This window comes from Canis lupus, chromosome 29 (assembly GCF_011100685.1).
Source record: "Canis lupus familiaris isolate Mischka breed German Shepherd chromosome 29, alternate assembly UU_Cfam_GSD_1.0, whole genome shotgun sequence".
Taxonomy (NCBI): domain Eukaryota; kingdom Metazoa; phylum Chordata; class Mammalia; order Carnivora; family Canidae; genus Canis; species Canis lupus.
The window spans coordinates 32591609-32663697 of record NC_049250.1 but is presented as its reverse complement, the minus strand read 5'-3'; the positions used below and the strand labels follow the sequence as shown (position 1 = coordinate 32663697).

The 72089-nt window shown below is 37.6% G+C and overlaps 2 long non-coding RNA genes and 1 pseudogene across 3 annotated transcripts; all 3 read right to left on the bottom strand.

The window, feature by feature from the left end:
• Positions 1 to 29257: 29257 nt before the first annotated feature.
• On the bottom strand, positions 29258 to 33604 carry LOC111093181. 2 transcript variants are annotated; one of them, XR_005380899.1, is made up of 3 exons: positions 32734 to 33604; positions 31472 to 31632; positions 29258 to 29396 (listed from the first exon to the last, which is right to left on the bottom strand). It is a non-coding gene; the product is annotated as an uncharacterized LOC111093181 (long non-coding RNA). The 2 variants fall into 2 exon arrangements; XR_005380900.1 differs by lacking the exon at positions 32734 to 33604 and adding an exon at positions 31988 to 32717.
• A 5511-nt stretch (positions 33605 to 39115) lies between these two features.
• On the bottom strand, positions 39116 to 43776 carry LOC111093166. The gene is made up of 3 exons (XR_005380898.1): positions 42124 to 43776; positions 40850 to 40910; positions 39116 to 39420 (listed from the first exon to the last, which is right to left on the bottom strand). It is a non-coding gene; the product is annotated as an uncharacterized LOC111093166 (long non-coding RNA).
• Positions 43777 to 58689: 14913 nt separating this feature from the next.
• Positions 58690 to 59859, bottom strand: LOC102152261 (annotated as a pseudogene).
• Positions 59860 to 72089: the final 12230 nt, after the last annotated feature.

Below are 72089 nucleotides of genomic sequence, written 5' to 3'. Positions count from 1 at the left end.
TCATGAAAACATTCATTAAATTTAATGGGTATCTACAATTCATTTACACAGTTTGAGATCATGGTTCAGATTCTTACATGTAAAACAATTTTAATATTTATTTGTTTAACAATCATTTGTTTAATGTTTAAACAACTTCCACGGACAACATGTCTTCATCTCGAATGTCTGTGTTCTCTAAAGGTTTGTTATAACAAGTTTGGAGTGAAGAAAGAACTGCAAATTTGTATTAATTTTTTACTGTTTCTCCACAGAACACGTCTGAACTATAAAGCATATAAAACCCCAGTGATAGTAAAATTTGTCATAAAGATCATTTGTTTTTGACCTTCAGTACTTTCCTAAAACTTGTCTGACAGAATGGAATCCAGGGTTTTACTAAGTTATTGTTCTGGTACAGTTAATCAAATTTAGTTATTAGTGTCTAGTCCTTCAGTAAAGACTCATAAAATAAGAACATGAATACGGAGTGTTGTGATAGCTAATTGTCCTTTGGACCCCACTTGGGAGCTTACTGACTATTCTGACATTGAAATTGCTAGATCTGTGTGGTAGGGTCCACTTTGATTCTTACAGTATATGCCTGGGGCAAGTCAGATAGTGCAGGGTCTCTCAATCCAGACTGCAAAGGCTTGGATTCTGGCTATGATACTTCCTCACTATGTGATCATGTCTAAAACAGTTAACTTCTATGTCTCCATATCCCCCCTGTAAAATGGGATAAAAATGTCATTTCTCTCATAAATATCGTGAGGACTGAATAGGTCAATATATGCAAAGTACCAAGTACATAATAAGCAAGCAATCGGTGTTCATTATTATCAATATTAACTAGGGCAAGCTTAAAGTACAGTTTTGTTAGTATAAAGTTGAGTTTTAATTATGAACCTGTAGAGGTATTATCGGTATTGATGAGATGGTTTTTATGAGTTCCTATTATAAACTATTATAAAGAGAAACCAAGTTATCATTAATTGAGTACTGACCATGTACCAAGCACTGTTCTAAGACTTCTCATGTGTTACTTCATTCATTCCTCACTCTGACCTTCTGATTCCATTTTAAAGATAAATAAATAGAGGCACTGAGAAGTTAAGGTACTTGCCCAATGTTACAAAACCAGTAAATGGTGGAACTTGACCTTGAACCTAGACATCTAATTCCAGAACATAAGTGTTTAATCTATTTCACTCTGATGCCTCCACAGAGAAATACAGCTGAGGGCATAAGTCATGAGGGTCTTTCAGTAATTTTTACAGTTGTCTAGGTAACCTTCAGATGCCTTCAACCAGGGCAGCAGAGGGACAAGGGCTAGAAGAGCAGAAGCCGGGGGGTGCATTGTGGCACTGCCCCCTTAGTGGTTATGCAACCTGGAGTTAGTTGTGTGGACCTTATCCTGGCTCACTTGTGAAGAAGCCCCCAAATCTCCCTAAATTGAGTAGGATGCACATTCCAAGATTCCTTCGCACAAGGTTGAGCATTTCTCAGGACTGGACATGGAGAGTGCTATGCTGGAAAGTAAGCAATGTGAGTGTGAGTGGCAGGGTGCTCCTTGAAGGAGAGGAGCCCAAGGTGCCAGGGCTGTGGAGGGAAGGAAGGGTGATTCCAGCACTCAATTTTATTCCATTAAATCTACTCAACAAGCCTAGAAGGAAGATGTTACTGTTATAATATCACAAATGGAGGAACAGTCATTTCTAAAATCAAATGCAATGTTCTAGGACTGGAATGGCTTTAAATCCACGCATGAATTTGGGAGATGGTTTTGTTTTGTTTTATTTTATTTTGTTTGTTTGTTTTTGCCATAAGGCACCTTACACATAGACAACATTCTAAAGTTGCTTTGCAAAGCAAATGGACTATGTGTATCTAGCAGGGAAAAGAGCAGAAAACAAATCTATTACTTAATGGCTCGTTGCTACCCCTGATGAATAATATATGTCTCATCACTCTTCCCTCTACATTTTGCTTGCCAGCCTCTCCACACTGGCGTGAGTATTTAGTCCAGTCACCCAAGTTCAGTGCCTCGCACACAGCCTCTGAGGACGACCTCATCTCTGGGTGTGCCTGGGTGTCATGTTTGTCTTTGTTGAACTACTACCCACACCCAAGTGACCAAAACCTGGCAAGATAAGACCACCCTTCTATCACTGTTTCCAGTAGTCCTTCCTCCTCCTGTGGTAGCCCTCTTCCCTCCTCATTTGAATTTAAGAACAAGTGATTATTGTATTTTTCAAACATCTCTCCCCCAGATAGTGTCCACCAGCATTCTTGCATTCTAATTTCATCAAAAACATTTAGTCAGTCTGTTCTCAGACTACAAACCACCTGTAGGCATTTATAGGTAAAACTGGAAATAAAAAAATAGGATATAACACTTTATTTTATTTATTACAGTTCCTATATTAACATTTGTTAGTATTTTGTTTATTTTATTTATATATATATAGTTATTTATTTGAGAGAGAGATAGAGAGTGAGACACCCCTGTTTATTTTATTTTTAAACAGTTATTCACTCACGTGGTTAAAAATCAAGAGGCACAAATGATATATATAGGAGGAGGAATATATCCTCTGATCCCACGCCCTGGGATAAATTCTCTCTCCTTTGAGAGGTAAAGTTTTCAGTGTCTCAAATATCAGGCTAAATGTATTTTATGTTTATATAACCAAGTAGCTACTGTAGTCCCACATTCAAAGAGAGGAGAATCAAGTTCCACCTTTTTAAGGGAAGACTGTCAAGGAATTTGTCTACATGCTTTAGAACCACTCTACATATACAATCTATTTTTATTAACACAAATTTAGTACCTATTCTCCTTAATTTGTTTTACTCAATACATTTTGGAGATAATTCCAAATCCACATATGAAGAGGTCCCTTTGTTTTATTTTGTTTTAGTTGCATTGAATTCACTTATAAGGATTGATATACCATAATTTATTTTACTGATGGGCAATTAAGTTGCTTCTAATCTTTTGCTCTCAGAAATATTATCATTTCACACATGTAATTTTCCCTGTAAATTATTTGAAATAGGATTACTAGATCGAAAGGCCTGTGCATTTGCAATTTTGCAAAATTTTCCTTCATAGACGATTTTCTCAGTTATACCTCCACAAATAGTATGTGGCAGGAAAAGCATTGTTTACATGAAAAAAAAAAACAACAACATTTTCTCCGTATCTCAGTTCTAAGGATCTGAAATTGCAGTCATTATCTTCTTCCATTGTGACAATGGAGTAAAAATACAAGATAATAAATTACCTTCATGTATTCTTCCGTCCTAAGCAGAGCCTAGAGTTAGAACAATGCGAGGAAATCACTATAAAGAAGCATAGAGGAGTAAATCCCCCTGTGCAAGAGGTAAGTCTGCCCCTGATGTTTGTAAACCTGATGCCCCACCAACTTCCATACTCCTTCCTCACCACCAACTGTAGGAAGGATGCCAAAGGTTATCTCAGTGGCAAGGTTGGCATATGCCGTCATGCATTGATCCACACACATATGTAAGAGATGTCTATTTCATCTGTGTCATGTGCCTGGTGATACACACTCCAAGGCAGCTTAGAATGAAGTTACTATATCTCTAGGTCAAGGCCAAGGTCAAGTCAAACCCCAGCATGGATGATGAAAGCAAAACCCTGCTATGGAAAGGAAAGACAATAATAATTCTTGGAAATCTCATGATTCTGGCCGGTAGAAGCTGTTTTCTTTGTCCTTGCAGTCTTACAGCGCAATTCAGAGTACTAGCTTTGAATTCAAATCTTGTTTCTGTATACTTCAATACCTCTGTTTCATCAACTATAAAAGGCAGATTGATGTAATTTAACCCTCTCATGAATTAAGGTGAAGATTAAATAGAGTAACATATGCAAAATTCTTAGAATAATGATTTCCCCATATCAAGCTCACTAGTATTGTTAGCTTTCTAATATTACGATATTATTACAAAACATATTCTTTCCTACCATTGGTAATATAATCTTAAAACTCCAATAATATTAATATTAATGACAATATTATTTAATATTATTATCCAACTTTTTTTCTCCCCAAAGATTCCATCTATTCACACGTGGGAGACACAGAGAGAGAGGCAGAGACACAGGCAGAGGGAGAAGTAAGCTGTGTCTCTGCCTCTCTCTCTGTGTCTCTCCTGAGCCCAATGGGGGACTCTAGCCCAGGACTGGGATCAGGCCCTGGGCTGAAGGCAGACACCGAACCACTGAACCACCCAGGTGTCCCTATTATCCAACTTCTTATTTGTTGTATTAGTTATCCATTGCTGCATATCTAATTACCTCAAAACCTAGTGGTTTAAAATATTTATTATGTTAACTTCTGTAGATGAAGAATCTGGTTTTGGTTTAACTAGATGCTCTGATTCATGTCTCTCTCAAGACTGAAATCAAGGTGTTGGCTGGAGCTACCCTCATCTCAAGGCTCAATTGGGGAAAGATTCACTTGCAGACTCACTCATGTTGTTGTTGGCAGGATTTGGGTCCTTATAAGATTTGGCTGGAGGCTGCCTTTATTTTTTTACCACATGGATCTCTCCAACATAGCAGATTGCTTCGTCAAGGTGAATGAGACATTACAGCCAGAGAAAGAGAATGGCAGACAGACATTTTGCTTTATCTTAGAAGTTTTTATACTTTAATCTCAGAAGTAATATCCTATCACTTTGGACACACGCTGTTCATTAGAAGTAATTAGTAGGTCTAGCCCACATATAAAGAAAGGAGAAGGATTGAATACCAGCGGGGAGATCATCAGGAGCCATGTTAGAAGCAAAGCAGCCCTCTACAATAGTTCCCCCCAGCACTGGAACGAGAGGCCTGGACAAGAACAATCTCACAGAGGTGTTTACAAGTACTATTTAACTGAGGTAAAGGGGCACTGAGGGGGGCATTTGACGGGATGAGCACTGGGTGTTATACTATATGTTGGCAAATAGAACACCAATAAAAAATATACAAAAAAAATAGCTGAGGTAAAGACCATACTAGTTATAGATTATGTTATAGTTCAAGATGAACCTAAATATCCTGTTTGCCTAATTTTCTTTGCAGTAAGAAAATGAAGTCCAAGATAGCACTAAAACAGCACATTTGAAAGGGATACAGTGATGTATGAGGACCATAGTGCAGATGTCAGCTTAGGTATAATAACAACCACTCACAGGCATGCCTCAGATATATTGTAGGCTCAGTTCTAGGCCACCACAATAAAATGAATATTGAAATGAAATCAGTTCAGTGCAGTTTTTGGTTTCCTGGTATAGGTGAAAGTTATGTTTACACTGCCCTGTATTCTGTTAAGTGTGCAATAGCATTATATATTTTTTAAAAATATATCTAAATTTAAAAATACTTTCTTGCTAAAAGATGCTGTCATCTGAGCTTTCAGAAAGTCATAATCACTAATCACAGATCACCATAGCCAATATAATAATAATGAAAAGTTTGAAATATTAGCCGAATTACCAAAATGTGACACAGGGGCACAAAGTGAAGAAATGCTGTTGGAAAAAATGATGCCCATAGACTTGTTCAACTCAGTGTTGCTATAAATCTTTGATTGGTAAAATATGGAATATCTACAAAGCACAATAAAGCAAAGTAGATTAAAACCAAGTATGCTGGGCAACCCTGATGGTTTAGCAGTTTAGCACAGCCTTGGGCCCGGGGCCTGATCCTAGAGATCCAGGATCGAGTCCCACGTTGGGCTCCCTGCATGGAGACTACTTCTCCCTCTGCCTATGTCTCTGCCTCTCTTTCTCTCTCTCTCATGAATAAATAAATAAAATCTTAAAAAAAAAAAAAAAAAGGTATACCTATACTTTTGTAAGTTCTTTCCATTCTCAAGAGCACTGTGATTTGGTTATTTGCCAACAGAATGGGGGTGGACCATTCCTGGGAGAAAAAGAAGACATTTTGTAAAAAGCCAAAAATGCTTTGAATCTGCACAAATAAATGGCAACATGACTAAATCAACTTCATTTGACTAGTTGACACTGTTTTACCTTCTGGAAATCTGCTAAGGAAACTGCATCCATTCAGTGAGGGACAGAATCAATTATTGGTTCTGCTACCATGAAGAACTCTGGAAGCACAATTCCTACTTCTTTATTTCTTACACCAAAACAAAATTTCAAGTGGCTCTAATATTTTAACGCAAATAAATTCACCAAACTATGAGGGAAAATAATTTTCTAGCCCTGGAGTAGACAATACATTTCTGTGTATGAATCAAACTTAGAACTCATAAAAGATTCATTCGTAAGTTTTAATACATAAAAATTAAAGGTTTCTCCATTGCCAAAAAATAGTAAAAGTAAAGACTTAAGTATTAAATTATATAAAACAACATGAAACAAGTATTTGCAACATCTGCTTTGCTCAAATGATAATTTCCTGAATATATAAACTCTTCTACAAATCAAAAAGAAAAAGAATTAAAAAGATCAAAAAGTGGTCAAAGAACATTTAAAAAACAATTTTGTAGAAAATATAAGTGACCTTTAAACATGTGAAAAAATTCTCAGACTCATTCAGAGTAAGATAAATACATGTTAAAATCATAAGAAAGTACTATTTTTACTTATTTGATTGCAAAATTCATGGATTTGTGGCAAGTACAGAAGAATAAGTCCTCCCAAATTGCTGGTAAGACAGTAAACTAATACAACATTTTTAAAGGACAATTTGTCAATATCTATCTCAATTTTAAATATACATTCCCATCAACTCAACAATTTCTCTTCTAAGAATTTACCCCACTCAGACATGCACAGAGGAATATTCCAAGACATTCGCTGAAGTATTATTTAAAACAAAACATCAAAAATACACTTAAATAAACTCTTTAAAAAGGTTTTAATTTTTATCCCAGTTAGTTAACATATAGTGTCATGGTAGTCTCAGATGTACAATACAGTGATTCAACAACTCCATACATCACCCAGTGCTCATCATGACAAGTGCACTCCTTAATTCCTATCACCTACACTTAAATAAACTCTTAAATTAGAGTTTGTTTAATTCACAATGTATCACTACAGTGGAATATTATTTGGCCACTAAAAAGGATAAGGTAAATCTCAGTAAATACAAAAGGAATGCTCTCCAAGACATATTGCTAAATTTAAAAAATTAAAAAAACAGTATGTCTAGCATGCTTTATTTTATGTTTAAAAAGCAATAAAAAGGATAACACACATATATGTATATACTATCTGGCATGATATACAGAAATGGATAACAGTGATTTGGTTTTCACTGTGTAGTTTTATCCTTTCTTTTACTATTTGCATGCATTTCCTATTTACTCTCTCTATATATACAGTGGAAGATACTAAAGCATAGTGCTTGTAATGAAAGGACTATCTCTGGTCAAATAGGAAAAAGGAATTTATATATATGCCTATTGTGGTGTTTATTGTATTGTGCATCTGGTCTCTTTGGTTTATGGTCTGTTCATAATGAACTCTCATTTGTTTGAATAGCAAAATAAATAAAGATAGTAATGAATTATAACTGATAGAATAAAATAAACATCTATAAATCTTGACTAATGAATCTAGACATAAATAATTGACTCAGCAAATAAATGAATAAGAGGTTCTTTCTCATAGTTTCACAGTATTCCAGTTAATAAATGTAGAAACATTAGTGGAATGAGAACATCTCTATTAGACAAACACCACAAGTAGTAAGGTTGTTATAGGCAGAAATCAGATGTATACTAAAGTGAGTGAAGAAATAAGTAGAAGTAGGATATTTGGATAGTCTTTAAGTATGTCTCAAAAAGATACTTATTGATTACAAAGGAACTCATAGTAACTTTACATTGGAGAAGTCAGTAGACACTGCCATAACCAAAGATTAAAATCCACATCACCAGTAAGAATACCTATTGGTATTAGGTACCTACGGATGTAATGCACCCAGAAGCACACACCATCACTACTGTGGCAATATTGCCAAAAATTCATAGCCTCAATCTAATCAAGAAAAGTATCAGATGAATCCAAATCGAAGGTCATTCTGCAAAATAATATTTTTTTAAAAAGTTTCAGTCATGGGCATACAAACTGGTACAGTCATTGGAAAACAGTATGGAGGTTCCTCAGAAAATTAAAAATGGGATTACCATATGATCCAGGAATTTCACTACTGGATATTTTCCCAAAGAATACAAAAATACTAATTCAAAATGATATATGCACCCCTATGTTTACTGCAGCATTATTTACAATAGACAAATTGTGGAAGCAGCCCAAGTCTCCACTGATAGATTAATGAATACAGAAGATGTGATGTATACATATAATGGAATATTACTCAACTATAAAAAAGAATGGAGGTCACCTGGGTGGCTCAGTCAGTTAAGTATCTGACTCTTGATTTGGGCTCAGGTCATGATCTCAGGGTTGTGAGATTGAGCCCAGAATCAGGCTCTAAGCTCAGCACAGAATCTGCTTGAGGTTCTCTCTCTCTTTCTCCCTTTGTTCCTCCCCACACTTGTGCTCTTTCACTCTAAATAAATATATAAAATCTTAAAAAAAAAAAAAAAGAATGGAACCTTGCCATTTGCAGCAATGTGGATGGATCTAGATAGTAAAATGCTGAATGAAATAAGTCAGCCAGAGAAAGACAAATACCATATGATCCCAGTCATAAAATAAAGCAAAGAAAAAAAGAAACAAATGAAAAAACAGACTCTTACATACAGAGAACAAACAGATGGTGACCAGCGGGGAGGTGGGTGGGAGGAGGATGAATGAAATAAGTGATAGGAATTAAGAGTATACTTATCATGATGAGCACTGAGTAATGCATAGAATTGTTGAATCACTATAATGTACACCTAAAACTTTAACACTATATCTTAACTATCCTGGAATTTTTTTTTTTAAATGTCAGTCACGAAAGAAAAAAAGAAAGAAAACTAGAGGAACTGTCAGATTGGAAGATGAAAGTGGCTAAAGAGGCATGATAATAAATGTAAAGTGTAGATCCTGGATTGAATCCTGGTATAGAAATAAAACATTACGGTGAAACTGCAGAGCTTTTCATAAGGTCTTTAGATTAGTTAATGGTGTTGTATTTAGTTAATAGTCTCGATTTCCCGGGTTGCAATCATTGTACTATGGCCATGTACATTTGCTGAAACTGGGTGAAGGGTATACAAGAACTCTCTGTACTATTTTTGGAAATTTGGCATAAGTCTGAAATTATTTCAAACTTAAAAAAAAGGGGGGGGGGAATATAATTCCTTACCTCAGATCTAGTCAATTCAGAGAACTTTAATAACCTAGGTGTTTCTCTTGCAGAGAAAATCCTGCTTGGCTTATTTATGGCAAATAGGCCAAACCCAATTTAAGGAGAGACATTTTTAAACTTTAGGTAACTCTTTCCCTTGTGTAATATCTGATGATGACAGAGTACTCTTATCAAATAATTACCTGAACGTTGAGATATACTGATAAACAAAAGCAAAGACAAAAGACTACTTTGAGAGAAAAAATATTAATGCCCATTTTTTCTGTATCTCTCTCTGTCTCTTAGACCACACATAGGTGCAATTTCACTACAATCGCAGGCTAGTTTACAATGATGTGAAGAAGTTAGCTCTGGTGAAACAGATAAGATCCACAGGCAGTGCAGAAGAATGACCTCTCAGTAGTCATTGTCTATGATAAAACACATTATTAAAAGTTGACTCATTCTTTTAGCACTGGACTATGAACTCTTCTAGGATCTAGGAGCTCTAGGGGAATAGGGGAAAAAATAGAAGACTATTTGTGATTTTGATCATATGTTATCTAATTTGGGAGAGAAAAATATCCATGTGAAATGACTTAAGAATTAAATACAGAACAATATATTACAGTTCTACCTCAAGCAAATGGAATTCAGTTTATCAGAAGCCTTAATTAGCTTTTTTTTTTTTTTTTTTTTTGCTTTCTAGTTTCCACTTATAGGAGAATGACAATAACAAGAAAACAAAATGAGTTGGAGGTGGGGTAGGAGGATGAGTGGTGAGGAGGGGGAGACTGGCATAGTACACAGACTTCAAGGCTCTGCTGAATCTGCACCAGGTTTTTGGTCTCTTCAATTGCTCCCCTCCAGGCTTGCACTGCACCCCACTGGAACTTCTTGCTCTTCTAACATCACCAAGAAGCTCTAAAAGCTCTGAGAAGTTTGCATCTCAGGAATTTCACACTTTTCCTGGATCACTTTTCTCTTTCTTTTTAAACACTCCTTCTTACTTCAGGTCACTGCTCAAATGACCACCTCTGAGGCCTTTCCCTGAACATCTGTGTCAAACAGCTGGCTCACTCTCACTGGGCCCCTATTCCCCTTCGTCAACTCTACTTTTCTACATAGCTTGTGCTGCCATTTAACTCTGAGATATATTGATTTATTGTCTATCCCCATCTCTCTAGAAAAAGGACCCCATGAAAGCAGAAACATTGTTCTGTTTTTTTTTTTTTAATGCCACATTCTTTTTTTTTTTCTTTTTTCTTTTATTATTCATGAGAGACACAGAGAGAGAGAGGCAGAGACACAGGCAGAGGGAGAAGTAGGCTCTATACAGGGAGCCCAACGTGGGTCTCTATCCTGGGTCTCCAGGATCACACTCCAAAGGTAACACTAAACCGCTAAGCTACCCGGGGTGCCCTGTTTTTTGTTTTTGTTTTGTTTTGTTTTGTTTTGTTTTGTTTTGTTTTGTTTTTTCATTGCTATATCTCAGGACCTAGATAGTCCTGGCATGTAGTAAGTGTGCAGTTATTTTTGAATGAGGAGGTGGTCATGCTTATTAGTTTTCCCAATATCCTATAATCTTTATAATTCCTGTGCTTAGAAAAATCATCAGTTTCTCTATGAGTGTATTGCATTCTGCTCCACATGAGCATTACTCTATATATTATAGTCCCTGTTAAACTCTAAGGTTTCTTAAGACAGAACCTATTCATCTTTAAGGGCCTAGTACATAGTAAACATTGAAAGAATGAATAAATTTGACCTTAATGATCCAGTGCCTTAAAGTTTGGCAAGAACCCAAATTCCCCAAATAAGAGGCAATCCATTTATTATATTTTGTTTACTAAGGCAAAAAAAAATCTATTACATCTTAGAAATGTTTCTACAAGGGGACAACTAAAAGGGTGTTTTGTTGAACCCTCATTTCACCATGAAATCCAATTACCCGGTACAGTGCCTTTTTTGAACATTCAGACTTAGCTGAGATAAGGGCTCATTGGAAAAAAAGAAATGAATCTTACTTTCATTAAATCAGGAAATTGAAACAAAACATTCAAGTGAGTGCCAAACACATTAAAAATATTCTATTGAAAATAAAAACCAACTCCTCTGAACACAGACAGAAACATTGCTTCATTCAGCACGCATTATGATTTTTAGCTTCCTGTGCAATATGTGACTCTATTTTCATTGAGCTATATTAGTCTTGGTCTCCAAAAATTCAGCAGGAGTATGACAAGTGCAATGATGAGCTGCTTGAACCAGGCCTTAATTGGCCAAAAATGGACAAAGCTAATGGAGTCAGACCAGAGCTTAGTGAGGCCCAGGAGAGAAAAGTCTAACCAGGCAGATAATGCTTGGTGGAGTCTGACAGGGGGAACAGGGAAGTGATATGGGGTATGTAGCCTCAGAAGTCCAAACAAAGGTAAGTGTTCCAACATTCATTGGTGCGAAGGGCCGAGCACAGAAGCAAGGTCAGATTTTAGCACTCAAGCACAGGATGATTGTCCAGGGGAGGATTGTTTCCAATTTTAAACTTTATGGCAAGGCAGCCTGGGTGGCTCAGCGGTTTAGTGCAGCCTTCAGCCCAGGGCGTGATCCTGGAGTCCTGGGATCGAGTCCCACGTCAGGGTCCCTGCATGGAGCCTGCTTCTCCCTTTGCCTGTGTCTCTACCTCTCTCTCTCTCTCCCTCTCTGTATCTCTCATGAATAAATAAATAAAATCTTAAAAAAAATAAAAATAAAAAAAATGAACTTTATGGCAGGAACAAATCATTAGTCACAGAGAAAATTAATCTGTACCTCAGTAATCCACCCAATGGACCAGGCATGAAGAATGAGGCAGGGAGGAATTTGGTCATGAAACATAGCAAAGCAACAGCCAATTTCCTAGTAATCGTTCTTAAGATCAGATTTGACTCGACATAACTGAGAAGAGTTAAGTGATCTCAGTAGATAGAAGGCATTAACCCAGCCGATGAGGGCTGGATGCCCCCTCTTAGGGAGAGGCAAATGGTGTAGAGCTGGGAATCTGTCCTTCAAGGGAAAAACAGAAAAACAAAAGACTGGAAAGAGAATCTTTCCTTGGCGTACTCATAGACTGCATCTTTATCATCACAGGGGTTAGTTTTGGGTTTAGAGGCATTTTATTTACCATATATATTAAGGACCTTTGTAACTGTCTGTGGGAGAAACAAAATAGGATAGGAGCCTGGACAATGGAATTCTCTTTCCTAGGATTTGGTTTCTTCATTTTTAATGGGTAGGCACTGAAGCCAATATAGAGAACCTGCTAATTCAGGAAATGAAAGATTTGGGGTGGAATTATTTCGATAGACTGTGCATTTAGATAATTATATGAGGCTCTGCTTTAGTTAAACTTTGCCCACACAGACTATGTAATGTCATGTGCTATGGGAAAAGTGCCCCTTCTTTCACAATAGGGTGATTACAGAGTTCTGGAAATAAACTATCAGTGTGAAGGTACAGAAACAAAAAGGAAAGCAAAGCTATTGGGATCAGTGGGAATTGTAAGATCTTAAGTATATAATTTTTATGTTTTTAAATAAAAGGATATTATAAGGCAATATGGTATCTTGAGGAGTGAACATGGTTAGAATTTCACTTTAGATTCAGGAGCAATCAAAGTATGAGTGCTAGAGCATGTTGAGACTACCAATTCAGGAATAGAGCACCAAAGGAGGGGGGAAGCTGAAGGAATAATAGGGGGAAAAAATCAAAACCAAACAAACAGCAAAACAAAAGGAAGCCAGGAAAGAAAAAAAAAAAAGAAGATAAGGCAGGGAGATCCCAGGAGAGTGGATTGAGGGACCAATACCAAGACCAAATGGATTGGTGAGGCCATGACACAAGCCAGGATGATTCTAAGCCAGTAAACGGGTCAACAACGCCCCAAAGCAAGACTGTTTGGTAGCCTGAGCTCAATTCACACAAAACATGATGCGATAACTTGTGAGTGATCCAAACTATAGCTTGGGGATACTCTGAGAGTCCCTCACATTGCAGTCTCCCTACATTGTGTGGGAAACTATCTTTGGGTACTGGATCCTAGTGGACCAAAATTGAGTATAAATAAAATGCACTCTAGTGTTGAAATAAAGACTTAATAGTAGATGTTTTCTACTCAAAATTATAAGCAACAGGTTTTATTGAAACTATTTCTAATTGTTTCCTTTTGTCATTCATAATACCTGATATTTTTTTCTCTTTTTCAAAGTCCATTAGAGGAAATAAGATACAAATAATTATTCATAGAAAATGTGGCCATATTTGCAAGTTCCTTGAGACAGTCTGTATTTTATTCATTTCTTTTATATATCCATGTCTACTTAATGCTACATACACAGGGGAAAAAATTAAGAAATTATTGGCTGTTAGTTAAGGAAGCTGAAATTGTGTTGTGTCCAAGCTGTGGTGTTCTCAGGGTTAGTTATGAGAGCCAGTTTGAGTCTCCCAACTAAAAACAAATCACTGGATCCACAGTCTGCTTGGATACATGGATTCTTAAAATTCTAAATTAAAATATTTCCTTTTACAGTTTGAAATGAATAGTTTAGTTCTAGGAATTTGAGTTCTTTACAATTTCAGGGTGATTGTTTTTTGTTTTGTTTTGTTTTTTGAGGGTTTTTTTTAGCTCCTTACACTCATTAGGAAGGAGAACTAACTCCTAGTGCTAACATAATTTTTAAAAGAATACTTGTAAAACTATAAGAAATTTGTTTTTGTAGTTTTTAAGGCTTTAATCTCATATCCTCCTCCTATGATAAGTAGATTATTCTGATTATTTTGTTAGTCTTGTTTTCTGCAACACCAACTCCCTGACTCTTGGACTCTACTTTCATTCAAATATTTCTTTTTTTCTAATAGTTTCTATGAATTTAACTAAGAATATTAGTTTTCTATATCACCCTTTTTCTTTCCCAAAATTGGTTTTTGGAGAGTCAATTAGTCATTATTTTTAACTGTTATTTTACAAAAGCAAATCCTACTTTCTCTAAAGACCTGACATACTAAAATTATAACGATTAATTTCCTAATTCATGGACCTGTGTTTCATGTCCTGTTTCTTTTAAGGGTGAACATGTTTTGCAATAGTAGCTCCATGAAATCTCTCTTTTAAGGTAATATGAACCACTGTATTCTTCTTTGACTTGTATCTGATTCATTAAGCTTACTGGTTTCTTCTAAAATCCCCCTATTGATCAAGTTAGTATCATTTTGATTCTGAAACCACTTATGTTTCCATTTTAAAAGATAAATTTATTTTAGAAGAGAAAAGGAGGCACAATTCTTAAATTTACCTAGGTAAAGGGAGCATAAATATATGAGAAAAAGAAATGAACTGTGGGCTGCTTGTTCTCACACATCATTTATGTCAACCACAAAATATTGGCTTCTCTGCCTAGGGAATTCCAAGGACCCATTGATATTGTTCTCAATAATAACATTGTTTTTATACAGGTTGAATTTTTTCATACATATTTAGGATTCATTAGCTTTTAAATCCTTAAAATCTAACCTATAATTTTTAACTGAAATTTTGAATTATATAATTATAAATTAAGTATATACATATTAATTGAATAATATAAGATAAATTTTAAGTATTTGGAAGAAATTAATCCTGGATCTTTTATTTAAAAGTAAAACACTATATACTTTACAGAATTATGAATATTCATGGAGTTACTTAAATAGCTATGAATATATTATCTTCATCAAATATATGGTACTACATGATTTATTAAATTTGATAAATTTTGGGACAGTTCTACTACTAATAGGTGGAATTTCAACCCATTTTCTGTGGAATCTGGGTATGAGTTTTAAAAACATAATAAAAGACAGGCCCTTTTTCCAAATTTATGTTACAGTTGTCTCAAAGTGGTGGACTATAGCAGTTTTCAAGCCCTGTCTAGATCCCTTCTATTCTACAAGCTGTGTGACCTTAAATATGTTGCTTAATCTCTCTGTGATTGTTTCCTCATTTTTTTAAAAAAAAGATTTTATTCATTTATTTGAGGGGGAGAGAGAGGGAGAGAGAAAGAAAGCATACACATGTGAGAGAGCACAAGCAGGGGAGGGGCACAGGGAGAGGGGAAGCAGAGTCCCCTCAAAGCAGGGAGCACTAACTCCAGCTTGATCCCAGGACTGAGATCATGACCTGAGCTGAAGGCAGACACTTAACTGTCTGAGCCACCCAGGTGTCCCTGAGTTTCTTCATTTTTAAAACAGGGTAACAACAGTGCACTGTCATCGGGTCCCTGAGGGTATGGGGTGAATCCATGGTTTTCCTGAATGTCTGACATACAGCAAACACACAGTACACGGTTGGTGAAATGACACAATCTCTTCATGACCAGCAGCACTTTATGTTACATGTCCTAACAAACATTCAGTCTCCAAAATCATCCTTTATGTTTTATTCCTTTGAAAAACGATTGGGAGCTCATTACAGAACTTTAGTGTCATATTCCTCTTTGTTCTTTCAAATAAACATTGTGACCATATTTTCAAATGTATATTACCAGCTTATAATTTATTTGCTTCTGAGCACAAGGCCCGCCCTCTCCTTGAGATCACGTAGCAATTCTTACAAAGCCATTCCTGTAATGAACTATGTGTGTTGATTATAGAGGGAGGGGTTTGGACCTACAAATTCTCAAGTCTCAGGAGCAGGGTGGAGGAGTGACCCCTCACTCCTGACTGTAAGCCCTTACCTCCTTCCTTCCTGAAATATTGTTCTCAGAGATGGAAAAATTTTGATTTTTAAAATTCAAGTCTGTAATCTTTTTTTTTTCCTTTCCACAATTTTAGCTACAGTTTTTTTTTTTTAAATAAAGGATTTTCTTAATTCAAAGCATTGAAAAGGGAATGAAAACTGTTTCTGAATGCAAAGGAATCTCTATACATACATAGATTTTTTTTTCCAGGTTATTCATTTTTCACCTCTGTAATTAAATGGAACAGAGAGAAAGTTTACTTAAGCTGAATTCGAATTTCTCCTCTTCTGAAGGGGAAATGGATTAAGCAGAGGCCCAACAAAGCTTTTGGAGTGGAAGGAAAGATCCACAGAACAGATGATACTTGGAGTATAACTTTGATTTCTTCTTTATTTTTTAAAGATTTTATTTGCTTATTTGAGAGAGAGAGCATGAGCAGTGGAGGAGGACCAGAGGGAGAAGAGGAAGCAGAATCCACGACCACCACAATCCCCCCACCCCACCCCCGCTCCTACACCCCGCTGAACAGGGACCCCAAGGTGAGGCTTGATCCTAGGACCCTGATATCTTGACCTGAGCAGAAGCAGATGCTTAACTGACTGAGCCACTCAGAGCCTTCATATTTCACCTTTAAATAATAGGAAAGAAAACAGAAATATTTCATTGTACCAACTTCAACAGAGAAAATCTCTCTTGGAAACTAACTGCTCCCAGTGTTGGGTATCTTTAGTGGCAGACAGCAAGAATTGTTTCCTTCATTTTTCTCCTCAAAGAAATGGGTTTGCTCAGAGACTCTCTGGATCTGGAGCTCAAGGCCATACTTAGAATATCTCTCCAGGGGAGCCAGCAGCCAGCAAGGCAACTGCCTTACACAAATGTCAATTCTGAAGCTCTGGGAAGAAGGTTGCTTTTGGGTCTCAGTCAATATTGAGTAATTAAAGGATGAAAAGTCTTAAGGTTTTCAGTTCCTAAAATTTAGTAGGCAAATGTTGACGTATCTCAAATGACATCTGAAATGTAACCCTTACAAATGGACACTTTGGATTTCCAGACATGCTCTTTGTGAAAATGCACCAATATGTATTCTAAACATATAGCACTATCCGGAGAATAAAAACATTATTTTACATTTAGACCAGGCCTCCAGAGCAGCCTAGGCCATTAGAAAAATTAAATAATGGGCAGCCCTGGTGGCCCAGCGGTTTAGCGCCTGCCTTGGCCCAGGGCCTGATCCTGGAGACCCGGGATCGAGTCCCACGTCGGGCTCCCTGCATGGAGTCTGCTTCTCCCTCTGCCTGGGTCTCTGCCTCTCTCTCTCTCTCTCTCTGTGTGTGTGTATCTCTCATGAATAAATAAATAAAATCTTAAAAAAAGAAAAATTAAATAGAGAATTTGTGCATGCGGTTATAGGTGTTTGTCAGTCATGTTAAGACCTAGAATGAACAAAATTTATATTTAGAAAACTAGGTTTATTCTAACTTCATCCTTGGACTCATTAACCAGGCACAAACAGTAAACTGTTATTCTTAAAACCAGAAATATTATATCTGTCCCCTATTCTCATTAGCCTGCAGATTCAAATGAAGCCACTGTGTTAGACTCATCCTTTAACTCAGTGACACCATTCAGCCAAATTCTGAAGGCCCCTCTCCCTAAATGATGTTCTACTTAGGCAGATGCCAGTTGTAATCTTGCTATGTCTTCAGGATCACTGCTCTTTTGCATGCTGCTACTCACTACAAATCATTACTTGAGAATCTGTTTAAAACCTTCTTTGGGAGGGCATCTGGGTGGCTCAGTGGTTGAGCATCTGCCTCCAACTCAGGTTATGATCCCAGGTCCTGGGATCAAATCTTGCACTGGGCTCTCCTCAGGGAGCCTGCTTCTCCCTCTGCCTATGTCTCTATTTGTCTCTCCCTCTGTCTCTCATGAATAAATGAATAAAATCTTAAAAAAAAAGAAACCTTCTTTAGAAAATAAGGAGGCAATCTCTTCTTCCTTTGAATTAGCTCTCTCAGCATAGTGGGTCATCAGAGTTGAGTGTGAGCCACACCATGAGAGCTCACTAGGTTTAAATACAAACTGTTCTTTCCATAGAATGAGGAGACTTTCAGATTGGAATAAAAGTGGGTTCCAGTGACAGCACATACTGAGTCCAGGTTGCTTACTTACCTCTTTTTCTTCTTATTTCTGATCAATTCTTTTGGGGAGGCGCTACATTTCCTTCTTACAACTTGTCTTCTGTCATTGTCCCCCTCCCCGCAGTTAAACAGACACAAATACATATTGGATCTCAACTGTAGACAAGGTTTTACTTCTCATAATTCCCTCAGATATTGAAAAGTCAGCCAATGCAATTAGGTCACAGAGAGAAGTGGCTATCACATGATCCCTTATATTGGGATAAGGGATTCAGTTCTCTGGATTTGATTCTGAAATGCCTGAGTTTTAATCTTAGGACCACCACTTACTAGAGGTGTAACCTTGGCAAAAAACTTGACCTTGTTATAATTCAGTTTGCTCATCTCCAAAATTAGAACAGTTGTACTGAGCCAACACCTCTATTTTGAGATTTGAAAAAGATAATGTAAAAGGAAGCACTTTTTCAAAAGTTCTCAATATATTTTGTATGTGGCAGGAGTCCCCGTTTGACTAGTCGCCAGAACTCAGGAGTACACGGATGTGTCTGACTTGCCATCTAACCCAACTAAAATCTATTTGCAAGAGGGCTGAAGAGCCTTCCAAGGGAGTTTCCATGTTAAGTGGAATATTCAGACACAAGGCCTTTGACTCAGTAAGGAAACTTCAGTCTTCAGAAAGAAGGGCTGATTTTCAGTTTAATAGGATGACATATTTTTCAAGCTCGGCTACCAACTGGGCTCAATTCTCCCTAAATACATAATGTGGAACCTGAGCTTCTTCTTGATCAGGAGCAAGCTATAAGAATAGTGGAATTTGAATTATTTCTGTTAAAGTACTCCATTTGTACTCTAGGTGGTGAGACCTGGAAAAATTAACTATACATTTATTATGCATATATCAAAATAATTATATAAATTAGAAATACATATTAAATATATTCTGCATTTGCCACCCTAACGAATATAGAGGGTAAACGTTTCCTAGGAAATTATCCTGTGTATTTTATTACCTTATATAATTTTTGCTGAGCTAATGAAAATTATAGATTCCTCTTTATCTTTAATCTACAAAAGTACAAAAAAATACTAGGTTTAGTTGGTCATCAGAAGATGATTTGGGGAATTACAATTAACAATGAATGACTACTTTAAAGCAGATCTTATTTAATGGAAATGTTTTCCTTTTTAGAAACTGGTTATCAACTAAGATGAATCACTAGTAATGTTTACTTCTGTAAATTGTCAGGAAAAACATAAACAAATCTCAAAGGAGATTGATGAATGAGGTCTCAAGGACGTTACTGCTCCTGTCTGAATTCTTAAACAATTCAAAACCTGAAAATAAAGAATTCAGAATTTTAGTGTTTCTTCAAATTGTGAGTAGACAAATGTGGAAGAAATCTGGAGATTAGCCTGATTGTTCACAAAAAGACTTAAGGCGGTCATATAACAAAATCTTGAAAGAAAAATTAACACCTCCAAAGGGGAAAAAAGTTGACAATTCCTGTTAAGGGTTAAATGGTGTCCCTTCCAAAATTCATATGTTAAATTCTAACATCTATATCTCAGAATGTGACCATATTTGGAGATAGGGCCTTTAAAGAGGTAATTAAGGCAAAAGAAGTCAACTCAACATGGCTGATGTCTTTATAAGAAGAGGAGATTGCGGGGGCACCTCAGCAAGTCCATTGTCTGTCTCTTGATTTCAGATCAGGTCATGATCTCAGGGTCTTGGGATCAAGCCCCGCACCAGGTTCCTCACTCAGCAGGGAACCTACTTAAGGATTCTCTCCTTTTCCTCTCTCTCTGTCCCTCCCTCTTCTCTAGCATCTTCTCTCTTTCTCTAATAAGTAAATCATTAAAAAAAAAAAGAGAGAGAGATTAGGACACAGACACACAAGAAAGAAGACCATGTGAAGACAAAGGGAGAAGACAGTCATCCATAAGATGAGGAGAGAGGCCTTGAAATGAAACAAACCTGCTGACAGTTTGGTCTTGGATTTCTAAGCCTCTAGAATATGAAGAAAGAATTTTCTGTTGCTTAAGTCACTCAATCTATGACATTTGTAATAACAGCCAAAGCAAACTAATACAGTCCCCTTTCACCAAAAACCTTCCCCCAAATTTCATACCAAGGAGGGAGAATCATAACTTTTTCTCTTGATTCTATGAAGTCTCTTATTCTTTTTTAAAGATTTTATTTATCTATTTGAGAGAGAGAGAGAAACCACAACCAAAAGGGGTGGTTGGGGCAGAAGGAGAGGGAGAAGCATACTCCCCACTGAGCAGAGAACCCGACATGAGGCTGGATCCCAGGATCTTGGGATCATGACCTGAGCTGAAGACAGACACTTAACCGACTGAGACACCCAGGTGCCCCCATGAAGTCTCTTATATTTGCATTGTGCTTATAATTTTCAAAGCAGCTTCATATTTATTATCCCCTGTGTGCCTCACAACCACCCCATTTAATGGATGGAGAGATCGAGGCTGAGAAGAGAGCAAAGGTTTGTCTTGCTCAGTGACTGTCTCAGCACGAAAGTCTCTTGATTCACTTGTAGGGGCGGCAGGCAAGATTTGATGAGGATAAATATACCATTACTCCACCTTTACTGACGGGGAGAGAGGCTTCCAGAGGTGAGTGACCAGTCAGGGCCTGAAGCCAAGTCTTCAGAGGACTCTCATGAGATTGCTGCTGCTGCAGTAGAGAAAGGCATGCACTTCGCCTGCAATCCAGGATGATTCCTAGCTTCCTCTTCTTCCTTCATCTCTCCTTGGCAAAGATATACCAGCTCCCAGGACTAGAGGGAGGACAATTGGTTAGGCATGCACTTAAAACTTTTGAATGACATTTTTTTGGAGCACCTGGGTGGCTCAATGGTTGAGCATCTGCCTTTGGCTCAGGGTGTGATCCCAGGTCCTGGGATTGAGTCCCACATTGGGCTCCCTGCAGGGAGCCTACTTCTCTCTCTGCCTGTCTCTGCCTTTTCTCTGTCTCTCATGAATAAATAAATAAAATCATTTAAAAAATAAAATAAAGCCTTCTTTCTATAAAAAAGAAGGAATTTTTAATACCGCAAAGATAATTTAACTTTTGTTCTTAATAAGAAAGGAAAGGTCAATCCCTGTATGACAAAAGCAATAATAAATAATTACAATTCTCTAGCCTCCTCCTGCATACACACGCTATTACACTTTTTAGGGAGGGAATGGGTTACTTTACACAAGGAAAGGTCACCTAAAAAGACAGGCTTATAAAGAGATGTGCAAAGATCTGTATAGCTACAGAGAATTTGGGAGAGAGGAAGGGATAATCTAATAAGGGATTTTAGGAAGTTTAATTTATAATGAACTATGTAAACCCCACTGTGTAATTCCCACTTGGATATCTTTTTTTTTAATAATAAATTTATTTTTTATTGGTGTTCAATTTGCCAACATACAGAACAACACCCAGTGCCCATTTGGATATCTTCAAGAGTTTTTCAGTAGAGGTCTACATCACTTTTCAATGATTTTTAGAGCTGATATGTGTTTCTTTCCCTTTTCCTCTCAATCCTCCTCCTCCTCTTTTTCCTCCTCCTTCTTCATGTTGTACCAGATTGGGACTAGTATTAATATGGGCCAATCTGATTTGAATTACAATTATTTCCTCTTAGGTTTACCGAAGAGTGTACAAGAGTAGAATTCCAGCCTGTAAGCTGGGGGTAACCAATCAGAAAGATCTGGAACTCCAGATTTCATTTTTTTAAAGATTTTATTTATTTACTCATAAGAGACACACAGAGAGAGGCAGAGACACAGGCAGAGAGAGAAGCAGGCTCCATGCAGGGAGCCCAATGTGGGACTCAATCCCAGGACCCAGGATCACACCCTGAGCTGAAGGCAGATGCTCAATCGCTGAGCCAGCCAGGCGTCCCTAACTCCAGATTTCAAAATGTGATTCCCCTCCAAAGTCTCCTGGATCAGCTAATACTTCCTAACAAAAGTCACTCCTAGCATTGAAAAGAAGCTCATACTAGGACTCTCCCACTCGTTCTCTTTTTCCTTTACCATCTATCCACCCATCTATTTATCTGTCTGCTTAAATATCTGTGTGTACATTCCACTGAGAAATTTCTAGACATTGATTTATGTTTACTAAATTTTCTCATTTGGAAGTTCCAAAAAAAGGGAAAAAATCCATAATTAAAATTAGACAGTGTGAACATCAGAACTCCTGTTTAGACCTGAACTTTCTCCTCCACTTGCTGACAAGTGACTCACTGTCTCTCACCTTCATGACATATAAAGCCAAGAGATGAAGGAGCTAAGGGTAACACAGTCTTTAACCAAAGACAGGAAAAAAAGTTTTAAAAAGCTTTTGTCCTAAATGTTCTATCAAAATCTCCTAAATCTAAAAAAAAATAAAAATTAAAAAATAAAAAATAAAAGATCTCTTAAATCTTTTAACATTGTCAGTTCCCATCTATAATAAGGGATCATCCATATAATATCATGCATGTAACATGAAATCATCCAGAGAGCAATCAAATCCAGCCAGAAATTCCTAGAGGGGATGTGGAGTCTCTGTTAGGAGGGCTGATTCTGAACACACCTTCATCAAGTCCCTAAGTAATTGTCTGAAGATCTCTTAGGGAATAGGTTGCTGTTCTCATGAGACTCACTGAGATTCTGGTAATCTCCATCAGTTAAGGAGTCCAGCGAGAAGGCTATAGCGTAGACTTAGAATTCACCCCACATGATGATGGTTAAGGCTGGGATTTCAGACACTGGTCAGAAGTCTTATAAAGTGAGGTCAGGACTTCAGGGGGAAAAGCCTCAAAAGACAGGTTAGAATTTCCCAGCCAGCCATAGTTTCTTGAGTAGGTCTTTTTCTGTTGTGTTGGTGGCAGAGTGAGATCACCCTCTGAGCCACTGGGAGGGAGTCTCACCTTTCCAGCAAGGTCGCTCGCTCCAGCCAGCCAAATTGCTGTGGGCACCTGTTTGTTCTTTATTTAGTAATAGTCCACTTTGCGATTTGCTTACTCTTCTCAAACATCTCCTCTATTTTTATCCTGTCATAAGCTGGACTCCGTGGTTTATGTCCTGCCTCCACCTTGACCCTCTCACCCACTCCACCTCACTTCGAATGTGCTTCCATCAATAAATACAAATATTTCAGTGGAATGGCTGATTGTCCTTTGGCTGAATTCTCTTCCTCTTGCTTAGACAGTGTGGTTACACTTGAACTCCTCCCTGATTTGACTTATTCACGTAGAGGGATTTCCAGAGCACTTTTTGCAGACATACCCCTCTTAGGAGCAGGTTAGTCTTATAATAATTATCACTTCATTGCCCATCTTTTTCCTAAAACAGATTTTCTTCTAGTACTTTAAGGTCTTTTGGTCCTTAAAGTATTTCATTAAAAAGTAAGTACTCCTGAAAAATATGAAGTCTTACTAGGAAACATCTTAATCAATAAAAAGTTGAGAGAGGACCCTATGGATGCTTGATGCCAAATAATGGGGTAATGACTCTCACTTCAGTATTGTCAGCTCACACTTCTCACTTGAGCTTTGAACCTACATGTACAATGTATGCAAAACGAAGTGTTTCCTCCCAGATGTTGACTGTACACACCCTTCATACTCCACATGTCCCAAACCCAGCTAATCTTTTTCTCCTCCAAGTCTTTTATATTCCCTACTGCACTGAAATAGCATGCCATCTACTTACGTGCTCAAAACCGGAATCCTGACGATGTTTGCATATATAAGTGTGAAGATGATAAAGGCAAACTTGCTGAATCTTTACCTGATTATATGCAAGAAGATTTAAATTCAGGTCCATACTATATTCTTTCAAGGGGAAAGCAAATACCTAATTCTCCTCCTCAATAATTTAAATATTTAACTTAGCAATGTCCAATATACATATGTGACCCAGGTATAATTTCAAACTTTCTACTAGACACTGAAGAAAAAATACAAAGAATCACTTCGCATGGGATCACACATATTAATATGACAATAAAAGTGATTAAATAGACAGAAAAAAAGCTGAAAAAAAGACAGAAAAAGGGCAAAGAGACAAGTGAAATTATTTTTAGTAATATATTTTATTTAAATCAATATATCTCAGCTATTATCATCTTGACATATAACATTATCAAATATTAATGAGCTCTTTTACTTTTTTATTTTTGTACTAAGTGTGTGATATCAAGTTTTTATTTTACATTTACAGCATATCTCAATTTGTACTAGCCACTTTTCAAGTCCTCAACAACCCCATGCACCTAATGACTACTAATATTGGATAGTGTAGAGGTCACATAATCCCAGTCAAAATCTAACTTGGAAAAAAGAAAAAAAGGAACATGAAATCCAAAAAATGATTATGAAATTATTCTAAAATTTATAAATATAGAAGCTTAAAAAATGTTCTGAAAAATAAGAAAAATAACAATGGAATATATTATGACAAATATAGAAACATAGATTCCTGTGGAAGCAAAACTTCTATATGTTATAATTAAGAATGTAGTCAACTTCAAACAATGGACAAAGGAAAGATCATTGGATAAATGGTGTTATGATAACTGTTCAAGAAAGTAGAGAAATTTAATATTTTTAGGTCTTCCATCTTTTTCATTATACATAAAAATAAGTTGCAGGTAAGTTAAGGCATTATACTTGTAGGGAAGAAAGATAAAATAGTAGAAAATAGAAATTATATAATAAAATAAATTACAAAGGAAATGACTCACAGGTGCAATAAAAACAAATTTAAAATATGTAGGAAGTAGAGATGCCTGCGTGGCTCAGCAGTTGAGCATCTGCCTTTGGCTCGGGTGTGATCCTGGGGTCCCGGGATGGGGATCAAGTCCCGCATCTGGCTCCCTGTGAGGAGCCTACTTCTCCCTCTGCCTATGTCTCTGCGACTCTTTCTGTATCTCTCATGAATAAATAAATAAAATCTTAAAAAAAAGAATTCCACATTATTAAAAAATAAATATAAATATATAAAAAAATAAAAACATTCATAACGACATTTTAAAAGATATGAATAAGTAGAGAAATATTCCATGTTGACAAACAAGCAACTTTCATTGTATAGATGTTAATATTCCCCAGATTCATGTCTGAATTTATTATAATCAAAATAGAAATTTTAGCAAAATTTTAAAAATATGTAAAAATATTTATTCTAGGGGCACCTGGGTGGCTCAGTTGGTTAAATGTCTGCCTTCAGCTCAGATCATGATCTCAGAGTCCTGGGATCGAGCTGGAGTAGTGCTCCCTGCTCTGTGGGGAGTCTGCTTCTCCCTCTCCCAGTGCTGGTCCTCCCCACTAGTGTGCTCTCTCACTCTCTCTTAAATAAATAAATAAAATCTTTAAAAAAGTACTTACTCTAGAATTTATATAAAATATAAAATCCATGAATAGCTTAGTAAGGCAAAAATAAGACAAAAAAAAAGAGATTTTTTTCTACCAGATAATAAAGTCACAAAACCTTAGTAATAAAAATATCATAATGTTGGTGGAGAACAAATAAACCAATTAAACTTTAAAGAGAGCTGGTATCCACATATTTATATTATGTATAGTATATATATATAATTTTACATGTATATAAACCTAATATATGATCAAAGGAGTATCAAAACCAATGGAGAACATTGTTTAGTAGGTTATGTTTGGAAATCTCACTCAGTATATGCAGGAAAATAAACTGCATCTTTATATAACATATAAAGATAAATGCTGAAGATTTAAATGTAAAATTCTGAAGTCAGTATAGCAAATGCATAGAAGAGATCTTAGTGACCTTGTGGCAGAAAAAATATGTACTTAATGCCATAAGATATGCTTATCAAATTGACAAATTTATATCAAAATTAGGGATCTGTCTTTTACAAGAATAGTATGGGCAAAGTTAACAGATGATAGAATGGTAGAAGATACTAATAATATCTAAAATTGCCAAGGGATTGATATCTTAAAAATAGGAAATCTTGCAAATCAAAAGAAAAAGGAAATGGACAAGTACCAGAAAAAGAGTCACACACAAAAAAGAAAATTGAATGGATAAGAAATCCTCAGATTCATCAGTAACCAAAGAAATGCAGATTAAAAAACAATGAGACATCACTCTAAAGCCATCAAATTAGAAAAATTTAAAAACTTGGATACTACCCAATACTGATGAGAATGTAAGTGAACTCAAAGCTCCATGGATTATTAATGCAAGCAAAAGATTCAAGTCACTCTGAAAAACAGTCTGACAGTACTTAGTGAAATTCATCATGCAAAAAGCTAATATACTCAGCATTCTCAATCTTGGCTATAAACCTCAAAGAAATACTCTCAAAATCCATTATGTGACATTTGCAAGGATACTCATTTGAGGGATTATTTGTGTTTCTTGGGAATTGGAGACAATTTAAGTGTCTATAACAAAATGCCACTTAATGCACATTTAAAACACTTACAAATATTGTGTTTTAGAAGATAACACACATATCCAAAAAGTGGATGTCTATCAGAGAAGAGAATGTGCATGGAATTAGGAAAAATAGAGATATAGAAAAAGGGAAAGAGAAAAGACTTGACTGCATCAGAATGATGTCATAAACTGGGGGCATGATCAAGTCTCCACATGAGGTTTGACAGGAAAATATGGACTTTTATCTTACAACAAAGCATTATTAAAAATCATAACTAAGTATTATGCAGCTATAAGATTTGCAAAAAAATAATGGAGAAAATGTAAAGATGAATGTGTCTGAGTGATAAAAGTATGTGAATTTTTTTTTCCCTTAACGGTTTAATATTGTTAGCGTTAATGAGACTTTTCTTTAAAAAGAAAACAGAAGACAAGAAAGAATTTAACAAATACTTTTTATGGGTGCTGAAAAATTTTGCTTTTTTGGTTTTGTGTGTGTGTGTGTGTTTAAGTAGGCTCCGTGCCCAGTGTGGAGCTCAACACAGGGCTCAACCTTGTGACTATGAGCTCAAGACCCGAGCTGAGATCAAAAGTTGGACGCCTAACCGACTGAGCCACCAAGGTGCCCCTGGGTGCTGAAAAATTTTATGGTCAGTTGATGAGCAAAATTAATAGTCCAAGTAAAATGACTACCTGATTATTTATTGCACAGACTTTCCTACATTTTTTACTTTATAATACTTACCATGGTAAATATTTTGACTGTTCCTAATATATCATAATAATTTCATTTCATTGATAAATTTAGCAAAGTTTTGTTAGGTTTTGAATGCTGAGCATGGTAGTCCCAGTAATAAGCCTCAGTATAGAGGAAAGGCAGCCACGCTCTGCTTCGACCAGAGCTCTGCAGTGTGAGGGGTCAGCATCTTTTGTGTAAACCCCCTGCACCCCACATCAAGAGTTACAAATTCCTAGCCTTAGTTTTTCTTCATGAACCCCCCAACACAAATGAACTTACAAAAACCCATTTTTCTTGTTAAACCTGGAAGGAAGGGACTGGCTTATGTTTAGCCATCTACAACTAAGAGCACTTGCCTCACTCTCTGTGCTACACTTTTTATTTCTTTGTCCCTCTTTCCTCCTGACCAACCTAAGTTCCTATCAAAGCCTGAGAAGTTACAAAACTAAATTTGGCTCGGGAAAAACTGAAAGACAGTCTAATCAGTTTGTCCACATATATGGTCTGTGCAAGGCTTTACCTGATCTGTTTGCATCCAAATGACAAAACTAATGAACATTATAGCACAACTGGTAAGAAACCAGCCTCATCCCGGGTGAGAGGTTGCAGAAAAGAGAAGTAGATTATTTGAAAAAAGACACTGAATAATTCCAATGAAGACTTGCTTGCCATAAAGTTTGGCATAATCCCTTCAGGACTCAGACAACTAAAGCTCTGAGGCGTACTATGAATAGTTCAACTCAAATGGACGTTGTTTACGTTCTGTCCACCACCCTTGAAAACTACACCATATGATGTGAATGAGAGTGTTGTGTCTATATAAACTACGTAATGGTAAATAGCAATGCAATCAAGACTTTAAAATTTGGAAATTAGGCCTCTAGGTGAATTGTACTAAAGTTCATCTACCCTTGAAGTCTTCTATTTATAAAGATGAGATTTGTCTTTTCATTGTTGGGTTTGTAGCTAAAATCCCAGCCACTGACAGAGTCATTTGCCACCAGATGTCAAAGAAGATGAGATATGGGATATTAGGCTCCATTATTCAGAATGACAGTAGAGAAAATCCAGACAGACTGACAGAATGGCCTGTCCTTAGGGGAGACTGACACAGGTCCTGGGATTAGAAACTTATTTCCAGTAATCCTGGTTCTGGAACAAATCTCCTCTAAAATGTAACCTATTTTGTATCAGTTGAATCTGGAGTCTGCTGGGTAGACAGATGCAGTGGGATGGGAGAAGGCCCAAAGTGTACAAACAATTTATTTTATTAATGGGGTACTGAGCTGAATGATATTCTAGAAATCATGATGTCCAGTCTTGCTTGGGGGCCAGACTTTTAAAGGCTAATGTACATGTAGTCATTTACACATGTGTGCACTATCAAATCAACAACCAAACTAAGCTGCCAGATTTAAGGATTCATCACCAACCTCTTCAGATATGCAAATGAACTTGCCCAGAGACTCAAATATTTATTCGTATTAATAATAGATTATAAAATCTGGACCTGGGAGAGGGAATCTGTTTATTTAGAAAGATTCCCAGATAAAGCCGCTGATCCTCACACAAATGAATGTGTTTCTTTACGTTGTTCATCAGTCTAATCGGGAATTGTAGATTCCACAGCTGTGATCTCTTCTGCCAAAAGGGCCAAATTTCCTTTTGCTGACTTAGGTTGGCTACAGTAGGTGAAAAGCATAGAGAATAGAATGGACATGGCCCTGTAACCGGTTCAAGAGAAGAAAGGCATAGTCCTGCCTGAACCATAGCACTAAAATAACCTAACCATACTAAGAGGGCAGGGATTTATGTCTGGAGATATTAATATACATTTTTTACATGAATGGATTCCAATTTTTAGAAATCTGTTTTCATCAAAAAAATTTCACGCATCTCATTTTCTGACTTATTTTATTTCACGTCTCTTTTTCTTGGTATTCCTTCAGTATTTCTTTGACGACGTCTTGGTCCCTCAAGACACACACCAACAATCGCAGATGATTGCTATTGTCCCTTTCTGCAGTTCTGCCTGATTTGCTGAAAATGCATCACAGAGTAATTTCCTAAAGAGGGGAAGAGGTGGAGAGACTTGGAGGTCTTGGAGGATCAGATCTTGCTCTTCAGAAATGAAAAACGTGAATGAAAAAACAACCACAAAAACCAGACATTCACTCTGCGGAATCATTTATTACCCTGGAGGATAGCAAGGAGCAAGGGTTGAATAAAAACACAAGCATCTATGTTGAAAGTACTTTATTTAATAAAGTTTGTGATCACCAAAATAAGAACAATAACAAAAATCAGTAATCCTGTGAGGTTTAATAAAAACTTAGGACAACCACATGAGTCTTTATTATCTCAGAATATGTGGAAATACCACCAAAGGTTTAGAAAATGTGTCCATCTAAAACTCTTTCCAGGGTGGAAATATTTTCATAATAGCAAATGTAAGCATTAATGAAACTTCTAGTGCTTTTTAGAGTGGCTTTTTAGAGTGTGCCAATGGTGACAAAAATCAAAGAACCTTAAAATCTAGAAAGGACAAGCAAATAAGAGATCACACTACATATTTAAGTCGACCAAATCAGCCTTGTTTATACCTTGACTAAACCCCTATTAAACAGAAATGACGATACCTTTTAAAAAATGTCTTGGAGTTTTGTTTTGTTTGTTTTGTTGATCTTCTGAAACTGTTCTGTGACATTCTTAAGAAATCACCACAGGCCAGAAATAGCTGCTAGCTCTTTGACAAACATACACTAAAGCTATTTAACACGAAAATTCTTTGCATTATTTAAATATGGTGAAGCCACCTCCACTATTTGCCTGGAAGCCATAACATTATATATACGCATATTTACACGTCTATGTGTGTCTGTATAAATATATATGTGTGAATATGTGTATCTGGGTGTTTATGCATGTGTATATTTATGTGTATCTATATGTATAATGTTTGGAGTATCTTCAACTACAAAAACAAGAAGAAAAATTAAATTCATGCTAGTTTAAATAAATCCAGACTCCCAAGCCTTAGCATATGAACGCTCTGCAGCTAGAAAGATCACGTCAGAATAATTAAGCATCCACAGTACTTGTAGCTGAATCAGGGCAAAAGGAAATAAGAATTCTTATTACTGATGTTTATGTTAGATGCCTTTCCTTATCAGCAAGGCTTTTTCAGGCAACTATCCCTTGGGTCATTATTTAGATTTGCCACCTAAGAGGTTTCTTTTTCCCTCTCTCCAAGGGTCTGATTTGCATGTATTCTAGTAGCAACTGCAGTGTCATTATTACATGATTCCTCCTATAAGCAAGGATCAAATATGTTTTAAAACCTGCTGGAGGTTTCTACTCTGTAGGCAGCATAATGAAAGAGATCCAAGTAGAAGAATGTGCTATATTTAAATTCATGAAGATAATGGTTGAAGCTTTTGGCTTTCTCTTGAGTCCTTTGAAAGGATATGGTTTCTAAACAAGAGAGCCATTCCACAACCAAAGCCATTTTATTTATTTATTTATTTATTTACTTACTTACTTACTTACTTATTTAAATTTATTTTTTATTGGTGCCCAAAGCCATTTTAATTCAGAGTGTGCCACTCAGTGTTCCATGCCTTTACTCTTGTTGGTATGTAATTCCTAATGAAATTTCTAAGGGAAGGACACCCCTATCTTTGCCTCTGGAAAATGCTCTGAATATCGTTTCCTCCTTGGTAGCCTCTATGTGACAACTCAATGGCACTTAATGCTGTGAAGTAATGGCACGAAAGAGGACTATAATGCCAGTGTTTGGGGAGCAAAGGAGATTTTTAAAGAAGCTGTGGTGGGGGAAAAAATGACTGGATCTAAGGAAAAATTGTTTGCTTATAAGTATCTGAAAAAATACAGAAAAACATTACAAAGATGGGTCTTCTGCCTCAGTGTTAAAAATGAAAGATATTTCTCAGCAGTCTGCACGTCAGCCAGCCTTTTAGTTCTTCCGCATTGTAGACAGCCACTTCCTTCTTCACTGTATGCACTCCCACTGTCATTCCCAGAGCATTCTTTCTTACATTTTTCACAATGTAAAAATTATTTAATTATTTATTTTCTTACATTTTTCATAATGTAAACTCACCCTCAGGTCTCACCTTACCTGTCACTTCCTGTAGGAAGTCTTCCTGGCTCCAACCTCTTTCAACTGTTATGTTCTCTGCTACAAAGTGTTGCAGGTAGTTCAAATCCAAGCCCCCCACAGTCCACCGAACCTGCTCATCGTCCTCCTGTGCTCTCAGCTCAGTGAAGGGCTCCACAACCCTGCAGTGACCCAAGACAGAAACATGGGTGCCATCTTTGGTTCTACTGTTCCTGTTCCCAACACCAATTTGGTCACTATGCTTCTTGGCCAAATCTGCCCACTTTTCACCTTCCCTGCTCTGGCGCTTCTGATTCAAGTGACTGAGTCACCATCATTTCTCACTGGCTTACTGACAGTCTTCTATCAAGTTTCCCATTCTTGACTCCCTCACATCCATCCTCTTCTATTGCCAGTCATTTTTTTGTGAATCTAATCAGTTATTCCTTGGCTTTAAACCCTTTATGAGTCTTCATTGCTTCAAGATATTATTGAGGCTTCTCATCATGATTTGTGAGATACTTCATGATCTCTTACCTTTTATGCCTCATGTCTTTGAATTCCATTCTGAGGTAGATATTATCCAGTGAGGTCTGTATTATTACCTTTAATATAGAGATGATCAAGTTAAGTCTCTATATGATGTTGAAAACTCTGATTTGGGTTGTACAGCCAGGAATTGTTCTAGTAGCAACTGCAGTGTCATTATTACATGATTCATCATATAAGCAAGGGTCAAATATGTTGTATTAGGTCTGAATTCACTTTAGAAGTTTGAATAAAGTATTCAGAAGTTTAATTCAGATTCAGAAGTTTGAATTTATTTTCCTTCTCAATAGGGCATGCATTCTAAGGTTCCATTTAACCGACTTCTGATCTCATAAAGAGAACAATGTGGTTTAATTTCATTCGAATTTTACTGTGTATAAATTACTAGGCCATGCTTCCCTGTTATCTTCGTTGGGTTCTCCTGAACACAGAGCCTGATGAAGGACTTGTGGGTAAGCAATTTATTTGGGAGGTGAACCCAGGGACCAAGAGTAGGGAGGAGCATGAGGCACAGAAGGAGGACTAGCCCATAAAAGTATGTGTTAACGATGTCCGTGCTATGACAACAGAGTTCAATTCTCCCAAGAAAAGTGTACTTTCTGGACACCTCTTAGAATTACTACCTGACCGATGGAAGACAGTGAATTTTCTATCAGCTTCTGGCTGCATTGGTTAAGAGCTGTCCTCAGGGATATTAACTGCCTCAAGATTTTGAGTTGTAGATATGTACTAACCAAGCAAGGTCCTGCGGGTACTTGGGGCCTGTGGAGATCACAGGAAGCACACACATAAAGCCTTTGGGTCAGGGCTTCTCCCTCCTTCTGTGAGTTGAAGCTTCTGTAGACCTGTCTACAACACCACAGCTGAGATCAGAGATGGTGTCAGCCAAGATGAATCTGGGCGCCAGACGATAGGTCGCTATTCTCAGGAAATGAAATGATTAAGAAATAGAATGCTATTCTACTCACTAATATTTTTAGACTTACAACAAATCTCAAGTAATAGGTTACAGATTAGTGCAAATACAATTTTCACTGATTTTTCTCAGCAGAAAACAAAGATAATTGAATTATGTGTTGGTGGTCCTATTAAAGTGACTCATTGGCAAACAAGTACTAAGTGCTTGGCTACAAAGCTAAGGCTAATCAATAAATAATTCCCTGTGGAAAAGGGACAAAATTCCCTATGTCTGCATAGCCCATTTATAGAAATGTTAAATATTAAAACTCTGGACCCAAGATTAATCACAAAAGAAATGTTCTTGACCATATTTTAGTACCTTGGAAATCACATGACTGATATCTTCAGTACTTAATATTTCTGTGTCAGTTCTCGAGCTTCTTTGCTTATTCATGTATTAAGGCATAAGAAATATGTCAGGGCAGCCTGTAACTTTCAAAAATGAAATCCTGCATGTAGTTGTGGAACATGAATTTTTTACACCCATTTCATGTCATTTAAAAATGTATGTTAACATATCCGTAAACTAAAGAGAGAGATAAGATAGAATTAAAATATTAACAATATTTATTACCTTGGAATGTAGTTAAAGGAGTTTTTATTTTCCTCCTTGTGTTACTTGGAATTTTCTATAGTATTTATATGTTAATATATACTACACTACGCATTATTTTTTTAAAAAGTCAAATTAAAAAGAAAATACTTTGGTAACCATTTTTAACTCAAATGTGGTCCCAGATGATTTTCTTGAAAAATTGCTACCATGTAGCACAGCTTTGTAGAAAATTTTTCATCACAATGAAAAAGAATCAGCCATTTGATTTTTATGCTGTTAGCTTCTTTCCCATTTGCCAGGGATATTAATATCTTTGGCTTATAGGCCATGTGTGGAAAGTCCAAGAGGTGCCGAATATCATGTATAAAGGGGAGGAAAGACTACATTTTCCTTTTTACACCTGGCACAGACAGTGAATCCTGTCTAGGCAGGATTGTGGCAAGAATTACAAAACCTCTCTGGGCTTGATTTTTGTCTATCTAGAAATATATACTACTTGTCATTTCATGTCTGGATTGGCAATGACCTCCTAGTTTCTGGATAGAATTACACCATATTATCCTGTTAGGAATGTTCTTCTCATTCTATTCTTTCACGTTTCTCCTATACAGTTGGAAACTTTCAGAAGGGTACCTGAAACATCTTACAAAAGAGAGTTGGTGAACTCAAACATTTACAGCTATAATCTCACCAACCTGCTGGAAGAGATGAGGCTGATAGGCACAGCTGATAATTCCATTAGGATCACTGCTTACCATGGCTAAATCCTCTGTGGTTACGTTGCTAACCTTGGGTCAATTCTCATGTCTTTCTCCTTTTCCAGAAACTCCTAGCATCTGTCAGCTGGCATTGCACTTATAGAGCAATAGCTCCTTTCTTTTGTCTCTTCCTCAGGACTGTGGGCAGAGGGAGCTCTCAGTCGGCCTGGTCCCCCTCTGCCATGTTGGATTCAGCGTCAACCACATAGGCTCTTTTGGTTTGTCTGGGCTTTGGTTTTTTCTTGTTTTGTTTGTTTGTTTCTTCTTGCTTTTAATCTTGAGAACATTGGGGACAATTGAAATATCAAATAAGAAACAAAAGTTGAGTTTTTGATAATCATGGTCCTTACCCTGTGAGCCCGATTATATCACTGAGATGGTTTCTAGTTTCATCCTCTTCTTTCTTTTCTCAAGCTGGGGCTGACCAAATATCCTCTCATTTTCTGACTTCCTCATTAGAAAAGGGAATGCAGTCTTCCCTATTTGAAGTCTTTATTTCTGCATATGTTGGCAAGCAAAAAATCAGGGCAAAACATGTATACCCTTTGTCTTCGGTGAATGATTTACCTTTCTGTGAAGTTCTACATTGGATAACCAAGTCCTTACCTAAATCGCCAATCCCCCACCATTGTATGCTCTTAAATGCACTATATTTTTCCTTTGTAGTAGGGTTTCTCAACCTTGGCATTATTGACATTTTGGATCAAGTGATTCTTTATCATGGGAGACGGTGCTGTCCTACGTGTTGAAGGATGCTGAGCAACATCTCTGGCCTCTACCCACAAGATGCCCCTAGCACCACCCTGTCCCCAACTCCAATCATTTGTGACAACCAAAAATGTCTCTAGACATTTCCAAATCATCTGGGAGAGCAATATCACACTTGACTGAGATTGCAAATCACAGATTTGGAATACTTAATCCATCTGTAATTATATGCTTATTTGTGTGATTATAAGTAATTGTTGCCTATTCCACTTGACTAAAAATTCTGCAGGAGTAGAGACCAACTCTATTCTAAAATATGCCCAATTAGTGTTCCTGGCACATAGTAGCCACTCATTAAATATACATTGATGTAGTTAATAAATAATGATGTGGCAAGTTTTTAAAATTTTTAAATTTAAATTTAATTTAATTAACATATACTATTTTGCTAGTTTCAGAGGTAGAATTTAGTAAATCATTGTCATATAGAACACCCAGTCCTCATTACATCAAGTGCCTTCCTTAATGCCCATCACCCAATTACCTCATCCCTCCAGCAACTCTCTTTGTTTCCCATAGGTAAGAGTCTCTTCTGACTTGCTTCCCTGTCTTCATCTTATTTTATTTCTCCTTCCTTTCTCCTATGTTCATTGCTTTTGTTTCTTAAATTCCACGTATGAGTGACATCATATGGTATTTGTCTTTCTTTGATTCATTTTGCTTAGCATAAAACCCTCTGGCTCCATCCATGTCATTGCAAATAGCAAGATTTCCTTCTTTTTGATGGCTGAGTAATATTCATATATGTATTGAATAATATACAAAATTATAACAAATAATTACAAAATTAATACTCTAAAAAATAAAAAACTCAAACCATACAAAGTAAACCTCCTTTTCTATAAACCATAGATAAAAATGATTGCTTCCGAGCTTATTTATGCATTCATGAATACACACCTAGAAATATATATATATATATTTATTTTGTTATTTTGTTTAAAAAATGTTTTTGCTTAAATAATATATCATACTTATTTTTCTGCTTTCTTCACCTAACAATATTGCCAGGATCCACACAGACTTACCTGATTCTTTTTACCTGATGCATACTAGTTTGTAGTATGAACTCACTGTAGTTTGTTTTGGGAGGATTTTTTGTTTGTTTTTTACAATAATATGATCAAGCATTCAGCTATTAGTAAAATTTCTTTCCCCTACGCACATATCCTCTAGCCCTTCCATATTTAGCAGCGTCCTCTGCCTAGAAGAGTACTAATACATCCAAATAAACCAAACAACCCAGTTCTTAAATTTTAAGATTCTAAGTAAGCTTGGGAAAATTATGGCAAAAAAAAAAAAAAAAAAAAAGTTTTAAAGGTCTTTTTTTCTTCTTTTGACAAAGGAAAATTTGTTTTTGCTTTTGTGTTCAGTTTTGATATTTAAAAGTAAAATTGAACCAGAGCTGAGGAAAAGAGAAAAAAAAAACATAAATAATACCCTAAAGAGATCAGCTGGAGTCAGAATGTTCACTTCCCCTCTATCCCCACTCCCCACTCCCACCAGTGCAGGTAATGTTGCTAGCACTGGGGACAGAAGGGATTTGACAGTCCAGTGTCCACCTCCGTCTTCAGCAATAGAACGCTTTGACTGGTTACCTTGGAATTGATGGAAGGCAGAAAGTTCCAATGGTCAATTATCTCATAATAAATTATCATGACACTTCAATGGCTTAAAACCAATCATGATTCTCTCTCATAGTTTCTGCAGATCACGAACTCAAGAAGGGTTTGAATGGGTGCTCCTGGCTCAGGATCCTCCCATTTAGTTGCAGTCAGCGACTTGTGTGGAATGGTAGGTTGTGGCAGCTGGGCCTGATGGGGCATCTGTCTCTCTGTGTACAGTCTCAGAGCCTCCCTTTACGGTCTCTACTACATGTGTGCTTGTTCGGGCTTCATCGTTGCCCAGTGGCTTCAGGTTGGTCTGCTGCCTTCCACAGCAGTTCAGAACTCCGAAGGCTAGTGTCCAGAGAGAACAAGGCAGAGTGCAGGCCATTTTCATGACCTCATTCAGAAGTCACACAGCATCATTTCTGTCACATTCTACCAGTTGAGGTGGTTACAAAATCCCGCCTAGGCTCAAGGGGAGAGGATGTGGACCCACCTGACTGATTAGTGAGAGGAATGTCAAAGTCCCATTGTAAGAAAAGCACGTGAGTTGGGAGATAGTGCCAGTGGTTATCTTCTGAAAATGTAATCTGCCACAGGGGAGAACAATAGAGCTGCAGGCCCTCGGATAAGTTTTATGGCATCTGAGAGTAGAGAGCACTTGCTCCCTACTTCCCTTTTGAAATCTGAGAGGCAGTAAAGCCCCTCTCAGCTCTCTTCCTTATCACAGCAAATGCAGTAGCAGTTGGGTTAAAGATAACAAGTGTAGTTCCAGGAAGGGAGGGGGCCCGAGGTAGCTCTTTCAGGCCTCTTGCTGCCTACAGTGGGGAGTTGAAAGAACTGAATTTTCACATGATCCTCAAAAGATGGGAAAAAATTGGGCACCTGGGTGGCTCAGTTGGTTAAGTGTCCTACTCAGATCATGATCTCAGGGTTGTGGGATCTGTCACAATTGGACTCTGCCTTCAGCACAGAGTCAGCTTGTCCCCCTATCTCTGCTCCTCCCAACACTCTCTCTCCCCCTCTCAAATAAATACATAAAATCTTAGAAAAATAAATATGGGAAAAAATGCTAAGAAGGAGAAAGCATGGGTACAAGAGAGTCTTCACATTATAAGAGGGCATCTTGGTTGTGAAGAGGGAACAGCTTTCTCTACAGGAAGGCACTGCCACCTTTAAACTAGAAGCAGATAAGGCCACAACCATCCTTGGGAAGGTTATTGTGCTGGGGGTAGGAAAAGGGTGAAGTTTGAGAAGCAGGTATACCAGATGTGCATGTCTTGAGAATGGTATCATACCCTTCAGCAGATGCCAGTGCAACAGACACCAAGCCATGGATACCCCACCCCAAATCTGAAGCTCTCTTAGTACTTGGGAATTTATATGACATTCCAGGGGGAAAGAAAGAGGAAGAAAAAGTCTTGAATTGACCAAGTCTCTCTGTAAGTGACCATTAGATTTTTCTGCCACCAGACTAAATGGGAGCTCATTCCAAAATATTTATCTTGAGTTACAGAAAAATTTAAAATGTTACCAGTTGAAACGAACTAGGGGTGGTGGAAGGGGAGGTGGGCTGGGGGTGGGGGTGACCGGGTGACAGGCACTGAGGGGGGCACTTGAGGGGGTGAGCACTGGGTGTTATTCTATATGCTGGCAAATTGAACACCAATAAAAAATAAATTTATAAAATTTTTTTAATGTTACCAATTTTGTTTTCCTATCTGGGATCTTAGTTTGCAAAAATCATACCCACTATATAACTATTCCCTTATCAATGGGTACTTAAATCATTTCCAAGTACTTACATCATTTCCAAGTATCTGATAGGTACTTAAATCATGCTGCAATGGCAACTTATACATGCTAATTTGTACACATCTATTTCTCTTAAAAAAGATACCTAGAAGTAAAAATTCCATACATTCTTTATGCTATTCAAAGAAACTGTCCCACTCAACCATTTGTCTAAAATTTTATGAGTTACTTGAATGTGAGCCAAGTGAAAGCAAGGGTTTTGTTTGTGGCGTGTGAGTTTTTTTGCACAACAAATATTTGTTAAACAAATAACTTGCATTTAGGTATCAAATAACTATGCTTTCTTGCAATGTTTATCTTTGAGGTAATTTCATGAGCTACTTTTTCTCAAGACAGTTTCTTATTTCCTGAATAAAACTAATGCCACAGCATTCTCATGAGCCAGCGAAGGAAGTTTGAGTAGAAACTGGACTAGGAAGCTGGTCAGGAATCCCTGCTCAAGACTATCAGGCCCATTGCCAATGAAGCAGCAATTTTTTTACAGCAGGATTGCTGCAGGTTTGGCTTGCTAATAGATGCCTTCAGTGGGTAACCCATCAGTCTCCCTGACCTACTCATCACCGTCAATAAATTTGGCAGTAGTCATCACTGATAATTGAAGCAGAGTTTGGCAGAAACAAACACAATCCAGTTTAATTGAGGGATCCATTTTAATTGAAGAAGGGACACCAAGGATATAATCTCCAATTTCACCTTGCCTGACCTAAGTAAGAGGTGACATAGTTCATACAGAACTTCAGTTACTTGCCAGATTTCATCTGCCAGTATCATTTATTCTCTATTTTCAAGTTTTAGTTTGCCCATCTGTCAGTCCAAGGAAAAGAAATTGACCTGATAAATGCTATACCTAATTCTATTAGATGTCAGCAAGGGCTAAATAATACCACGAATTGTCATTGAACTGTTTAGATTTCACTTCTTTCTTGATCCAGGCCTCTCCAGGGGAATGGAGCAGTGCTGTCATGAAAAAACGTCATAGTAGAAATTGAGTTTTAAAAATCTTAAACAAATGGCTTAACAAAACAAGGAAAATGCAGACCAGGATTTTTCTCTAAGGGAATACTAAAAATCTACATATTTTTTTCAATGAGTCTGAGATTTGAACTTTGAACTAAATATAATTATGGAATAGATAAACCTTGGAGGAAAAAAGAAGTAGGAGGGAAAAATACATCATATCCTTAAGGCTGTTTTGGAGATTCTTAGGATTACAAAGAATAATCAGTAAGGATAGCAAAGGTTTTGCACACAAGGTCTCGGAGAAAAAAAAGGGGGGGGGGCAAGAATTCTGTGTGAAAACTTAAATATTTTTTCATTCTTATTTATTTCACTTTGTCAATTGGCCAATCAACAGAGGATGAGTATATTATATAGTTCCCTGCCAGACGAGTAATTTAACTTTTTTTTCAAGGTTTGTATTATGCATGTGTTTCTAGTGAGGGAGGCTTTTAGCATTGCAAAAGGGTATTGGCAATGCAAGATCTTATCAGATTGAACAGACCTAGATGATCTCTTCTGTTCCCGGGCTCATTCTTAGACAACCTTCAGCTCTCCGTTTAGATTTTTTATTTATTTATTCATGAGAGACACACAGAGAGGCAGAGACACAGGTAGATAGAGTAGCAGGCTCCTTGCAGGGAGCCCAATGTGGGACCCCATCCCGGGACTCCAGGATCACACCCCATCCCGGGACTCCAGGATCACGCCCTGGGCCAAAGGCAGGCGCTCAATGTCTGAGCCACCCAGGGGTCCCCAGCCCTAAGTTTAGATGCCTTCAATAGTTTGTGTATGTCAATGTGTATTGAGCCCTCGCTTTATGCTTTATAACCCGCAAGTGCTACTGTGTTCTTTTCTCATGATGACTTTATGACTTGGACACCAATATTAACCCCATCTTCGAGTGGGGGAAACTGAGGCATGATGTGTTAAAACCATATGCCCTTGGCTATCACACCGTATGTATGGAATTAAAATACAGGTAGCCTAGGCTCCAAGGCCAACGCTAAACCAGGGTGTGATTAATCCTAGTCCAGGTGATCAGCCTGCCCTTATAGTTCCTAGGGCTTCCCTCATTGTCTTACTTTGAACTCTGCACGGTGGCTGCCTGTTTCCGTGCCTGTCTCTCATGCTAGACTGCAAGCAACTGGAAGGCAGGAATATTTTTTAGGCATAGTTATATTCCCCTGGTGCCTAGCACATTGCCTGCCATGTAATACATGAGCAATAAACATTTTTGAATGAATGAATTTCCTCCTAATGATAGTAAGAGTGAGGAGCCTTGAAAACCAAACTATCTGGGCTCAAATCTCGGCACTGATACTTGCTGCGTGATTATGGGAAAATCATTCATCTCTTCTATGTGTTCGCTCAGGGGTAATAATAGTACCTGCTTCTCAGAGCTGTACAGATTAGGCATCAAAAGTAGGGAGCTTCAGCAGTGCTGCTACCTAGAAAACAATTTAATGATAAAGCCTCACTCACAGATATGTTTCCTGAATGAAGAAAGCACTACATCAACATAAAAGAAGTTCTAAAATACCATTACTAAGAGTCTATTAAGATGCAAAAGGAGATCACATGTTAATAAGTGAAAGAAAAAAAAAATGACATCTTACATAACTGATGAATAGTCTTCACACTTTCGCTCTAGCAGAATTTTGCATACCTGACAAATATCTTTTGCTACACCTTGGGCTTTAGAATCACGATTAGTGACATCAGAAAAAACTACTATAAATCTCCAAGTATTACGACAGGGCCTCCTCGGGATATTACTTCTGACAGTGCATCTCCGAGGGGATCATAAGAATTGCCAGAGAACCTATTAAAAATATAGAGATCCTGGCTCTACTCCCAAAGAGTCTGATTCTTCAGAACTGAAGTGGGACCAAGGAGTTCGCATTTGGGGATTTGTTGTGTTGGTTTTCTTCTTTTTAACCCGGGAGTCACTGATTTAAAAGAGTTCTACACCACTCAGCTGCATTATTCTCTGTTTCCTTCCCTCTTTTTTGATGAATGCCCAGGATAATGAGGCCAAGTTGTGAGATCATCTGGCCACTGACCCCGTCCTGGGTTGTATTTATAATGTTGCTCTTCCCTTGTGCAAGGATTCTCAACCAATCCCACTGAGCGCCTTCTGCTGAAGATTAGTAAATATTGAAAAAATTTTAAATACCATATTAAAAACGTATTAGGAACCTAATATTTAATTTTGTTCTTGATTAAAACTGTGGTTGAGATTATTGACTCAAAAAAAAAAAAAAGACATGTTTTGGTAAACACTGTAGCTTTTCAATTATTTATTTCCACTAAATAACAAAAGATATGAATGTTATTGAGTTGGTCTCAGACATCAACTTATTTTTTCCTTACATTGATTCATTTGCTTATCATAACCCTGTGACGTAAGCATTATTTTGCCATCTTATTGATTAGGAAACCAACATTCAAGGCAATGGAATAACTTGTCCAAGATTGCGGCCAGTGGAAGGGAGAGCTTATGTTCAGGTCCAGATTTCGAATTCCATGTCCAGAGCTGTTTTCCTTTCACTAGACTAACTAATAGGGAGACATTTCTCTCCTCTTCAGTGAAAAATACATTGCACTCAGGTTTTTTTCTAATGTATTATCAATTTTTCATAACATTTTTGGTAATCTCACTTTTTAGTAGACAGTCTTTTTTGTTCGAATCACTCCACAGCCCCCACAGTGAGTAGGCAGTGAAAACTGGCAGCACAGTCCACAGTCTGATTTAGTCAAACACCAATCCACTTGTAAAAGTCCTTGGAAAAGAAAAAAATGTCTTTAACGTTTTGCCAACCAGTAGAGAGGAGGCTGGCTTGAAGGTTATATGAGCTTTCTTCCCACAGTTCAGAACATTCTACTTCACAGCTTCAAACACCATTATATATTTTTTTCTCTTGTTTGATCACTTTTAATACACATGCAGATGAATTTTTTCCCCATAAAACACATAAAACCGCTGAGTAGCTCTCCAGGTGGCCGTGGGTTGCATGAAACCTGGCATCTTGGGTTAAGCGGCCTTCTCACCTGACTCAGGATGCTGTCACCAGAAGGGGAATATTTCCAGAAACTGACCAGGCAGTTTCTCTCATGACAGCCACTGCTCCTCCACACCTGCTTCAAGCCCTCTACCACTCCCCATTTAGGAAGTCTCTTGGCTGAACAGACTGAAAAAAATGCCCTCAAAATATATGACTAAGCACTTCCGACCCATATCATAAAATCTAGATGGCATGAGGTGGCTTAGTGACAAAAGTTCTTCTCCAGCCTCGTCCCATGTTTCGTTTTCATTCATTCATTTATGCACTCATCTCATTTGTTCATTCAACACATGCTTTTTCTCATTTTAAATTCCAGTGTAGTTGATATACAATGTTATACTAATTTCAGTTGTACAATATGGTGCTTCAACAGTTCCGTGCACTCGTGGGCTCATCACGACTAGTGCACTCCTTACTCTCCATCACCGCTTTCACCCATTACCCTCAAACACATGTTTTATAAAAGGCCGCTGTGTGTCAAGCATACACCCCAGGATGGATAATTCAGTACTTAACTCTCTGCCCTGAAGAAGCTGACCAAGAGAAGACTCATCACGGCAGCCTGATTGATCCAATAACAATGCCTGAGCATTCTTGTGGAGGCACAGTGGAGGTTCCTCTACCCCAGCCTGGGGCTGGAGGCAGAGGGGTTGCTGGACAAATGGAAGCTTCCCAAAGAGGATACTCCTTAGTTGGTTCTGGTAGGATGTGTGTGAGTAATCAGAGTGAGGTGAGAGAGAGGAGTAGAATAGGACTCGAGGAAGGGTATTCTAGACAATAAAACTTCATGAGTAAAGACTTTGCAGAAGGAAACTCACGTGTGCATGTGCATCTGTGTGTGGCAGTATGTGTGAGCGTGGGGGTATGAGTGTGTATGTGTCTGGGTGTATGTATGTGAGTGTGTGTGAGATAGTTACTGAAGTTGGTTCATTGTGTCATCAGGGGGCAAAACACAAAAAATATAGAATAGAGGGATATATTCACAGCTGCCATTTACTTCTATTTACTTCTATTTACTGATTGGAAATCCCAAGCTATCCCAAGATGTACCAACTTCCTAAAGCCTGAAAGTAACGAACCACACTACTCAAAATCCTTGGCAACTCTTAACCAAAGACCTGTCCTCTGGGCTTTTGTTTCTTAAGTTGTGAAGTGAAAAAAAGATGGGACTTGGAGTGATGGAGTGTGAAGGTTCTAAGATTAACTGTCTGAGTCTGGATCCGAACTGTTGTTGATGAGTTCTGTAAACTGAGACCAATGACTTCAACTCTCTGCGCCTCTGTTTCTTTGCTTGTAATATGAAGAAGATAATGAGTTCTATCTCGAAGCTCTTTTGTTCATGAAATACTCAAGAAGAACTTATATCCTTACCTGGCACAAAAGAAGCACTCGGTGAATTTTAATTATCAGTATAGTTACTATTATCATAAAGAGACTCATTTTGGAATCTAATATTCTAGAACTCTTTAGTGTTCTAGGATATTTACTGCTCAATTCACACTTTAATAAGGTTTCACACAGGTTTAAACAAAGAAACCGACTTTTAGGGTTAGAGTGTCCTGTATCTACCAAGTTTAGCTATGCAAACGTTTTGTGTCTCTCTTTTCTCGTATTTAAATTTTTAAGTGTAATTCATACACTTTCATACACTTCTACAACCAAATTCACCCATTTGAACCCAAGTTCACCCACGACAACTCTGTCACAACAGTGATGGTAACACTACAGTTCCCAATACCTACGTGTCATTTGTATAGTTATTCTCGGGATTAAACAATGAAGAAGCATTAGAGGACCCCAGAACATATGGTACAGGTATCTGATACACATATTGAAATAAATATTAATTCCGTTACCCATTTATGCAAATATAAATGCTTAGTATTTAAAGGAGAGAAAACACAAAGGTTAGAGCATATGGAACTTTTTGATGAATCCTGCAGGTGAGAGGACAAGGAGAAATTAATAGGCATTTTATTAAAAGCAAGCAAAATGGAAGTACTGTTACAATCTCTTATGAAATTTGAGATTATCATCTAGATATTTAATAAAATATTAAGAGTGATTGCTTTATGGATATTAGCGGCATCAAAATTATGCATCCTGAATGGTGGGAATACCGATACAAAGCTTAGCAGCCGTGATGCCTCAGGATGTACACCCCGAAGGTGGGGAAGACATCCTCCCTCTATACAATGCAAGAGTATGAAAAGGTGCACAGCAAACTAAAAAGAGGGGTAACCAAAGAGCCATTCTTAGAAATGTAATATTAGCCTATGATTCAATAAACACGTTAAGAAAAAGTCATTTGTGAATGAGATAGAATTAGCTATTGAACTGAACCAATGCATGTACTTATGTACATGGATTAAGCTAAAAGTAGAGGCTTCTAAGCTGAATAGAAAGAGAAATATCATGACAAGGCTTTCCCCGGGCATCACTGAGGGGCTCGCGGTGACAACATGCTGGAAGGATGGTAACTGACAGCATGGATTGCCAACCTGTTCCATTTCCACGCTTACCCTTCTCTCAAGATGCACACAACCGAACAGACTAGGGCAATACCAGCCTGTTCTCTCACACATGGACTCAGCCTCCACCCTGCCAGCCACAATAATGGGGTGACCTTTCCATTTAATCAGTAAAACCTAGGCAACTAATCAATAAATATTTTCTGTCTTCCCAAGAAGTGTAAGGGCTAGAACTCATGGAGAGAGCAAAGAAATACTACATTTCATTGGCTCCATGATGATCTTAGTTATAATTTCATGTCAACTGAGAAAGGAGAAACACCTCCAACTAACCAATGAAACAATCATGCCATGCTGATTACATGGATGCATGAGTTGGTCATACCAATTCTCATTGCGTTGGATTTTCTTTTATATTTTGGGAAGAAATTGGCAATGTCTTCTTTCTTTGGTCGCCTTGCTTGGATATGATAAGCTGTTCTTTGGCCCACATTTTAGTACAAAATATGACAAAGCTTCAACCACTTGTCACCCTCTTCCTTTCCTAGGTCATTTAAAAGGCTTACTTGTTGCTTTGCAAGAAAATATGGAATTGTAGTCACCACTCCAATCACTAATATCTATTTCACTACCATTTAATTTATGCCCTACCCCTTTATTTCTGTGCACGTCTATATATAAATAATTTTTATTTTATTGCTGAACTATAATGTAATCTTTCTATTTAAGTGACGACTAAATTGGAAGTGTGTATTATTCATCATGCCTATAACTCAGCTGATGTGATATCATCAGGAGCTACAACCAAGTTCACCCATGTAAACCCAAGTTCACCCACGACAACTCTGTCACAACAGTGATGGTAACAACCTGCCGATCGTATGACACATCCTGCTTTCAGCGATGTTAAAATATAGAGGCAAAAATTACATCTGAGAATGGATGAAATGCAATAATAAGGCTTCACTCCTGTCTTCCAAATGTCCATGTATTATTATTTGGAGATAAGACATAGACATATCATAAAATAATCGCAAGTAAGTGACTTATATAACTTTCAAAAAGCAGTCACAGACAATAAAATACTCTAGGACTTCAGCGCAGAAAGATAATACTTAGTGTTGTTTCAGTTTCCTTCCACAGGGAGGAATTCTCTTTGATGTTAAACCCTGTGGTCTTATCCCTACATGCCAAAATATTGCACAGTAATGATTTACACAAGGAAATCAGAGTTTTCCGTCTTAATTCACAGGCATTCAAAGAAATGTGGAGGGTTATAGCACAGTTCAAAAGACAACACACATTGACTATACAGACATGAAATAGCAAGTAAAGAAGGGAGTGTGCATCCTGCATGCAAGGGCTCTCCACACAGACCTCAGCCAGGCTGGCCCAGGTACGGTCTCCCTTATGCTTGGCATATATGTGGATCTGCACTTGTTCATGCTCAAAACATTTTTTCCCACCTCAAATAGTGTCACGTAGCCTCAAACTACCAGCAATTAGAAGGCTCAGCTCAAATTCTTGACAGGAATAATGGGATTTGAGCATTATTGGGTGACAGGAGGGCACTCAGGAGCAGTGGAAGAGAATAGGTCTACAGGGACTGAGAACTGACTGGTGGCCCATTGTCGATGTTATCAACCAGAGGACATTCGGCATTGTGGGGGCAGCTCTGCAACTCTCCATCCTCTTCCTATGCAAGCCCCACAACCTGTTGCCATAAATAGAGAACATCTTACAGCTATAAACCAAAGGTTATATGTATTCTCTAAATCTGAGCATAGTACCTTGTGCATCACGATTATTCAGAAAGATGTATAGGTGGCATGTGTTATGAGTTGTGTTTTGTGTTTCCCTCAAACAGTATGTTGAAATACTAAACTCACTCCATGGCCTTACTTGGAAATAGGATCTTTTTTAATTTTTTTAAATGTGTTTATTAATTTAATAAATTAAATTTATGTTATTAATTAACAGAGAGAGAGAGAGAGGCAGAGACACAGGCAGAGATAGAAACAGGCTCCATGCATGGAGCCGGATGTGGGACTCAATCCCAGGACTCCAGGATCACGCCCTGGGCCAAAGGCAGGTGCCCAACCGCTGAGCCACCCAGGCATCCCTGGATATAGGATCTTTACACAGGTAACCACGCTTAAATGAGACCATTAGGGTGAACCCTAATCAAACATGACTGGTGTCATTGTAAAAAGGGGGGATTTGGATACAGAAATAGACACACAGAGGAGAGATTACATGAAAACACACCGGGGAGCACTATGTGAAGACAGAGGTTAGAGTGATGGATGTGCCTACCTCCCAGGGAAGTGCTAAGGAACGCTGGTGGACCTCCAAAGCAAGCAAGAGCCAGGAAGGATTCTCCAACATTGTCAGAGGGAGCATGGCCCTGCTGATGCCTTGTTGCCGACAGACACCCAAAACCGTGAGACAATACTCCGTTGTTGTTTTCAGCCACCTAGTTGTGGTACTTTGCTACAGCAGCCCTAGGAAACAGCTCAGTACAATGTCTTTTACTTCGTGGATTCTTAAGGATGAACAAATGCCAACACTTCATCATTTCTTCAAAATATTTTTAAACACAGGGAAAAGTGTGGAAAGGAAGAGTCAAAATACATCTACTTCTTTTTCATAGGCGACAAGAACTGCGATAGATAGCACCACTTTTGCCTGTGTTTAGTTTCCAACAGCTACCATAGGAAGTGTTGATGTAAATTTGGCTAAGTGGTTGTTTCCCAATGGAATGTGATCAAAACAAAAACAATGTTGGATCACACAAAGGATGTCAAGCATTGCTCCAGTTTTTTTCAAGGGAGAAAGTCATTAAGTGTTGCAGTGGTTAAGGGGCAGTTTCAAACTTCTGCGATTGTTATTGTGCAAGGAAAAGATCAGAATCAAGTAGGAAGTTCCACTGTTCAGGAATCCTGCATGTGGCCGCCTATTGGCCCTCTGGAAATCTTTTTTTTTTTTTTTTTTTTTTTTTTTTTTCTTTCTTTCTTTCTTTCTTTCTTTCTTTCTTTCTTTCTTTCTTTCTTTCTTTCTTTCTTTCTTTTTAATGGAAAAGCTTGTGACTGAAACTAAACACCAGCATCTAAAGCTACTGGTTTTCTTCTTAAGGTATCTGTACACTACTTTTTACCCAAATACTTTTAAAGTTTCCGGAACCAACCCAAAACTCATTCAACATTTCTATCCTCCAAAGAAACACAAAATCTGAGACATTTAGTTTGCAAAACACAAGATATGTTACACTTAAAACACACTTACATGTAAAGTCGCATTTTAATCTAAAGATAACCAATTGTTCCAAAGACTGTTTCAAGAAAGAATTGATTCAGACATTCATTAATACACCCCCTGAAAAGCATCCCAAGGTCAGACTTTATTTATTAGCTGACATTTCAAAGTAGAAATGTATTTCAGTGTTACAGAATTACTTGGAACAGAACCTCTATTTTTAAAAACTCTCCTTTGAGTTTTTGAGTGATCTACGACAACCTAAGCACTAATTCTCTATGAGGTTTCATAGGACGCTAAACAAAATTTAGCTTGTGCTTTAATTCAGATTAAATGACAAAGTGACAATCTGGCTCTGTCTCAATCCAGAGCCCCTTTCGGTTCCTCTGGGATTTGTCACTATGCAGGAAACTAGAACTTTCATTTTCTGTTCTGGTGTCACCTAAAAACTCTCCTGAACTTTTTTGGGTCACTATTACCTTTGAGCCCCAATCCTCTCTCCACCCAACATATTTGCCTCGGCTCTACAAACCTCTTATAACACGGAAGTCACCCAGGAGTCTTTAGAGGTGGCTAAAAGAGAACAAAATATTCTGTAATGTAACAGATAGTAAGAAAGTCTTCTTTACCCAAAATTGCCCTTTTACCCCAAACAGCTCTTCTTAAAAGATCTTGTAAAGTAACTGAAGCGATGTGCTGCTGCTTGGCCCCGAGTTTTCTTACATCTCTAATAAATATTTCAGTGATGCAGAGGAATGGAGTGTAATCACTTTCCTTTCTTCTTATGAGCTACTTTGGAGGTCCTCCTTCTATGCTAAATGCCTTCAGTGAATACTGCAAGATCTGTGCACAGGTTCGCATCCCATATGAAATTTCACTTGTTTCTCAAAGGATAATAAATCTCCCTGAGATACCCCTCCACTTGGAAAACCAGGTTACCTGTACTGTGTAAATATATAGTATTCCCTAAGTCACGGACTCGATTTTTAAAGGCCACTGGATGGGTTTTAATCTTTGTGATTTTTAAAGTCAATTAATTGCAAGTAACTGAGATGTGTTCTGTTCTGAGACTGTTTTCCACATTCATTGGAATTGATTCTCCCTCAGAGTCAGGTTTGTACTTGCTTTGTTCCTACTGAAACCAATATTTTGGACTCAGCTTTATCTTCACCTTATCTACAGAAATTTCCCTAGGAAAGAATTGCCCTCTCTGTCCCCAGCATTTAGATTCCATGAGACTGTGTATGACACATGGCTTACATTCATCTCTCCAAGTCAGGATTAAAGCTGAGATCTGAAACCTGTATTCCAGTTCAAAATGTCTGTTTTCCCCAGAAGAGCTAAGAGGCATGGTCTCAGAGATTGGCACAAGGTGGGCAAGGGACTAGGAAACGGTGTGGTTCCAGGAAGAAGGTCAAAGGGCTCCTTCTCCAGAGGTCTCAAGTTTTATTCCAATAATTGCTTAGATATGTGGGTAGAGGTAATTGAAATCAACAACAACAAAAAAATATTTTTTTGCCACTTCTTCCTTTATAAGTGCCTCTATGTTCAAGCCTTTTGTAGACTGACAAAAATTAACAAATGAATATTGATTCTCATCCAGCCCATCTCTTATGTGAGAGGCTTTACTATTTAGCTACCTTGTTTACAATTTTATGTTCTCTAAGTGACTTTTTTGTGAAGTATTTCTGTGGTCACATGAACAATGATAGAACTTTTGCTTTGAGAAGTGTCCAGGACACATTATTAGCAGTCATAACATATGGCCCAGGACGTTGAGGACTCCAACACTACTGATCCACATACTGGAGCAGAAGGAGAGCCGTTTTCTGAGGCAGATTTAACACTGCCTCTGGTTGCAGGGTAGTTCTGTTGCCCACCTTTCTGCAGGTTCTGAGGGATGTCCATTCCTTTCAGGCATTTTCACAGTGAGAGGAACTTTACCCCTATTGTCTGCCTCTTGCTCCATAATCGATTACCTATCTGCACTTTGGGTTCTGGGCCGAAATGACAACTCCAATCTTCTCTACAACTCAATAAAAGTCTCATTAAGAAAGTTAGTACTTACATTCACTTCTCCTATTATTCTAAATGTTTTCTCCAGACTAAAACAGAAAATAAAAATAAAAACAACCAACCCTTGAGTGCTTATTCTATGCCACTGTGCTAAGACACATGCCTAATTGTGTGTTGATAGTGATGTCAGAGGTAGTTGTTAATTATCATCATTTTACAGAAGAGGCATAGCTAGTATAAAAACTAGTATTCATATCAACATGTCTGATCCCAAAGTGAGTTCCCTTTACCATCATAGTACAGTGTTCCTTATCAAAGAACTACATGCTTAAATTGTACTGTTTGGGGCCCTTATGAGTTAGTTTTACTTAACTGCAAGTCTGGCAATGTTGATGATGGTTATTACATAAATGAGGACCCATCAGTAATTACTCCCAGGCCTCTTGGTCAAAGAAAGGCTGAGATTCCTTTGCATAACTGGTTTTGTTTTATCTCAAGAACACCAATTTCCATGTAATTGGTCCTATTTCCTTCTTTGCTTTGGCCACTAGGAAGCACAGAGACAATTGTTGCCAACCTCTAGCAACTACACATATGCACTTCTGCACACCAATCTTACCATAGATTTACTATTTTCCTGCCTGTGCTTTCCCTTTGCCTTAATTTCTCTCATTCACTTATTTTAATCACTTTTTTATTTTATGTTTTTTTTTTTTTAAATTCAATTAACTAGCATAGAGTGTATTATTACTGTATGTATTTTTTTAAACCTACTCAAATCCTTGATGAACATAGTCAGGTTATACTAATGGCGATCTATTCATTGTGATTCTAATTAATTTGTTTGGCAGGAATTTATTAAGTGCATATTATGTTACCAGAACTATTGTGGGTACTGCATATTTACTGAAACCTCCAAAATACAAACATTAACACAATCAGCTATCATCCTAGTATTTGAAATATAACTCCTTATTCTATTTCTTATTCAACTGGTCAAGCAGTGTCTAGCTAAAAATATAAAACTAAGACTCATAGGAACATACTGACTCTGGTATTCCGCTTTCTTGTACTATAATACTCAAAGGTCTTTTAATCTATCTTTCAACTATATTGACTATCCTCAGTTTGAATACTTTAATGCATGAAGGTATGTGGATCAGTTACAAGCAAAACATAGTCACAAACACAGCTATAGTAGCACAAAGCGCCAGGAGTTTCTTCAGCATCACTAGAGATAGTAATTAATCCTCAAAATTATTTGTTTTTTCATCTGATTGATATGCCAATGCCTTTAGACCTCAGAAAGAGAATGAAAATTATACTTTCTATAACCCATTTCATTAGGCAAAAATGAAATGCAATAACAGAACTCAAATACAAGCCAGAGTTGCCTGTTATGACTACTAATCCAATTCTACAGAGAAAAGAAGAAACAAACTAAGAGATCAGTCAGGATTACCCATAACAGGCATGTTTAATTCAGTTTTGTTATCCTCAGAGTTTATCTCACTCATTGAGTGCTCTGGCCACTTTTGAGAAGGTGAATTAATTATTAAGCAATTTTTGTAAAGCTACTTAAGTCAGCTTTTTCTTTCTACCCCAAGAGTAATGATGCAAGCAAATGCATTCACAGAATAGGATGCAATTAAAGCTTCAATTGATTTCAATTATTGACTATACTTCAGCTAAATTAGCAGTTTAGGATTCATTTTCCCATCTAACTCTAATTTTCTCCACAAAGGAGAAATAGATGTTTTAAACGTGACTATTTACTTGTAAAGTATGCATTTTAATGCTTTTTTGACACTACAGCAACAATTATCCACTGTTTTTCTATTAATAGAGACCCTTCCAACTAATATGCTTATTGATTTTTCATAGTTATTTCCAGAGAAGATTGATACTTAATTCTGTCAAGGCAAAACAAAGTTCCTAAAAGGTCTTGAATTGTTCCTCTTTGAATATATATTCAATTATTTTTTAAATGTTCTGACAATATCTCTGGTTACCTGCTATAATGATTTTAAAATTAGATGAACTACATATTTATATTAGGAAGAAACCTGAGATATACTTACTAGAATAACTCAATCTTTTTACTGAGGGTCACCTGGGTGGCATGGTCAGTTGAGTGTGGGCTCTTGGTTTTGCTCAGATCATGATCTCAGGGTCGTGAGATCCAGCCCCTCACCCGCTCTGAGCTCATCTCAGAGTCTGCTTGAGTTTTTCACTCCCTCTCCCTCTGCCCCTACCCACTGCATGCTTTCTCTCTCTCTTTCTCAAATAAATAAATCTTTAAAATAAATATATTTTTACTGATGTGCAGAATTCAGTGTCAGAGTCATCAAATATTAAATTACAACTCTGCTTAGGTTCTACTCTAGATCTGACCTTTCAAGCCAAAGAATTTCCTTGTGTGAATCATTCGTGCAACCCTGATCGATATTAATGACAAATGAAATTTAAGAGAAGTATTATAATAACAGTTTATACATATGACATTTAGAGTGTTTTCTGTTGTGAGTCACAAACAATCCTTTCCAAAGTGGTTTAAACAGTAACAGGAGGTTGAATCAATCACCAGATGCTGGTGGCTTCACAGTGTCCATTCCAGGCTGGGTATTCCTCCATATTTTGGCTTTACCTTCAGATGGCTCCCTTAATAGAAGGGAAATGGTTCATACATTCCAGATGTCACATTGGTGAGCATAATATTCAGGAAGAGATCATTTCTTTGAGTTACTCTCTGAAATGCAAGCAAACCTCTCCTTAAGAAAACCTCTCATCTCCTTAGTTTGAATTGGGCCTTGCACTCATTGAGAAATAATCCCTGTGGACAGAGAAATGGCATGTCCTGATTGGTCTATGCCTGGGTACCTTAGCCAATCATGGTGGCCAGAGGGTGAACCCGACCTGAATGGCTCTGACCAATCAGGGCTCCCCACTGGACCCAACAGGAAGGTAAACCTCACTGGGAGAACAGACTGCTATGGGAGGCAGGAGAAAAGTGCAGGCTAGGCTGACACCCAGGTGATCACTTCAATTCCTAAACTTCTTTCAGAGTTCTTTTGTTCTTTTATGCACAGGGTAAGACTGGAGGCATAATGTGAAACCCAAGCATACCCAAAAACAGTCCTTAAAAATCGTTGTAGATTGAAGCCTAAAAATTATGGTGAATCCCAATTTCCAATTGCCGAGACTTTACCCAAGTCTTAAACACTGAAATTTGCTTGAATTCTAGGTAAAAGTAAAAGTGGCTTTTTACAGTATTTTCTCACTGTTTTTAAAAAATTATTTATTTATTTATTTATTTATTTATTTATTTATTGCATGACCCAAGTAGGAAGGGGGAGAGAGAGAATCTCAAGCAGACTCCCCACTGAGCACTGAGCATGGAGCCTCACTTGGCTGGATCTAATTACCCTGAGATCATGACCTGAACTGAAATCAAGAGTTCCACACTTAACTGACTGAACAACCCAGGCACCCAAGGATTTTCTCACTAGTTTTAAGAGAAGTTTTGCACAGAAGACTTTACTGCAACTGGCCCTCAGGCTGCCCATTATTCCAGAAAACTCAGCAGGCATGAGGGTTCCCACCTTCTTCATGACTTCGATGAGGCAGCTGCTTCTAAGTGATGTCATTGTGTGAGAATCCAAAGGCAAAGAAGCTGCTAAGTGAGCTAGAGTCTTCTCCCTGGCACAGTCAGGTCATATATCCTTGTCAGGGCATGGAGACAAAGAGACCTGCTAAACTGGCAACTCCTTTTCTTGGATGATTCTAGAAAATACAAATAGATACATTTAAGAATGCAACTGAGGGGGGAATCCCTGGGTGGCTCAGTGGTTTAGTGCCTGCCTTCAGCACAGGGTGTGATCCTGGAGTCCCGGGATCAAGTCCCACATCAGGCTCCCTGCATGGAGCCTGCATCTCCCTCTGCCTGTGTCTCTGCCTCTGTGTAAGATTTTAAATAAAATCTTAAAAAAAAAAAAAAAAAAAAGAACGCAACTGAGCAGATGAGTAGTCTGGTCTCATGAGTCCATACAGGCAGATTAATCCTGATTCAGAAGCAGAGTCAATCAACTATGCCACTAAACTTTATCATTGAATTTTCCTTCTTTCAATGATTGTTAGAAAAGACTATAATAGTATGTGAGCATCTAGTGAAGGAAGTCTCCTTGAAGGAAAAAAGAGGTCTTAACCCAATCAAAATAGTCAGTTTAGAAAGTTAAGAATAGTAGCCATTACCTATTACTGTAAGGAGTTATTCTTTTAAAACAGTTGAATTCACAGAGTTTTCTACTTGAAACTTTTCCTTTTAAATCTCTCAAAATTGAGTCTCTCATAAATCCTGTCAGCTTCACAAAAAAAATCATCACACCCAACTAATCGAAGGCCTTTCAGCAGCCAAGTGACAAGTCTGCTAGTGCCTCGAGAAAGTCAGAGAAGTAATGTGTTTTGACTTAGGCAAAGTTTTAGACTCTGTCCTACTTGGCATATACTGTAATAATCTGCTTCTAACATTCCACTGGCTGCAGAATGGAATCTGTCAATTCATTCATTCAGTCAGTCAACAAGCATTCTTTGTGCACTTACTGCATGCCAGACATGGTGCTTGGCACAGTCTGAGTTTCCAGCTTTACCACTAGCAGCACCAGCTGAAGCCTGCAAGAAAAGGGAGCGCAGAATAGAGGAAATTAGGGGAAGTGAGTGGGGAGAAGGAAGAGAGAAAGAGAAGAAGGACAGGAGATAAGGAAAAAGAGAAGATTTATCCTTCGCTGGCCAGTTAATGTTGGTAGCTGGCTTCTGTCCTGGCCATGCTCTTGGTTGGTGAGAATGAAGGGGAGAAAAAAGGCAGAGGCAAAATAAGAAGGAGAGAAAACTGCCCAAGAGCTCTCTGCCATCAGCCACGGTGCTGTCCTTAATCTTCACACCATCCCACCACCAGCCCCTATATTCAGAGGCAGGTCTCCAGCACCATTTCTCTGATCCCAGAATGTTGGAGACAACTCTAGTGCCTTGAAACTACCAGGGCTGATACAGACGATGTGGTCTTGGCTCCCGAGGATGTAACTCTGAATGAATATTCTGGTAACAGAGTCTCTGTTACCACCTACAGTAGTTCTGTAGAATTCATTTTTTGAATTCACTGACTCATGCATTGGGGAGCCACTATTGTTAGTCATTCTTCTAGGCTGTGGGATGCAAGGATTACATACTAGTAGAAGGACATATATAATAGACAAATAAATTAACAAGAAAGTATTGAATGATAGATTTTTGGAGCTTTACAAAGAATTAAAACAGGATAACAGAATAGAATGACTAGGTGGTTAATTTACATTGGGTGTCAGAAAAAACCTAATAGTTAAGTTGAGTCTACTAGGCAGGTGTTCCCAGTGATATATATATATATTTTTTTGAACGTCTGAAGGACAAGAAGGAACCAGTCTTCCTAATATCAGAAAGACTAGCATCTAAGTGAGGAAAGAAGGAGCTCCAATGCTCTAAGGTGGGAACACACGTGACTTATTCAAGGATCTCAAGAAAAACCAATGTGATTGGAGCACAGAAGGTGAGAGGAGAGTGGCATGAGGGGAGGTGTGAGAGGAAGTAGAAAGCAGGACAAAAAAGGCATTTTGGGAGAGTAAGGGGCTTGAGTTTTACTCCTGGAGTAAGAGGAGATCATTGAGTCAGAATATTCCAACACATTGGCATTGTATGCTGCTAACATCATCAGTACATGTCGCACTTCTACTCCATGTTAAATTAAGGTTGTGGACTTTTCTGGGATCCAACTCACCATGAGAAAAATTGCATCCATGAGAAAATGCTTTCTGAATTTCAGACAAAACACAGAATTCCAGCATAATCTCTTCAGAACTGATCCTTTGTATCCTGGGTGGGGCTCTTCCCTTGGCTTGGGTATCGTCCCAATAATGCATCAGTGTTTACTTTTATTCTTAATGAAAAATTTGGAAAATGAACAACTATAGACTATTTGAATCGGTAGGTCTCAAAGAGAATCTGGGTTATCATTTCTTTCTTTTCCAATGTATATACAATCTTGCCACTGGCGGAACACATTGGAGAGTGGTCACTTACATTAACTAGTGCTGAGTCTACAATTCTTGAGTCTTGTTTAATTGCTTTAGAATGTTTTCTAACAAAAAGAGAAAAAGCAATTCATGCCATCTTCTCCACAGTTTTAATTAAGGTGACTTTCACCTTGAATTTTTCATAAATCTTTTTGATTTAAGAAGCAGTAGGAATAAATCATCACTACTTCAAAATGTCATTAGTAAGCAAAATGTGAAATGCAATTACATATTTAGTTATTTGTGAAAATTATTCTGTGAGGTTCAGTTACTCTATTTTGGGAAATATATCTTGTTTTTTTATTTTTTTATTTTTTTTTAATTTTTATTTATTTATGATAGTCACACAGAGAGAGAGAGAAGCAGAGACATAGGCAAAGGGAGAAGCAGGCTCCATGCACCGGGAGCCCAATGTGGGATTCAATCCCGGGTCTCCAGGATCACGCCCCGGGCCAAAGGCAGGCGCTAAACCGCTGCGCCACCCAGGGATCCCAAATATATCTTGTTTTTTAGGATTAAGAGATCACTCTAGTATATGTTATGGGCCACATCAATAATTTGAAACAAATCGGGACTTAAATAAATACATAAATGTAAAATGGTCTTCAAGAAACTTAACATGTGAATCCCACAGACCCACAAATCCAAATTGATCAAGTAATTTAGCAAAATTAAAATATGATTTCCCAGTTATGAATACTCATCACACAAAATACTGCCATAACATTTTCAAGAAAATTTATATTACAGAATATTCAAACATACCCAAAAGTAGAGAACATAAGATAGTGAACCCCCAGATACACACCACTCAGCTTCAATAATTATCAGCATTTTGTCCATTTTGCTTTATTATCTAGCCCGACTTCTGACAATTTTAAGAACTGAAAAAAATATATATGCATAAACTGGTAGTTATTTTGATGTTAACTGCAAAATCACTTTCGTTTCTAACACTATTTACCTTTTTATAATTTCCTTATTTTTATCACAAGTATTAGATCAAGATTTCTTAAGTAAGAATTTAGGCCAATTTAAGTAATAATTTACCATATTTTTTTCACAGCATCACATCTTTGAGTGCCTTGTGGGAATTCAATAAGAGATAAGTACTAATTGTTCTGATATTTCCAGATTTTCTATTTCAGAACCTTAGTGGTAAGAGGTTGGGGGGGGCGGGGCAGTGGGTAGCAAATGAGCAAAGAAGTAAGATAAGGCTGATAAGGACAAAACAGGAACTACTTTATTGCTTGATGATACTTGACGAGTTTAGACTGAAGGATGTTAATGATAGGAGAGGAATCTCAAGATCTGGGAATCACCATAAAAGAATAAAATTCTTCCTGGGCTTGTGCCTAATGAATAATCTTAGATTTGTGTCCCAGATGGTAGAATCCAGTCTTACCAATCTCCATATCTACAGCCATTCTTCTATGAAGATTTTTATTTTCCCCATGCATTTCTGTGACTGCATCTTCCTCACTCCCTAACCCCAGTATATTTTCCACTTCATCTACCTGCAGTCAGGGAAATGTTTCTAAAACTCAAGTATAAGCACATTGAAATTCCCCAGCGGTTCCTCACTGATGTTAGGATAAGGCTGGCTTTAGTATGAGAACTTAGGAGAATTTTTTATTATTTTATTTTATTTTATTTTATTTTATTTTATTTTATTTTATTTTATTTATTTTATTTTTAAGATTTTATTTATTCATGAAAGACACACAGAGAGAAAGAGAGAGAGAGAGAGAGGCAGAGACACAGGCAGAGGGAGAAGCAGGCTCCCCACAGGGAACTGATGAGGGACTCGATCCCAAGGACCCCGGGTCATGCCCTGAGCCACAGGCAGATGCTCAACCACTGAGCCACCCAGGCGTCTCACAGGGGAACATTTTAAACTTGACTCCAGCTTAACCTCTTTGCCACCACAGTATTTTGTTTGTTTTTGTTTTTTAATTTTTGTTTTGTTTTGTTTTTTGTTTTTTTTATGATAGTCACACAGAGAGAGAGAGAGGCAGAGACACAGGCAGAGGGAGAAGCAGGCTCCATGCACCGGGAACCCGACGCGGGACTTGATCCCGGGTCTCCAGGACCGTGCCCTGGGCCAAAGGCAGGCGCCAAACCGCTGCGCCACCCAGGGATCCCAGTTTTTGTCTTTATACTTTAAAGAAACAAATTTATTTTTAAATTGTATGTTTTATAAACAATACATAAGTGGGCAGTGCTATGCAAAGTGAAATAAGTTGATAAAAACAATGACAATTCACAACAGGTCTGCATCACACAACTACAGAAAACTTTAAACACAAGATCTAATTACTAGAAGTTGAAGGCATATGGAAGGAACCCAATACAAGGCCTAGGTTTCAAAAAACTACCAATTCTAGAATGGATTCTACTCTGGAACTGTTTGTTTGGTTTTTTGTTTTGTTTTGTTTTGTTTTTTATTTCTTGTTGCATCTCTTTCAGTGTGAAATGGAACCTTTGAAACTCAAGTGTGGCATCAACAAAGTCAAGTAGGTGGTCCAACCTCTCTCTTACAGCAGATAATTGAAATTCAGCAGTCTGTTCTTCATCTCCTCCTCCTTTCTGAATAACTTCCTTTGTAATTCCACTTTTTGGTTTTGGGGAGCTACCCTTTTCTTCATCATCCCCATTAATCCACACCCTATCCTCGGCCAATGTGTTTCCAACTCCCCACATTTCTCAAGGATTTCTCTATAATCTCCATCTTCTAAGCCTTGAAGATCATATTCAGGTTCCTTTTTGTAAAGATTTTCCCATGCATTTGCTATAGTTATTTGTTTTACTTCTTCTCAACTCTTGGCCCAGTTAAAAACTGCACTTTTTATGTTGTAGATTTTAATCTTGGAAACTCCTTTTTCTCCTTTATCTTGCTCATCATCACTTTCTTCAAAAATTGCAAGACTCTCTTCAAGTTGCTTCCACCTATAAAGTCGTTTGCGGCTCAAGATCATGCCTTGATGCATTGGTTGAATCAAGGTTGAAGTGTTACGGAGAAAGAACATGCATTTTATTCACACATCCTCACTGCTTAGTGATTTGGTGAAAGAGTGAACCGGAGAACTGTCCAGAAGTAACATGGCCCTGACATCCTCTTCGTGGAATCCTAAAACATTAAGTTGAAAATGCCTGACCTCAGGAACAAAGTTTTGAAAGAATCATTCTGAAAACAATTATCTGGTGAACCAAACATCCTTAATATATCACAGGTAATGCACTTGTGTCCTCTTTCACACTTTTGGGCAGCTTTGATTTTCCAATAATGATTGACCTTAACTTATGAGTTCCATCTGCATTTGCACATAAAATAGCAGACCACCGTTGTTCTTTGTTTGTTTCCCTCCCAGGCAGGCAGATCTCCTTTCAGCTTGCCTGAATGTTTTCTGGCATTGACCTCCAAAAGAGGTCAGATTCATCCCCACTGTACAGTTGAGCTAGACTCAGCTTCCCCTCTCTAATAAGCATGTATAGGTTTTGCCACCACAGTATTTTGAACTCGTTGCATGAACTAGGGTGACTGGCCAAGGTGTCTCTTCCTGGGGAAAACTAACTTCACACAGTCTACTTACTTCAAAATGTCCTCTCATTTCCAGTCCTGAGCTTCATCTGTATGAAGTGCTCCCCCACCCCTGCTCCCAGAGCAGTAACCAGGTTATTTATTGTAAAATTTGTTAACTTTATTTCCCAACTAGACAAAATTCCCTGAGGCCAGTGACTGAACTTTGCTCATCACTGCATCCTCGGTGTGTTTCCTGTTGCTCAAAACATACCAAGTGTTTAATAAGTGTTTGTTGTAGAAATGACTGAGTGGAATGAAATACACAATTCTGCACTTATTTTATTTTTTTTAGTAAGATGATTCTGCCAGAAAGAACATCAAAGAATCATCATTTGGGGTGTAATTTGCTATAATAAACCATGGTAGAAAATTGCTTCCAGTCAAGAATAAAATTCTAGAGTTATTAAGATAAATATATTAATATTCTTATGTTATCCTTAATTTTTAAATCTATTTTCTTAAGTGGATATATTCTAGATCTATAATCTTAAAATATTATTATTCATTGTTATCAATCCACGTAAGGGAAGCCTGGGTGGCTCAGTGGTTGAGCGTCTGCCTTTGGCTCAGGGCAGGATCCCAGGGTCCTGGGATCGAGTCCCTCATCAGGGTCCGCATGGGGCCTGCTTCTCCCTCTGCCTGTTTCTCTGCCTCTCTCATGAATAAATAAATAAAATCTGAAAAAAAAAAATCCACATTAACAATGCACCTCAGTAGGGTTTCAATGGCACATTTTCATTGTGACCTAAATGTGGGTTCTCCACCTTCACACCCCACATGGGTTACTGTATTTTATTAGCAGCAACCTGAGTAGCTCTATGTTCCCTAAGACACTGCAAGGAAATAAGAATAGATGAGAAGATGTTGAGTCTATTTTTCTCCTCAAGAAAACCAGCAGACATCCTCCTAGAAACTGATAAGCACAGGTTACTTAGGTTTTTGATGGGATTTATTGATTTATTTGAGTTAGGTTTCAGTGTTTTATTGCAACTTTAAGCCATTTGTGTTCTATATACTCAAGTCCTTGAGAAACAGATGGAACAGGAATTTAAAATAAATAAAAGTGTGATTTAATCTATATATAACTATGGAATTGTCAACACTTATGCCACATAATATGTTGGTATATTTGTTTTATGTTTATGAAATGAAATAATTGATTTTGTTACCTATAGGGTGAATTAAAACTTTATTGCCTTATTACCTTAAGGAGAATGTGCCTGACTGTTTCATTTAAATAGCTCTGATCTTAATGCAGTGTATAACAGAGCAAAGACATGAAAAATTATGCACCTTTTAAGTGCCTGGGGAATATACAATCCTTTCAAATACATTTAAGAATAATTTATCTAAAAGGTTATAATTCAAGCTATAATTTATTTTTATGTCCAGATTTTTGCTATCATTTTTTTATATTGGTTCTTCTGCCAAAAAAAAAAAAAGTTTGTGTCTGTCTCTAGCTAGCAATATATATTTTTAATAAGTCTGTGGAAGAACTTGCAGCTTTATTTTTTTTAACTTGCAGCTTTAAAGGTCCTCTAGTCTTATTTTAAAATAATAGGGAAAATTCTGTGACTCAGATTCAGATTCAGCAAACATTCATTGAAACGCTGCTATACACCAACCATTGTGCCAAGTGCTTTATCACGATATCTCATCTGATCTCTATAATGGTGTGGGGAGGAAGGTATTATTAACATCTCTATTTTACAGATGGGCAACAGAGACCCATGGCCATTGAGTAAGTTACTTACTATCACACAAATAGAATGGAAAATATCTCTAAACACTATGACACTTGGTAGGCATTCAGTAAATACTTGCTGAACCTGAAACAACACTGCCTTTTAAGATAAATACTGTTTCTTTGCAGCATTCTTAGATCCTAAATGAGTAAACATGATGCATGGCAAGCATTCTGGCTTATTTATGTATTTATATTTTGTAATCTGTTCTTTATGTGAACAGAATATTGAAATGTCTGCCATTTTTAAAAACTCTCTTAGCAAGATTGAAGCCAAGCTTCTCAAATTATATTTTATTGAGGTATCTAAGATAAATTTTTTTCAGTGGAAGTAGTTTGAGATTCTTTTAGTCAATCTAGAGTACCATCTCCTGTGTTTAATCAATGCTTATATGTACAAACATTGAAACTGGGTTTTGCAAATGACAAATTGCTTTAAAGTCAAGCTTTATGTTTTCCTGATCATTTCTTCCCAGCATCAGATAGTGCCTTATACATCATAGATATTCAATAAATATCAGATCAGTGAAATAATGAATGAACAATTTCTACGTTGAATGCCACACACATGTAAAACAAGTAATTCCTCCCTGAAATGTTTCTTTGGATTGATTCAATATGACTAGTTAGGACAATGTTCAATCTCCATCACTTGCTTGCTGTGGGGACTTGATCTAATCATACAACAATCCTAAACCTCAGTTTTCTTCTTTTTTAAAATGGTGACAGTGAATTCTATTCACAGAGCAAATTATGAAGTGATACAGTAAGTAGTTTTTGAAGTTTATACCTAATATGGGTCAGATCATGCCTCCCCTGGAGCAAAGAATCACGTGTTTAAGTCCTAACTCCTATTATCCCAAAATGTGACTTTACTTGGAGATAGTCTTTACAGAGGTAATCAAGTTAAAATGAAGTCATTAGAGTGGGCCCCAACCCAATATGAATGGCATCCTTATAAAAAAGGGAAGATACTCATTACCATGCTGGACTATAATTGGCTGTGGACTTGCTTGAGAAGAAACTTTGAGTCTTTTATCTATTTCCCTCAGGCTGAGCCAAGTTTCTGAATGAAGGGAATGTACAATATATGTTTCTTGGGTCAAATATACTAATTAATGTAGAGAAATACTATATGCAAAGATATTCAACAACCTCTACAGGCATGACAAAATGGCCTAAGAGCTGATTTTTGGTATCACATGCATCTACTGCCTGGCCATATGTCACTATGTTCTAAAGGACAATGGTTGCTACCGCCACCCTCCACGTCCTCACCCGCCATGAAGGTACCACCCACTAGCAGCCCAGCTTGCTATCTGATGCTAAATGTATGTCTCCATTCAGTAGGAAAGTCTTTGGAATATTGGCATTTATCTTTTGAAAAGTTGTCAAGCACACTCCTAAGGCTGTGTTCTATTTTCCAACTGCACAACTTTTACTTAAAATGTATAACATGGACACTCTGAGAAGTCCTTTAGCATCGAGTCCCTCTCCAGTGATAGATATATCAATCTTTTGGGAAATAGATAAATACGTAAAATAAAAGGAAAATTAAGGTGGTTGAAAAGTCTTAATTTTTATGCAATATATCTCCAATGGTATGAATTAATGAACAAGTACTACTTAAAACAGTCTTAAAAGAATTAATAATCATAAATCCTATCTTTTGCTGAGCATCTGCATTGGATTAATCTGCATTACTCTTGGTTTTAATTTAGATTTTTTTCTGTTTATAAAATGGAAATGATTTAGGTATTTCTACTATAATACATGTTCTTTTTATGTTCACAAAATAGCAGACTAAAAATAATAGAGCTTATGGGAAGAACAGAATGGGGCAGATCATTCAAAAGCTGTGGAATTTCATAACCCAACAAGAGCAATTAACAATCCTAGTACAAATATAAGCACAGTTAAATCTCTATTGGTATTTATACATAATCAGTAAATCTTTGCAGCCTTAACTTTTGGTGCTGGTGCTTCTCTGTGAGGTAGAAATGCTGGAGACAAACCATTCCAAGAGATCATTTAATTAAAATCCAATTCATAGTGTAACATTTTCCATTTTTTCATTGTTTTATACAAGAGAAATGTCTTTGCACCTTCTTCATCTACACACACGTTTTCTCAAGGAAGCTCTATATAGTAGAAAATACTGCAATTCTTGAAGCCATTAAACCAACCTCTACCTGCAGTTCTGTAGATTTCCACAGTTCTTCCTAAGGTCTTTGCAGTTTGCTAAGGCTTTCTCTCAATTAGATGACTTCAAATCATTAACATGAGAAAAATCATCTAAGAAGAACCAATACATGACTAACAAGTTAAAGAGACAATATTCTTCTATTTACCATGAGTAAATGGGATAATTAGTATTAAGAAAGCACATTTTGAAGTTGAACAGAGTAGCAAATCTAAACTTTATTTAATTAATGAACAAAATAATAATGAGATCATGTCAGAAAACTTTTCAAATTCCCTGGGACAAATGCATCATGTAGCAACATCCAGTATCACTTTGGAGCTTCACAAATAGTTGTTGCAATCACTTCCACTTTAACATTTAAAGGAAATGTGTTGTTAGTTATGGCAACTCCTACCCTGGCTACCTTCCCAGAAAGTTGTGTGCTAAATATATTCAGGAAAAACAATGAAGATTTTCTCAGATTTTGCTGCTGGAGTTTTTTTTTTTTTTTTCTTTTTTTTTTGTGGTTTTCAGTGAACACCTTACTGACCAAATGATTTGGAAGGACACATTTCTAAATTCTGCAGGTGAAAATGCTTCCGCAGTGGTCTATCATTTTATTTCCCTCTAGGATGAGGACATTTAAGAACCATTGGAAAAGATCTTTGCTGAATCCTGCAGAAATATAAATCACCTCTTCCTAGAGCTACTAACTTGAATCAAAAACTGTTGGAATATAAATAAGTGTGATACTGGAGTGTATTGGTAAAAAATAAAAAGAGTGTTCCGTTACAATCAGAATACCTTTAATTTTACTTTTTAATATAAAACTCTGTTTTCTGGAGTTTGGATGACAACAGTGTAGTAACTATGCAGTATTCTCATGCAAAATTACTGTTTCACCTAGATATTTAGAATTCTTATCCTTCTGGATTGGTCTTAGATAAATTTCTATTGCATTTCTGTTGTATTGTATGTTATATACTCTTAGTCCATCTACTCATAAAGTTATAGATTTGCAGAATGTAGGGTGGATTGGACCTTAGAAATCAGTTGGATCATCTGTAATTTTTTTCCATTGATCACAAAGCTGATAGAAAAAATGAATGGTGGGGATCCCTGGGTGGCTCAGCAGTTTAGCGCCTGCCTTTGGCCCAGGGCGCGATCCTGGACTCTCGGGATCGAGTCCCGCATTCGGGCTCCCTGCATGGAGCCTGCTTCTCCCTCCTCCTGTGTCTCTGCCTCTCTCTCTCTCTCTCTGTTTGTCTATCATGAATAAATAAATAAATAAATCTTAAAAAAAAAAAGAAAAGAAAAAAATGAATGGTGAGCTATATCACAGGGTATTAGAGGAGCTGTTTTAACTAGGACAGTATGGCTTGTTCTTTATAAAATGGCATAATTTTAGCTGACACCTCAAATGAGAGGAATGAGACATTTAAAAATCTCAGAGAAAAGCATTCCAAAGATATGGAATAGCAAGTATAAAGTCCTTGAAGCACACACAAAAAAGGGATGTGTATTCGAATAAAGTGAAATGGAAAAAGAGAGCAATGAGTTCAAAAGGGAAGGCTGAAATCAGACCACAAAGGGCCTTGAGAACAGGATAAAGAATTTGGATTTTCTTGTCAGTTCTATGGAAAGCTATTTGGGGGTTTCATGGAGGGGGAGTAAAATGACCTGATTTATGCTTTATTTTATTTTATTTTATTTAGAGAAGGAAGGAGAGAGAGAGAGAGTGAGAGAGTGACAGGGGCAGAGGGAGAGGGAAAGAGAATTCTCAAGCAGACTCCCCACCAAGCAAGGGAGCCCAATGTGGGACTCAATCCCAGGACCTGAGATCATGACCTGAGCTGAAATCAAGAGTCAGATGCTTAACCGACTGAACCGTCCAGAATCTCCCTGACTTATGCTTTAGATTGAGAACTCTAGTGTCTGTGTGGACTATTAACAGCAAAGTAGTCAGAACAGAGGCAGAGAGACAGGTTGAGTTGTTATTGCAAGTAGTTCAGAAAAGATAGACTAATGGCTTGGACAAGGGTGCATGGAAAGTGTCAGAGGAATCAGATGATACATCTAAGTGTTTGGTTTGAGCAACCAGGTAGGAGGTGATGTCATTTGCTGATCTAGAGAAAGCTGAGAACAGAGAAGATTGAAGGGACAAGCTCAACTGGGCCCATTGATCACATTAAAGTTCAAGGTATCCCTTGGACATCCAAGTGGCAAAGCTGACTAGACAGGAGAGGCTGTGCTTCCGGCCAGAGGCCTGGAGTGGAGATTAAAAATTGGGGGTCTTCATCATGTGGGTAGCCTTTAAGAGTGAAATCACATGGAAAGTATAGCTAGAGGAGAAACCGACAATGATTAGGTCTGTGGAGAACTCAGGAGGAGGTCTGATAGAGAAGAAGTTGCCAGCAAATGAGGCAAATACAGGGTAGGCAGTGAACTAGGAGGATAAACAATGTGGTACCCTTGAAGCCAACTGACCTAATAACTAAATCAAACAAAACAAAAAACAACAAAAAGGAGGAGCAATCAATTGTATCAAGCATATCAAGATGCCAAGCAAGATGAGAACAAAGAAGGGAGAGCTTGCTTCATTTATATCAGATCTTTGTAGTCTTAAACAGAGTCATTTCAATGATCTGGTGGAGACAGAAAGATTGGAGACAGCCAACGAGAGAAGGAAATGAGGACATATAGACAACGCGTCGGGGAAATTTGTTGTGAACAAAGACAGATTGGTAGCTGATCTGGTTGACATACTTGCCCAAGTTACAAATAGCAAACTATTGCTTTGAAACTTAGATGTTCTGAACTCCAATAGGACAACCTCCTAACCAAATATACTGTGTTTTAATTTTTACCTAAAGACCTAAAGAACATTTTTTAAAGTATTTTCTTTTTCTTTTTTTTTTTTTAAATGATGCTTCTTAAAAAGTTTTGTTTGTTTTTTTAATAATCTCTACACCCAACATGGGGCTCACACCTATGATCCTGAGATCAAAAGTCACATGCTCTTTCAACTAACCAGCCGAGGCACCCCTAAAGGTATTTTCTTTAAAAAAAAAAAAAAAAAATTATTTATTTATTATTATTTATTTATTTATTTGACACAGAGAGAGAGAGCACAAGCAGGGGGAGCAGCAGGTAGAGAGGGAGCAACAGTCTCCCCATGGAGTAGGGAGCGTGCTGCGGGCCTCGGATCTCAGGACCCTGGGATCATGACCTGCACTGAAGGCAGAGGCTTAACTGACTCAGCCACCCAGGTACCCCCCTAAAAGTTTTCTTAATATTGTTAATATTCTTAATATTTTCTTAATATTGTTAAAACTTTTTTCATCTTTAGCTAAATGTTGCTACCGGCAATTAGTGGCCTAATACTGAGATGCTGTAAGAGCTAACTCCTAGATAAGAGGACTGAGAATATTAGATAGCTGGCAGGGGCCCAAAGAATGCTGAAATGTGGCATAGATTTTATCCCTGAAGTGATTCACATCTGTCACAAGGGAGATGTGGGGTCCCATTTCAGTGAAGAAATATTTCCTATTTCCCAACTGGATTATTGTGTAGAAAGAGTAGAGATATAAGTGATTTCATCATGGCTTCATTAGAAAGCTTATCTATGACACATAGGAAGATGATTTCTCTTTGGTTTGTATTGAAGGTCAGCCAGCATCAATAATATAGAAAATGAATGTCACGTGAAGTAGGACTGACTCAGAATAATAAAATATATTGTCATTTAAGTTCGGCGATGTGGTTCTTGAGGTAAAATGTAAAAGTAGGCTTTTTAAGACTGCATATGATTTTATTGATAGTAAGAATTGGAAAGGAAGAAGGAAAGAGAGAGGAAACCAAAGAAATGAGCAATTATTGATCAGTCATGTGCTAAGCACTATGCTAAGTACTTTAAAGTGCAGTACCTTTCTAGATTCTCACAGAAGGCCTGTTAAGGTGAGTATCTGCATTTTTCAAGGTGGCAAAAAATTGAGGCTCAGGGAAGTTAATCCCCTAATATAACATATCAGGAAACCAATGCATATTATGACGAAATTCCAGCTCCGGCAATTAAATATAAAACTACTATCAAAAAAAAAGAAAACTACTATCCATGCTAGCTAGCAAAAACTTCATCACAGAACTATAACGTATCACTTTATTGCTTGCTTAAGTTTATTTTGAAGAAGAAAAGCAATGGCATCGTGTAGGAATTCTTAGAATTCTCCTAAACACCATTCCATTCCATCTTGGCTGTGACTGTATGTCACGGGTCATTCACGTGAGCACAACACAAGAGGGAAGAAATCCCTGTACCTCTCGTTCAAAATGCATTTGTAGTCCATTTACAAAGTCTTTCAGGGATGCGAAAATCAAAATGATGTAGGTTTGCTACTCTGTTAATGGAAGAGGCACATTTAAGTGGTCTCTTGTTTTAAAAGAGAGCAATCCATAAACGTTTCTCCTGTGCACTCCTGAAAGACTGGAAGGTTTTAGCTGAGAGCCCAGCACCTAATAGGAGGAGCTCAGTAAATATCCGCAGATAAATCGATCTTTGTATATGTTAAGCACTTTATATTTATATAAACATATATTTATATTATAAGAAGGTAAGAATAGCTCAGGCTGCCTGAAAAAACGAGATGCTAATAATTTACACAATAGGACAGAGACCAAGACCCAGAAACCCAGACAACTCTGGGGACCAGCTTCTCCCTCTTCTTTTCTGAGCTTCGAGGTCTTTGTATCATAGATCCTGTGTGCTGTTTTCTTCCCTTTTCTCTGTCTATTAGACAATCCTCTCATAGAATAACAAACATGCTGGTGAATCACAGAATATGGGCAAGAAATTCATTGTTTCCCCCAAAATGAAGATGTTGATAAAATACATTTTAAAATATCAGGGACATGAGCATAGCTTGATAAGTGGGTTCTGTTTTTGTTTTTGTTTCAGTTTGGCATCTACACAAATATGCTGTAAAAATGTCTGCTTCTTGTCAAAGACAAACTTACATATAATTAAACACATGGGGAAGGTAGATTGTGTACTTCTCCCTTCTTTTAAAGTGATGAAAGCTTGCCATAGTCCATAAAATCCTTTAGCAGGAAGTAATAATAAATAAAGTGGAGGCCCAAATAGGATATATTCAGGAATTTCTGAAGAATATAATTTTGCATTGGCATCTAACACAAATATTATGTAAAAGGATATTTGAATGGCATTATGGATTGAATTGTGTCCCTCCCCCTCAAAAAAAGATATATTGGAGTCTCAACTGTCCATTCTTCACAGTGTGACCTTATTTGGAAATAGGTTAAGTGCAGATATAATTAGTTAAGATGAGGTCATAGTGGAGTAGTGTGAGCCCCTAGTCCAATATGACTTATATCCTCATAAAAAGGGGAAATTTGGACACAGACACACAGGAAGAACCCCCTGTGGAGATTGGAGTTACACCACCACACATCAAGAAACTACCAGAAGCTAGGAAAGGAGCCCAGAACAGATCCTTCGCCAGCTCCCTCAGAGGCCCAGACAAAAGCTTGATCTTGGACTTCTAGCCTCTGGAACTATGAGGCAACAAAGTGTAGTTTAAGCCACTCAGCTGGTGGCACTGAATCCATAAGAATGTTAAACTTGCATGCTATGGAGGAGCAGAGTTGGATGATACCCAACAGGTCTGTTAAAATGAATTAGTTTATGTAAGAACTGAAAATCCACTGTTGAAAAAGACACAGGAACACTGACCCCATTGGGATTCAAGTCTGTAAAAACATGTAAACTGAGTGGCACATGACTAAAATCAGACTGAACCATGAAAGCAAAGGTACCAAAAGGTAAAATAGAGTCTGAATCTCAAGCTGCCCATAGCTTGAAGGCCAAAAGGCCTTGGTGCTGTGGAAGTTTCTAGAAATGTGTATGTGTGTATATATGTGTGTGGTGAAAAAACTGTGCCTCTCAGCATTTTGGAGCACAGATAGCTTTTGGTGGGTAGGTCACACCAAGGAAATATAATATGTAAGAAAAAGTGATCACCTCTCCCCTTTTTCCCTGAGAGCATCACAACCCGTGTGAGTTGAAGAAGGCTCACGCTAAGGCCATGCAACTATCAGAGCGTAAGCTGAAAGCCCCGACAAGGTTAACAATACTCCAGTTATGTGAATGGGTTCCCAGTACCAGCTGCAATGGCAGCTCTCCAGTTTCCTCACTGGTAGAGGGACACAGAGTCAGAGACCCCATGGGTCCATTGCCTATGGAGTCTGCCCACAAGGGATGTCTGGTTTCCTCTCCAGCAGCAAGCAAAAATAGCAAATTATGCCTAAGGAACATCTTAAACACATTTAGGTGCTCCTCAGGTCTGAAGAAATACTTGGAGAGAAAGAATCTATCTCAAACCAAACTTTCTACAAAGTCTGTCAGGTAAGATTAGAGCATCAAAAATTTCAATATTAATATATGTGTTTTCTGATCTGCACTTGATCTGTATACAAATTTGGACATAGCAATTTACTAGTATGCATTTAAAGTCAATCTATCGTCTTTTATACAGATATAAAATCATTTCAAGGACAGTGACATTTATTTTTTTTTAAGAGTTTATTGATTTATTCATGAGAGACACACAGAGAGAGGCAGAGACATAGGCAGGAGGAGAAGCAGGCTCCCTGCAGGGAGCCCGATGCGGGGACTCAATCCCAGGATCCCAGGATCAGGACCTAAGCCAAAGGCAGATCTTCAACCATTGCGCCACCCAGGTGCCCCAAGGACAGTGGCATTAAAAAACAAAACACATTATAACTTAATGACTGTAGCAACTATTTTGTAATTACTCAGTAAATTTACCTAAAAGGCAGGTAAAGGAACACTTAGCAGATACACTGAAGGCTTGCTCGCTGGTGTAGTGGAAAAGGCTATGGAAATGTTGGAGAATGCTTCCCAGTGTTGCCTGAGCTCTAGGAGACCAGTTGGGGGAAAAAAAAGTGGTGAGCCTGTCAGACCCTGACAGCTCTGTCTCTACAGAAGAAAGCGTCAAATACTCGTGTCTTCACAAACTCATTCCAGAACTGTCATCCCACAGGTGTGGACCATTTATCTGCTGGCTGGTGTCCATCTTAGAGATGTCCCTGTGGGTGCTCCTCAAGTTACGCCTCGAAGAATCAGACATTCCACTGGGCTTGTGGCATGACCAATGTTTGTTCTGAAGTGAAATGCCTCAATGTGGTTGTTGGAAGTAGCCAGATATTCACCCATTTGGTTATGCATTTCCAGAAGCCTGGAAAAAATCCAATTGCTACATCATGGTATGGATTTCTGTATCTTTGAATCACTGAATTTTTCATAGCCTTGACTAACATTTATTGAGCACTTGTCGTAAGCAAGATACGGTGTTAAGAGTTTTGCCTAGATTGTCTCTAAATCCTCATAACTACCCTACCCAATAGATGCATTTATTATCCTCCATTGAACAGATGAGGAAACTAAAGCCCAGAGCGGCCAAGTATCTTAACTATCATCCCACACTAAGCAATAGCAGAGCCAGCGTTCAAACATCAGTGACCAGGAGGACCTCAGACCCTTAACCTCCATCTTACACCACCTGAGTCAGCCAGATGGAAGCTGATCCACAAGTAAGGATATGGCTTTAGTTTTTGTTTTGTGGGAGTGTAGATCTTCTTTTGATTATATTTATAAGAGCAACCATCTACTGAGCAACTTACCATGAGCCAGACTACTTGGTGTTCTTTGTCCATATCTCATTTACTCCTGACATCAACTCTCTGATATGGATTATTATCCCCTTTTTATACACAAATGAGTGGACTGAATCACTAAGCAACTTTTGCAGAGTTGAACAGTTGGGACACAAGTCTCTTAGTCCAACTCTGAAGGCTATCCTCCCTGCTCTAAACATCCTTCTTTTATTTAAAAGAATTATTTTTATTTGCTTGACACATCACCTGTTAATCTCTGCTGGTAATAATGATGCATATGAAATACCCTTTTCCTCGCAGCTGATATTTATATTTTCACGTCCCATCAAAACTAACATAAGCTTAAGAAAGTGCTCTCAGTAGTAATTTCCTGCAGAATGATCCAAAAGTAAAACAAGTAAAAAAAAAAGTCAGTCTGAAACAGATTCATCATCTCCCTTTCAAAAAAGAGCAAAAATGAAGGCAAAAATGAGAGAAAAGGGGGAAAAATCCTG